The following is a 72089-nucleotide window of genomic DNA, read 5'->3' as shown; positions in this document are numbered from 1 at the left end:
TTATGTAGGGATGGAGAGAAATACATCTCAGTTCAATCTTGAGTAGCTGTGACTGTTTGGGCTCCATGGATTGGAGGCATTTTCACTCTTTCCCCATCATCAATATTGTAATGTGTTCTACATGGGGCTGCTCTTGAGGACAAGAGTTTAAAATGCAGCCAGGGGAGCATTAACAGGAATTTTTTTATGTCCATGCATCATTGCAGCTATACAGGCTTTATTGGTTTCCAGTTTTCTTCTAGTTGCAATTCAAGATGCTGGTCATCACCTATAAAGCCCATGATGGCATTGATCGTGGTTTTTTGAAGAACCACCTGTCAACTCTGGATTGAACCTGGCTAAAGCCATCCTGTGCTGCTTCATAGTTGCCACAAAATATGGGGGGAGGATGAAGGGGAAATAGACTGTCTCATACACAAAATAAAAAGCATATCCCAACAGATGACAATGGGAGGAAGAGTGGAAGTGATCGAGGAGGCCTGCCACCTGCTTTGATTGGACAATATGACCTGTGACACCTGGGGAGGGAAACCTTTGCTCTTTTAACTATATGCTAACTGTGGAAAACTTTTAGAGTTGGTTTTCACTGCCTGTGCTGATATGATGTACCCAATAAACATGTTCTCCGAGGAACGTTCCTGCCTTGGAGTTCTTATTTACTTTAATGACTTACTCTGAACGCTGACACTACTTGTCTCTTAATTGTTTCTGCTCACTCAGCATTTCCGTGCATGGATACATGCGCCCCAAGTTTGTCAAATGTTTGTTTGTTTGTTTGTTTGTTTATTTATTCATTCATTCATTCATTCATTCATTCATTCATTCATTCATTCATTCATTTATTTATTTGTATGCCGCCCCTTTCCGTAGACTCGGGGCGGCTCACAACACAATAAAACAATTCATGACAAATCTAATAATTTACAATTTACAATTTAAAATAGTTAAGAAACCCCATTTTTAAGCAGACATACCTACAAACATACCATACATAAATTATATAGGCCCGGGGGAGATATCTCAATTCTCCCATGCCTGACGACAAAGGTGGGTTTTGAGGAGTTTACAAAAGGCAAGGAGGGTAGGGGCAGTTCTAATCTCTGGGGGGAGTTGGTTCCAGAGAGTCGGGGCCGCCACAGAGAAGGCTCTTCCCCTGGGGCCCGCCAACCGACATTGTTTAGTTGACGGGACCCAGAGAAGGCCGACTCTGTAGGACCTAATCGGTCGCTGGGATTCGTGCAGCAGAAGGCAAATGTTGTCGTCTTGTGGAAACAAAGAAGCATGCCTTAGCTGTATTGTAGACCTAGTCTCTGGTAAAGTCAGCACTCCCCCAAGATGTATATGACACCCACTCACTTAGTGTTCCAGAAACCCTTAAGGCCTAAGGCTTGGGGTTAACCCATTGTGGTGTCCCTGTTGTATTTTTGATTGCTGTGGTTGTTTCTGTATGAGCTGTTACAGTATGTTCTGCTTTGAAGTTTTTTAATTGTATATTTAATATGTTGTAAGCTATGATGATGTGATCTGTATGATCTGAGAGAGCATGCGTCTGAATGCTAATTGGTATGGAATAAAATTTTAGAACAGCATGTATAAATGTTCCGTATCAGATATCATTTCTTCTAGCTACACTTTGAAGCATCCTTCTGTCCTCCATGAATTTCAATTTGCGTGACACTACCTTTGGGTCCCAGTTATGTAAGCTTCTACTTCGAAGTGCTCCTGCAAAGGTTTTGTTTTGAAAAGGTTTTCTTAAAATCATGCAGTATTTCTAAGGACATCTTATCTGCTCTGTTCCAATCCCATTGTGACTAATACAATGGAATCTCTGCAGCCCAAAGATCTGCTATTGCAGGGTTCTGTTTTGTATTTCTTTTTACTAGCCCATTCATGCCTCTGAAAGGAAGTTACAACTGCAGTGTTTAAACTGAAAGAGATTGTAAGTAGTAGCATGTTGGAAGGTGTTGAATGAAGCACTTTCAGAACTTCTTTGAGTCTCAGAACAAAAAGAGGGCAGAATGAATATTGATTTAGAATAGGCCTGTCTGCATATGGAGACAGCAGACAAAGATTTGCTAGATGGCTGGGAAGTATATATATATAATTGGTGCCTATCATAAAATCATCATAACTAAGATTCTGGACCATTTGCTCAGCGATGGGCTCTAACATTTTTTACTGCCGGTTCTGTGGGTATTGCTTATTTTGTGGGTGTGGTTTGGTGATAATGTGAGTGAATAGGGATTGCCAATTTGATGTCACTCATGCCCACACCCTCAGTCACATGCCCCTCACCTAGCCAGGTTTACAGAACCGATGAAAATTTATGTTTTGCCAGCTGCGAAACTGGCAAAGAAGCCTTGCTTTCCCTGGCCCCATAGCTGCTTCTACCTGAATGTGAAATGGACCATGCCCTCCCTACACACACACACACACACACACACACACACACACACACACACACCATGCTTACCCTGGCAGTAGCGGTTGAGCAAGGGAACGAGAGGGACTGGAGAATGAAGTAGGCATGGCAGCAGCCAAAGCCGCCACTTATATCTCCTATATCGTATATCCTATATCTCCTATTCCTTTCTTCTATTCCTATATCTCTTCTTCTATTCTTTCATTGATATGTTCTATTACTATACCTTCTCTTCTCTTCTTTCTTAGATATATTTTACTATGAGTATCTCCTCTATAACCTTCATCATGTATTTTACTATTTGTATATAGATATATACCGTATTTTTCGCTCTATAAGACGCACCTGCTGATAAGACGCACCTAGATTTTAGAGGAGGAAAATAGAAAAAAAATATTTTGAGCCAAAAAGTAGGCTAAAATATTTATTACAATAACACTGCCCTAGGGGAATTGGGAAAATATACAAACAAGCCCCCCTCTCTCTTTCTTTCTTTCTATCTCTCCCTCTTTGTCTCTACCTTTCTTTCTCTTTCTCTCTCTCCCTTTCTCTGTCCCTCTTTCTTTCTCTCTGTTCTTCTCTTTCTTTCTCTCTGTCCCTCTTTCTTTCTCTCTGTCCCTCTCTTTCTTTCTCTCTGTCCCTCTCTTTCTTTCTCTCTGTCCCTCTTTCTTTCTCTCTCTTATCTCTCCTCTCACTCACTCTCTTTGTATCTCTCTCTTTCTCTCCTTCTCTATCTCTCCCTCTTTCTCTCTCCCCCTTTCTCTCTCTCCTCTCCCTTTCTCTGTCCCTCTCTTTCTTTCTCTCTGTTCTTCTCTTTCTTTCTCTCTGTCCCTCTTTCTTTCTCTCTGTCCCTCTCTTTCTTTCTCTCTGTCCCTCTCTTTCTTTCTTTCTCTCTGTCCCTCTTTCTTTCTCTCTGTCCCTCTCTTTCTTTCTCTCTGTCCCTCTCTTTCTCTCTGTCCCTCTCTTTCTTTCTCTCTGTTCTTCTCTTTCTTTCTCTCTGTCCCTCTTTCTTTCTCTCTGTCCCTCTTTCTTTCTCTCTGTCCCTCTCTTTCTTTCTCTCTGTCCCTCTTTCTTTCTCTGTCCCTCTTTCTTTCTCTCTGTCCCTCTCTTTCTTTCTCTCTGTCCCTCTATTTCTTTCTCTCTGCCCCTCTTTCTTTCTCTCTCTTATCTCTCCTTCTCTCACTCACTCTCTTTGTATCTCTCTCTTTCTCTCCTTCTCTATCTCTCCCTCTTTCTCTCTCCCCCTTTCTATCTCTTCTCTCCCTTTCTCTGTCCCTCTCTTTCTTTCTCTCTGTTCTTCTCTTTCTTTCTCTCTGTCCCTCTTTCTTTCTCTCTGTCCCTCTCTTTCTTTCTCTCTGTCCCTCTCTTTCTTTCTCTCTGTTCCTCTTTCTTTCTCTCTGTCCCTCTCTTTCTTTCTTTCTCTCTGTCCCTCTCTTTCTCTCTGTCCCTCTCTTTCTTTCTCTCTGTCCCTCTTTCTCTCTCTCTCTTATCTCTCCTTTTCTCACTCTCTTTGTATCTCTCTATTTCTCTCTCTCCTTCTCTATCTCTCCCTCTTTCTCTCTCCCCCTTTCTATCTCTCCTCTTCCTTTCTCTCTCTTTCTTTCTCTTTCTCTCTCCCTTATTTTTTCTGTTTTTCTGCTGTGGGCGGAGAGCGTGCGGCCCAGACCCTGAGCAGAAAGGGGCCTCCGTGGCTCCCGAGTGGCATCCGAAACCCGCTGGGCAATCTGCCAGGCGCTTTAGGGCCCCTCAAACCCCGACGACCTCGCCCCCGGGGCCCTCCGCCGCCCCCGGATCCTGGCCGGGACAGGGCAGCTTCCTCTGACAGGCGCCGCGCGGGGCCGAGGGGGCTTCAAAACTCAGGCGCCGCGCGGGGCCGAGGGGGCTCAGCAGGAGGCACAGCGGCGGGCAGAGAGAGGGAAGGGGGGCAGCGGCGTCCCTCCTGGCCTTGGCGGGCCGCCCGACCCTCCCCACCTCCTGCAAACGCGGGCGGGCGGCGGGGGCGGGCGGGCGGCGGGGGGAGAGTGAGGAGCCGGCTCCGGCGGGCGCGGGGCTTGGCTGGCTGGCGGGGGGAGCGCCGCTGGTGGTGCGGAGGGAGACCCTCCTCCGGGAGGGAGGGGCCTAGGCAGCAGCTAGCCAGCCGGAGGGCTTCCGAGTTCGCAGCCAAACTTTGCACAGGCGGCGGCTGGCTGCGAGCGACTGGCTGGGTTTTGGGTCTTCAAGACCTCCCCGCCTCCTGAAGCGATTCCCGTAGCCTTCCCAAAAGCTCGGAGCCGCCGACGCTCCTCCGGTGCCGCTCCGCCTCCTAAACCTGCACGGTGGAGGCGTCCCCCGGCCCAGCACTTCCGGAGGCCGAAAGGCGCGGCTCTCTTCGGGGTTGGGAAGAGGAGAGGCGGCGACAGAGGCGGCGGTCTCCAGATGAGTATATCGCCGCCCCCCTCTGCTCCAGCGCCCCCCCTCCCTGCCTGCATCTTCACTCCATAAGACGCGGCTGATTTTTCATCCTACTTTGGGAGGAAAAAAACTGCGTCTTATGGAGCGAAAAATACGGTACCCACTAAAACCCTCATTGTGTATTGGACTAAATAAATGAATGAATGAATAAATGAATGAATGAATGAATGAATGAATGAATAAATAAATAAATAAATAAATATTCCAACAGCCCACTTTGTACTGTTTGGGAGCCACTTTGTACCTTGTTTGCAACTCACCCTAAAGGGAGCTCAGATTGTGGTGGCATTCTGGCTTCCACTGCCTTGTGGGGTCTGAGGTTGATCCAGCTACACAGGCATGTTACAGCGTACCTAATCCTGCAGTAAACCTGGCCATGCGATGGCCGGAGAGTGAGTGAGGTTGGCTGGGTCCTCCCACCGCCCTCTCCAGAGGGGCTCACCTGTAGATTCTTCACCCACCAAGAGCCAAGCCAACCATTGCTGGGCTGCCCAACCCCAGGAATAGGCAAATTAAATGGTGGGCAAGGGAGGGGACTGGCAACAGGCCAGGCAATGACCAGCTTGGACTGAACCTGGCTTCCCGACTTGTCGTCTGGTGGGACCCAGGGGAAGAGCCTTCTCTGTGGCGGCCCCAACCCTCTGGAACCAGCTCCCCCCAGAGATTAGAACTGCCCCCACCCTCCTTGCCTTTCGTAAACTCCTTAAAACCCACCTCTGCAATCAGGCATGGGGGAATTGAGACATCTCCCCCGGGCCCATAGTTCCCTCTAAGCTGAGCAGTGAGCAATCGCTCACTTAAAAATCATCATCAACTCAGAGTTTTCCAAACCTGCCCAGAAGCCGAGAGGGAAAGAGTGAGAGGGAAGGAGAGAGACAGGAAGAGAGGAAGAGAGAGAAACAGATAGAAAAAAGAGAGGAAGGAAAAGAGAAAGAAAAAGAATGGGAGTAGGGAAGAGAGAAAGAAAAGGACCGTTGAACTTACCTGAACGGTCTTCTCGATGCACTGCAAGCTCAACTATTTAAGTGGCATTTTGATATTGATAGAGTTGCCCTATTATGAGCTCACTGTTATAGACACACAGTACAGTATTTTATTTTGAAATTCTCTGAGGCAAAACAGGGTGGGTTTTTTATTTGTTTGTTTGTTTGTTTGTTTGTTTGTTTGTTTGTTTGTTTATTTATTATTTATTTATTTATTTATTTATTTATTTATTTATTTATTTATTTATTTATTTATTTATTTATTTATTTATTTCTGTGCCGCCCAGTCCCGAAGGGACTGCCGCTCAGACACTATACTTTTCCGCCCCCCCCCCAAAAAAAAATTAGAGGGAACACTACGCCGGGCCTATACAGTTTATGCATGGTATGTTTGTGTGTATGTTTGCTTTTAATAAGGGTTTTTTAGTGTTTTAAATTATTAGATTTGTGGACATTGTTTGACATTGTTTTTATTGTTGTGAGCCACCCTGAGTCTGCGGAGAGGGGCGGCATACAAATCTAAATAATAATAATAATAATAATAATAATAATAATAATAATAATAATGAATAAGGCCGAGAGGAAGTGGTCATGTCAACAGCTCGGTTTCCCACTGTGTTCAAGCAGAGCTCTGGCAGGGTTTGAATATGCAATGCAGGAAGACCTTCAAGTGCATGTACTCCAGGTTTCCTTTGGAGACACTACCCTACAATTACTGGGGACATATTTCTTGGTCTGCTGGTGCCCCTTTGCCTCTTCCTGTGCCCAGGTGAGAGAAAAACACCCCAGGGCACCCAGGTCTATCTTCCCCAACTGGGAAGTTTCGCCCCAAGTGGCGGTGCTTTCAGAGGAGGGTGTTTTGCCTAGCATGGAAGTTGTTTCTGAAGCATGGAGAGACTTCACTTTTTCTCCTCCCGAGTGAGTGAAAAGCAGGCAGACCAGCGGGTTGGGGAGCTGCGGGCCTGGGATTCCTTGGAGCAACTCCAGGCCCTTGCATAGTGAAGAAAAACTTCTCAACAAAGAAATAAATAAAAATGTATGCAAAGCAACACGTCGAATAAAAGAATTGAAAAATTAATACTATGTCAAAGAAGCAAAATTTTCTGATCAAACACCTAAAAAGTGGGGAAACTTTCATTTCCCAAATGTTGTATGTGTATGTTTCTGTGTATGTTTTTTCTTTTTTATGTTATATTTGAAAAAAAAAACAAAAATATAATAACAAGAAAATTAAAAGGTGGTATTTATGTAATAAATATGTAACGATTATTAAAAGGAAGATTTTCCTTTGTGTATTAGGCATAAGCTGCATGCCAATTACACTACCCTTTAGGTGGTACAAATTCTAAATAATGATACCAAATATGTTATGTATAAAGCAAGATGCTTTATTTCTTTTTCCTTTTTCCTTTTCTCTTTTCTTATGTGTATGTATTGTATATATTGTTATTCTGTTGTTTTTCTTTTGTTATATGTTTTTAATGTATATATTCAATAAATTATTTTAAAAAAAGAAAAAGAAAAAAAACAAATAAATAAAATAAAAAATTTAAAAAAATTGAAAGATTTCTCACTTAAATGTCTCACAATCATGAGAATAAAACTTGCCCTTCTATTCATCGGTTCCTTAGGTTGGGCAGCCCAGCCAACTGGGCTCTGTTTGGCTTGGGTTGCTCCTGCACCAGGGCCAGAAAGGGCTTGGGGACTGGACCCTGCCAGCCTGCCAACCTTTTGCTCACTGGGGAGGATAAAAATACACACACACACACACATATATTCCAATTAGTCCAAATTGGGAGGAACCCACCTCTGCATTTACTGTTGAATTATCTCTCTGAAATACTGCTGGGATATATTATGAATTGGAACATTTATTAGATTGGATGGTCTTTTTGTTTTTAGTACAAGAGGTTATCAAGATTTTAAAGCACTGCTTCCTGGCAATTTGGCTTCAGCTCATGTGCAAGTGCCATTTTAAGGTCCAATCTCAAGTAATTTTTGACCTGTTGTTCTCGGTAAGTGAGGTTTTCAAAATCCCATCTGCCAGGCTCCTGGGAGTTTTGTATCAACAAGCCATTCTAAAACACTCAAATGAAATGTGTGTACTTCTTTCAAGCACCTCTGAGAATGAAGGAACATATTAAATGTTTTAATTTATTCACATACATTTGCTTTACATATGAGATTTGTTCTAACCTTGTTATATTAGGCTGAATTCTATCCCAATTCATAAGGTAAATAAAAGGAACCCTTTCCATTTTTAAAATGAACAAAGATGTTATTTCTCCACAATCTTTGAAATGTGCATGTTCACATACCTTTGGAGTACTCTCAATATTTTGAAGCATTTAGATCAGTAATAGCAATAGCATCTAGACATATATACAGCGATGGGCTACGAGTCGGAACACTAAATTGCGCTTGCCGCCATGGCTCATAAGTTCTTGCGGGGCCCGCGCGATTTTGCTGCTGCACCTGTGGAAGTAACAAAATCACGCACGGAGCCGCAGGTAAACATCGCCGAAATACGGACACAATTTTCCTATCTCCACAGGTGCAGCAGCGGCCTAAAACAGAGCCTCAACAAATGACGTTGAGCTGGCCACGCCCACCGTTGCTACACCCACTGCAGGCATGCCCCACCCCCAAATCAAACAGAACCCTGATGCAGCCCTCACTAAAATCATGTTTGACATCCCTGGCCTATAGGAAGACGCAATAGTGCAAATGCTGCATCTTTCATGTTTATATCATGATGCAAGTACAAAAACCATGCCATTCCCACAATTAAAGTTTGGCATTGCTGCAGCTGCTGCTGATTCAAGTAGAAAGATAAACATTTTGGAGAAAAAGCACCACCTCCGAAATGCACCATTCAATCTTTTACTTCTTGTTGGTGTGTATTGGAGTAGAACTACTGAATCACTATGGCAACTAACCAGAACAGGTTAGTACAGGAAAGACTTCAGTTTAACCTTCTAAAATTTTAGAAGCTTTACTGTACATCCAATTAAGAGGACTTAAAGATGTCCATCTGAGTAGAGGGGCTGCTTGGATTATATCCCCCACTCCACATCGACACCAAAAACGTTTTGCACCATATTAGAAATGACATGTAATCGCATAAAATACACTATATCTCATATTGGGAATGGACGTTTTGAAATAAATCACAGGAAGCAAGCAATTTCTCATACAAATCACTCCAAGTTCATGTTTCCAGTTAATTTACCTTTCACCACCAGATCATTCAAACCAATTTTTCTTCCATTAAATTAATTTCCACTCGGTTCTTACTGCAAAATCGATTCTCCTTAAATACCGCTTATGTCACTTATCAAATCATCATTCCCCTCTAATTAAGCTTCATGCAGCCTCCATCATGTGCAGGATTTTCTTCAAAAGAGAAATATGGTAGGGATTTTTCTTCCTTTCCCCTTGAAGAAGTTCTGATTACTGATTACCGGTACTTTTAATTAAGCTAATGTGTGATTCAATATATACTGTTCTGTTTTTCTTTCCAGGAGCATTGTACGAAGAAAGAAAGATCTAACGTTCCCAGCTAGCCTCCTCTTAAGTGAATCCTATTCTATTGGCCAACTCCAATATCCTTCTACATGCTACTAACTGAGCATCAATAGAATTCAGTCTGTTCTGAGCAACTGTTGAAGAATCAGCAATGAAAAAAGGACAACTGGACTACTCAAATATCTTCTGACTGAAAACAAACTGGCCACCAGGCCCATAATCTCTAGGCATGACTTTGGATCATATACTGTATATGCACTTTAATTGTTTTCTGCAGATTGCCTGGTTGACTGTTTGAAGCTGCATAAAATTGAGTCTTTCTGATAATTGTGGTTGGCAACAACCTCTGGGGCTTTAGAAGATTTTTGCCAGACATGATGATGAATATGGGTAAACTGGAAAGGGTGCAAAGAAAGTCAGCTAGGATGATCCAAATCCTACAAAAAAGAGCTGGGAGTTAAAGAGAATGTTTAGCTTTGAGAAGACGGGATGAAGAATTGGGTGAGTTGGGTTCAATAGCATCTTATCTGATGTCCAAGACCAAGATATTTTTGTTTCTGTTACTTTTGCATGCAAGACTGAAATAGTAATGGATTCAGCTTATGGGAATGGTAGAAAATGGTTGGAAAAGTAAGGACAATTTGGCAATGGCTTTTCTTCACTTGATGGGTTTAAGGAGGGCTGATAGACACATGAAGAATACTTTAATTCTGATTCTTGCGAAAAGCAGGACTTGGGCAGGGCTCTAAATATACTGCTCAAAAAAAATAAAGGGAACACTTAAATAACACATCTTAGATCTGAATGAATGAAATATTCTCATTGAATACTTTGTTCTGTACAAAGTTGAATGTGCACAACAGCATGTGAAATTGATTGTCAATCAGTGTTGCTTCCTAAGTGGACAGTTTGATTTCACAAAGTTTGATTTACTTGGAGTTATACTGTGTTTGTTTGTTTGTTTGTTTGTTTGTTTTGTTTTATTTTATTTGTATGCCGCCCCTCTCCATAGACTCCATGTTGTTTAAGTATTCCCTTTATTTTTTTGAGCAGTGTATTATCTTCCAATTCTGATTCTATGGAAGCTTTGGCAAGCAAACCAGGTGTTCTATCAACCTAGTGCAGTTCCCCGAAAGCAGGGGTGTCAAACTCAAGGCTTGAGAGCCAGATTTAGCCTGCAGGTACTTAGATCTGGTGCACGGAGCTGCCCTGGAAACAGTGAAGAACTGGCCTGTGGTGCTTTTGCCAGCAAAAACAGGCTCATGAGCTCCGTTTTCAGCTGCTGGGGCCTCCTGCAACCCTTTCTGTTTCTTATTCCTATTCTTTTAATAATGTTAGCTCTTTTTTGTTGCTCCTTACCACTTAGGTGTGGCCTGTTCCTCTCCGAAGATTTCCTTATTTTCCAATTTGACTACAAGACCGCCTCCTGCTGCACAAATCCCAGCAGCCGATTAGTCCCACAGAGTTGGCCTTCTCCGCGTCCCGTCGACAAAACAATGCCGTCTGGCGGGACCCAGGGGAAGAACCTTCTCTGTGGCAGCCCCAGCCCTCTGGAATCAACTCCCCCCAGAGATTCAAACTGCCCCTATCCTTCTTGCCTTCTATAAAACGTTGAAGACTCACCTTTGCCACCAGATGTGGGGAGATTAATCTCCCCCCCTCCTTTTTCGCTGATCTTTATTATGTTTATGTTCAGTCGGATTGAGTGTGTATGATTATGTAGTAGATAAGATTTTTTTATATAACAATGTATTTTAAATTAGTTTTTTAATTTTTTAACATTAGATTTGTATTTATATTGTATTGCTGTTATGTTGTGAGCTGCCCCGAGTCTTCGGAGAGGGGTGGCATACAAATCTAATAAATTATTATCGTTATCATTATTATGTCAGTACAACAAAGCAAACGAGATCACTATGCTGGGTTTCGTATATCATCACCAGTCGGGCGCTTCCCAAGCACCTAGGACTGCGTGATGTAGCAGCGAATTATGTTTGCCGATCCCAGCAAAGCGGCCTTTTGCAATTGACAGATGGAGATTTTGTCAATTCCGATGGTTTTCAAATGTCTGCTGAGATCCTTTGCCACTGCGCCCAGCGTGCCAAGTACCACTGGGATCACTTTCACTGGCTTATGCCAGAGTCGTTGCAGCTCGATTTTTAGATCTCCGTATTTCAGTAATTTTACTAATTATTATTTTTTATTATGATGATGATGATGATGATGATGATGATTATTATTATTATTATTATTACTACTACTCCAATTTCTCCCTTCAGAGGATCAGTAAGCAAACTTTGTCAGACATTTACCATTTCACTCTCGCTTTCCTTCCTCTACTCGAAGTTCAAGCTGCCATGCCTCTGGGTCATCTTCATTTGTTGATCTCTTCTGAGTCTGGTTTCAGGGTTTTCTGCCTGCTGTAGGTTTTAGGCTGTAGCGGGAAGTCACACCTGCATCAAACTATCCCCTTTCTTCCTGCGATCTCCTCCAGAAAATCACACACCGTTTTTGACAGTCCAAGACTCAGAAAATTGGATGAAGATTGCAGCTAGCTCTCCACACTCTGCTCCTGCATGGCGCTACTCCAGAAGCGCTTCTGCCAGGAAAAATAGGCTCTTGAGCTCAGATTTCGGCTACCAGGGCCTCCTGCAACCCTTTGCCAGTGAAAAGGGAGTGTGTAGCCCTTACTGGCAGAGGGTTGCAGGAGGCCCTGGCAGCCAAAAACAGCTCAGGAGCCCATTTTTACTGACAGAGTTCAGGCCACCACAGGAGTGATGTCGAGCTGGCCATGCCTATCACCCACCCACCCCCCAAGTCAAACACAACCTTGATGCGGCCCTCAATGAAATTGAGTTTGACACCTCTGTCCTAAAGAGCTTCTGAATGGTGTTCCCTAATGCAGAATTTCTCAAGTTCGGCAAATTTCAGATGTGGGGATTTCAATTCCCAGAACACCCCAGAGTGGAAGTTCACACACATCTGAAACTTGCCGAGATTGAGATACAGCACCGCAATATTTTGTTTCAATGGAGAATGATGCTCATATGTTATTTGAAGCTTCACTGAATCTATAAAATGATTTCAATCAGATGCCTCTTTTATGCTTTTACTGTGGGATTGTTCTGATGAATTTTCCAGCTATTTTATTGACAACATTCCTGTAGTTCAGAGGCACCCAGCATGACACTGAAACTATTTCTGTCTATTTGGATCTCATTGTTCATAAACACAATGTATTCCTTGTAGTATTTCTATTGCTAGCAGGAAATGAAGACGGTGAAGGTTAATTGCATCCGTATTATAATGAAACATGGGCCCTAAGTAAGTTAAATCTTGACAAGGCTAATAATAGTGAGCACAACCATTAATAAAATTAAGCCTTTCCTGACCATGTAATTTGTGGTGCCTGGAACAACATATTGCAAAGGAATGCTTTCCATCAAAACCTATCATATTTTTGGACTATAATATGGATGGTATATAAGACACACCAAGATTTCAAAGAGGTAAGTAAGGGAAAAAAAGGGGGGTTTGTCCTCCTTAGCCCCCAAGAGCACTCTGCAAGCCTCTCAAATCCTCCACACACTCCATTCTTTGCAAAAATGGACCCGTTTTCACCTGGTTTTTTTGCAAAAAAACAGAGCGCACAGAGTGCTCCTGAGGGCTGGGAGAAAGAAAAGACCCCTGCATTTTTGCAAAAAAGGACTCTTGTTCACTTCTTGGGGGTTTTTTTTGTTTTGCAAAATTGGGGTGTGCTGAGGGCTTGGGAAGCCTACAGAGTGCTCTGGGGGGCTGGGGGAAGGCAAAAACACCCCTGTTTTGTAAAAAAAATCACCCATTTTCACCTGCTTTTTTGCAAAATCCTTCCTCCAGCCCCCAGGAGCACTTTGTAGACTTCCCAAACCCTCTGCGTAGCCCAGTTGTGCAAAAAAAGGGTGATTTTTCACAAAAATGGGATGCGGGGGTGGCACTTTGGGAGGCCAAAAAATGTTGTATTTGGTGTATAAGACGCACTGACATTTTCACCCTCTTTTAGGGAGGGGGGAAATGTGTCTTTTACTCTGAAAAATATGGTATGTTTCTTACTTTTCTAAAGCTAAAAATTGACATATACCGCTCAGTGCATTTGCTTGAATATGTGTTTTTCAAACATTTTCAAAGATGTTGAAAGAAAATGCAGGGCATCCTGCATAAGCCACGCCCACAGTTTGGTAGTAAAATTTTGGTAGCCTTTTGCTGTATGTAGCATTTTGCATTCATCCACCTAAGGATGTTTCAGAGTTTAAATATAGCACCTGACTATAGCATCTTAAAGTAGCTGCGTCTTTTTTTAGAACTGCCTGATCCTGGGGAAAGATGGGGCTGCTATAAAATGTTGCAAATATGTGATATGTTTATTGTATAGTCAGAAACACTTTTTGGAGTTTGAATCCTAAGGACTGGCCAGTCCTATTAAATAGCGCGGACATCTAAATTGGGAGGTTCATTTTTTAAAAATCATATTATTATAATAATATAATTATAATTATATTATATTATAATCATAATATTATTTTACTGAAAGAGTAGTAGATCCTTGGAACAAACTTCCAGCAGATGTGGTTGGTAAATCCACAGTAACTGAATTTAAACATACGTGGCTTAAACATATATCCATCCTAAGATAAAATACAGAAAATAGTATAAGGGCAGACTAGATGGACCATGAGGTCTTTTTCTGCCGTCAGACTTCTATGTTTCTATGTTTCTATACAGTCTTAGACCAGTTAGATAGTACATTGTGCAGCTGAATTTGCTGATCATACTGCTGATCATCACTTCTTTGATTTTGACTCTATTACTGTTTGACAGCCTGTTTATTATTTTACAGATAGATGCATTACCAATTCAGGAATGGCTCTTTGTGACTTACCAAAACATATATAAGTGCTAAAAAATATACAGTCAGCACAATAAAGAATGAAAACCCTTAATAAAAGAAACATAAAAAACCTCTCTTGGAATGCAATAAACTGATGACAAGTCTAATCTCCAAGCACAGTTTGGTCTCTAATGTGAGCTTTGCAGTGAAAAGGCAAGTTTATGTACTCATTTGAATGTTATTTTTTAAAAAGTGTCTTGAATATTTGAGAGAATGGAGAAGATTATACCAGAATAGGAGGTCCTGCTATGGGGACTAAAGCATGTAAGAGTTACTGAATGAACCCTGCCGTTATGATTTATGTGACTAACTGGGCTTTTACTGTGCTATTTAAACTCAGTGTCATGAAGTTTATACTCCAAGTGCTTGAGGGAAGAAAACCTTTTATTCTTATAGTTATTCCTATAAAGTTTCCTTTCCCTTTTTGCTTGCAAACTCTTAGTGCTTTTGGCACTGTATGACTATTGTATTTGCCCTCTGTTATAGGCTAGAATTGTTGCCTAACCCTAAATTAGCCTTCTAATGTTTTCATTGTCCAAATTTAGCCAGATTCGGGTTATTAATAAATACTGTACTGCTAAATAATAATGAAATAATTGATCTATCTATCTATCTATCTATCTATCTATCTATCTATCTATCTATCTATCTATCTATCTATCTATCTATCTATCTATCATGTCCAGTCAGCGAAGCAGTGGAAGTGATGTGCCGGTGCCTGGAAGCTGTTGGGGCCTGGATGGGTGTCAACAAACTCAAGCTCAACCCAGACAAGACGGAGTGGCTGTGGGTCTTGCCTCCCAAGGACAATTCCATCTGTCCGTCCATCACCCTGGGGGGAGAATCATTGACCCCCTCAGAGAGGGTTCGCAACTTGGGTGTCCTCCTCGATCCACAGCTCACATTAGAGAAACAGGGGGGCATTTGCCCAGGTTCGCCTGGTGCATCAGTTGCGACCCTATCTGGACCGGGAGTCACTGCTCACAGTCACTCATGCCCTCATCACTTCGAGGCTTGACTACTGTAACGCTCTCTACATGGGGCTACCTTTGAAAAGTGTTCGGAAACTTCAGATCGTGCAGAATGCAGCTGCAAGAGCAATCATGGGCTTCCCTAAATATGCCCATGTCACGCCAACACTCCGCAGTCTGCATTGGTTGCCGATCAGTTTCCGGTCACAATTCAAAGTGTTGGTTATGACCTATAAAGCCCTTCATGGCACCGGACCAGATTACCTCAGGGACCGCCTTCTGCCGCACGAATCCCAGCGGCCAGTTAGGTCCCACAGAGTGGGTCTTCTCCGGATCCCGTCAACTAAACAATGCCGCTTGGCGGGACCCAGGGGAAGAGCCTTCTCTGTGGCGGCCCCGGCCCTCTGGAACCAACTCCCCCCAGAGATTAGAATTGCCCCCACCCTCCTTGCCTTTCGTAAGCTACTTAAAACCCACCTCTGCTGCTAGGCATGGGGGAATTAAGACTTTTTTCTCCCCCTAGGCCGTTACAACTGTATACATGGTATGTTTGTATGTATGTTTGGTTTTTTATATATTAAGGGGTTTTAATTTGCTTTTAGTATTGGATTTTATTGTATATTTTCATGATTGTTGTTAGCCGCCCCAAGTTTTCGGAGAGGGGCGGCATATAAATCCAATAAAACTTGAAACTTGAAACTTGAAACTATCTATCTATCTATCTATCCATCTAGTCTGTCTGTCTGTCTGTCTGTCTGTCTGTCTGTCTGTCTGTCTGTCTGTCTGTCTGTCTGTCTGTCTGTCTAATCTATCTATCTATCTATCTATCTATCTATCTATCTATCTATCTATCTATCTATCTATCTATCTATCTATCTATCTATCTATCTATCTTTATGGGCTTTAAATTTAGCTTTTTATTTAATATTGCATTGTACTCTGTGAAGTAGACCCAGAGACAGGGTTTTGAGCAATCGGTACTTTTATTCAGCTCAGAGAACAAGTGACAGCTCAGCAAGGTAAAGTGACAATTCAGCGAGTACCGACTGACTCTGCCTGGAGAAACCGCTTCTTTTATACTTTTGCGGTTCCCGCCAAAGCTAGAGCCGGCCGCGTCTGAGCCAATCAGGAGCGACTTCCTGCTTGGGCTCAGACAGCGCTGGAAAGAGGAACAAACTATTTACAGAGTTACAAGGTAGCCATTTCAGGATACAACACCCCTCCCCTCATAGTTGGACTCATCCATCAAGAAAGCCATGTGACGAAGTCGTCCAATCGGTGAGGCCTCCGAGGCTCTCGTGCTGACCTGCGCAGTTCAATTTCTCCTTCGCCACTGACTGTGGAGGATGGCTCGCCGCTGTTCTCCCGGTGCGGCGGACTTGGCCTGGCAGGCCCAACGAAGGCTTCGGAGGACGAGGATGGCTCGGCGTCGCTGGATGGTTCCCCCTGGCCCGATAAGTCTCTTTGCGTGTTTCTTAGTTCGGGCAATGTACTAAAGTCTGTTGAAGGGGGAGAGTCCATGTCAGCGGGTTGTGGCAATTGATTTTCAGCTCGTTTCCGAATGTGGTCTATGTGTCGTTTCCACAAACGACCATCCTCTAGTTTAACAACATAAGTCTTGGGTGCGTTTTGTTTAACAATAATTCCCTTCATCCAGTTTACATTTCCATCAAAACATTTTACATATACATTTTGTCCCAAATACATTTCTCTTTCTGGTTTCATACACATTTGGTTATTATTAACACAGAACCTTGGATTTAACCTGTCTAATGGTGACCTCAACTTCCTTCCCATCAATAACTCTGCAGGGCTTACATGTGTGTGCGAGTTAGGGGTAATGTGCTGGGTTAGTAAGAATTGGTCCAAGTTTTGTTGCACATCCCCAGGGCCTGACCTGTGCAATGCCTCCTTTGCCACCCGTACGTAACGTTCTGCCAACCCGTTAGCCCAGGGCGAGTAAGGCGAGATGAGGGCATGCCTGACCCCTAGGCCATCTAGGAATAATTCGAATTGCCTGGCTGTTAGCTGTGGCCCATTGTCAGACACTAAGAGATCGGGGCAACCATGGGATGCAAACAGTCTGCTCAATACCTTGATAGTGGCACTTGTGGTTATGTTGTTCATTGCTATTATTTCCAACCATTTGGAGAAGGCATCAACCACTATTAAAAAATACTGAGACCCAACTGGGCCAGCAAAATCAATGTGGATCCTAGACCAAGGACCAGCAGGCTGTTCCCACTCAGCCGGAGTTGTTTTGGGGGGACTGGGCCTTGACTCTTGGCACGGGTCACACTTTGAAACCCAACTTTCAATATCAGCATCTAGCCCTGGCCACCATAAATGCCCCCTTGCTAGGCTCTTCATCCTGACAATCCCAGGATGGCCCACGTGTAACATTTTGAGTACCTTTTCCCTTAGGCGTTTGGGGATGATCACTCTATCCCCCCACAGCAAACAACCTTTTACATATGATAATTCAAGCCTTTTGTTTTTAAAATCACACAATTCAGGTTTAACAATATCATTTTGCCATCCCTTTAGAACACAGTTCACCACTTGTTTAAGGATTTGATCTTGCTGCGTGTGTGCAGCTACCTCTTTTGCTGTGGTTAGTGGGTTTTCCTCGAGTTCTATCATTAGCACATCTGTGGAAGGAACAGGGTCTTCCACTAAGTCTGCTATGGGGCATCTGCTGAGGCCGTCTGCATGATTGATTTCCTTCCCCCCCTTGTGGGTGAGCTCATACTGATACCCTGAGAGGAAAAGAGCCCATCTGATTAGTCTTGGAGACATAAAAGGTGGAGTGGGCTTGTTGGGGGCTAGCAGGCCTAGTAGGGGTTTGTGGTCAGTGACTAGCTCAAAGCTCCTTCCAAAAATGTAATTGTGAAACTTCTTCACCCCTGCCACTAATGCTAGAGCCTCCTTGTCTAACTGGCTATAATTCCTCTCTGTGCTGGTCATGGTTCTTGAAAAAAATGCTATTGGGGCCTCTGTCTTATTAGGTAGAACGTGAGCTAAGACTCCTCCTATGCCGTACGGCGAAGCGTCGCAGGTGAGCCTAATGGGTAGTGAAGCACTATATTGGACTACTACACTTTTCGAAGTTAATAAATTTTTTATTTGAGAAAAAGCTTCACGTTCAGTTTTCCCCCATGTCCAGCGGGCTTCCTTCTGGAGTAAACGATGGAGAGGCTCTGCTACTGTTGCCTTCTGCTTTAAAAAAACGGAATAAAAATTAAGGAGGCCCAAAAATGCCTGCAACTCATTCTTATCTCGTGGCTCTGGGGCTTCTCTAATTGCTCTCAGCTTCTCTGTTGTGGGGTGGATACCTTCTTTATCTATTTTATACCCAAGGAATTCAATACTGTTAGTTCCCCAGACACATTTATCAGGCTTGATTCGTAACCCTTTGTCCTGTAGCCTCTTAAGTACTTCCCTTATTCTTTTGTTCACTTGTTCCTGGTTTTCCCCTGCAATTAAGATGTCATCAAAATATGGAATTGCCCCGTTTACCCCTGACAATAGGCGTTCCATGATGCTCTGGAATATTCCTGGGGCTATGCTTACCCCAAACTGTAACCTCGTGCATTTGAAAGCCCCCCTGTGCGTTACAATCGTTTGAGCGTTTGCTGTTTGTTCATCGACCGGAAGTTGCTGGTAAGCCTGCGCCAGGTCGATCTTTGCGAACCTTTTTCCCTCCCCCAGGGAGTGTAAGAGTTGTTGTACAACCGGGATGGGGTAGGGGTGGTGTTGGAGTGCCTTATTCAGGGTTGATTTGTAATCAGCGCAAACTCTTAAGGAGCCATCTGGCTTCAGGGGTGTCACTATGGGAGTTTCCCATGGCCCCTGTTCCACAGGGACCAAAATACCTTGACTAATGAGTTTGTCCAGCTGTATGTCTAGCTTGGGGAGAAGCGGAAGGGGGACCCTGCGAGGTTTCAGTCTAACCGGTGGGACCTTGGGGTCAATAGAGAAAGATATAGGAGGTCCCTTATACAATCCCAAGGTGGGGCTGAACACTTCAGGGAACTCTTTCACAAAGTTAGGCATATTATCACAGTTTACATTACACACACCCGAAATTTCGATCCCCAACGGTTCCATCCACGCTAGACCCAGCAGGGAGTGTTTGGCCCCCGTCACAATAAGCATGGGAAGGGTACATTTAACATTCTTAAATGCAATAGGTACATTTGCTGTTCCCAGGACCGAAATTACCCCCCCTTGGAAGTCTCTGATCACCAAAGAGGTTTGAGTTAGGTCAGCCTTAGACACATTAGGCATATATAGCTTAAATTTTTCCCAGGGCATGATGGTATATCTCGAGCCCGTATCCAGCTCCATTGAGCAAGGCTGGTTATTTAGTAACAATGAGATAACAATTTTAGCCCCCTTTTTGGTTGCCGTGTTATTCACGGAAAATTGAGAGTTACCTCTAGTGTAGTTGCGGTTAGCGGTTGAGTAGTTCCTTTGACCCGAGTTGCGGAACGGTCTCCTTTCTCGCGATTGGGGGTGGTGGTTTTGAGGTCGCTGGTATTGTTGTGTGGCAAAAGTTTCTTCTGGTGCCGTTGCCCTGCATGCGATGGCGATGTGGCCTCTCCGGTTGCAACGGCGGCAAGTAGCGTCTCGGAAGGGGCATCGATGGCGCTGGTGATTTCCCCGGCAGCCCGCGCAGGGGGCTGGGTGAGTAGCTCTAGGGTGTCTCGGCTGGTCTTGCAGGAGGAGGCAGTTGTCCCCGTTGCTAGTTGGCTGGCTGAGGTCGTCTGTTCCCACGGCGCTAGGAGACTCGGCGTCGATTTTGGCAATGATTTCTCGCCTTCCGTGCTCTTTTAATTCTCTTGCCGCTGCGTCGGCTGCTTCCGCGGTCTGCGCTAATTTAATTACGGTTTGTAGAGTCGGCTCTTCTTCGGTGAGGAGTTTATTTCTCACTGTGTTGCTCTTCATGCCGAAAACCAAGGCGTCGGTGAGGCGAGCTTCCGGGTCTTTAAACTTGCATTGAGCAAGTACCGTTCGAAGCCGCGTTGTAAATTGGCTGATCGACTCGGTTTCTCTCTGAGCCATCATGTGGAATTGATGCCGGTAAACCATGGCTGGTCTGGTTGGTTTGAAATGGCTCGCTAGTTTCTGTTGAAGTACGTCCCACGCTGTGGTTCTTGCTTGTTCTGGTTCGGTGAGAGTTTGGGCAAGTCTACGGATCTCTGCGCCGCAGTAGTTGAGAAAAATAGCCCGTCTGCGATCGGCTCCGGCGTCCTGCATTCCCGCCGCCTCGAGGAAGATCTCGAAGGTGGCCATGTACTCGTCCCATGTCATTTTCTCGGGATCGAAGAGTTCCGGAGCCTGGCCGATCTGGATTTTGTCCATGTTGCACGCGAAGTTTCTTCCGTTCGTTCGTCGCCAGTGAAGTAGACCCAGAGACAGGGTTTTGAGCAATCGGTACTTTTATTCAGCTCAGAGAACAAGTGACAGCTCAGCAAGGTAAAGTGACAATTCAGCGAGTACCGACTGACTCTGCCTGGAGAAACCGCTTCTTTTATACTTTTGCGGTTCCCGCCAAAGCTAGAGCCGGCCGCGTCTGAGCCAATCAGGAGCGACTTCCTGCTTGGGCTCAGACAGCGCTGGAAAGAGGAACAAACTATTTACAGAGTTACAAGGTAGCCATTTCAGGATACAACACTCTGTATATTGTATTATTGTTGTTGTGAGCCGCCCCGAGTCTTTGGAGAGGGGCGGCATACAAATCTAATAAATCTAACAAATCTAATAAATCTAATCTAATCTAATCTAATCCTATCTAATCCTATCTATCTATCTATCTATCTATCTATCTATCTATCTATCTATCTATCTATCTATCTATCTATCTATCTATCTATCTGCTTTATTAGAATAAATGTCCCTGTCAAAGAATGTTCAGATCACATTAATGCTTGGCAATATAAATACCAGCTGGAACACTTGAGAATTATCATTTAAATGCACTGCTAAAATTCCCCAATTACTAAACCACATAGACATATGTGGATAGTGAATGTGATAGCAATGTAATGTAATACGAAATATTCAGTTGGCATATGTGATTGTTTCAGAAAAGTAGTATAGTAATGCAAGTGCAAATATTTTTGATCCAAGTGAATGTGGGCCATTTATTATATAAATCATTTGAACTAAAAGCTTTGCTATAATCCTGCAAGTTGCCTGTAAGTAGATCTTTTACCGGCTCCCAACACTGCAGACAAAATCCAGGAACCAAACGCCTTATCTTCTGTCTCCCTATCAGTATCAGAGGCTTCTCAATTTTCATCCCTGCCCATCAGTTGTCAGTAAGCTTAACATGTTTGGGCACTGGAGCAGGTAGCCTTGGTTGAGCAGTGATAAATATGTCTGTTCCTCAAGATAGTACATGGCATTATCTTTGAAAGGAGAGACTTATTCCAAGTCTCTGTTGATAATTCAGAATCAGAGTTGTCTTCTGTTCCACTCCATTTGTCACTATCTATAACAGAATCCCTTGATCCAGAAAGACTGTCTTGCCTTTCCAGCTGCAGAGTGACAGCCTAGAGGAAATGGGCACATTGCACTAGACTCAGTGGAGAAAAAGAGATTTAACCATTTCACGTTCACATAAACATTGACTGCACTGCTGGGGTAAAAGACCTGATAATCAACTCTACAAATGAACGCAAATCAAATAACGGAAGCGAGTGTACTTTATTTGTCCTCTTCTTCACATGAGTCCAGGATAGCCTACATCAAAAGAAGGAGAGTTTTGCTTTGCTGAAGGCACTCTCATAAATTTGGTGGCATCTCTATGTGACAGAATAGTATTCACAGACACATCTAGCTGTTGCCTGCTATTCCTTGTGACCTGCAGATGATAAAGTAGACTTCCAAATGCATCTGCTTTGTATGCAATTCAGGGTTATTTTAAACAGCCCAGAAGAGACTTTCCAGACTCGATTTTTCACCCTTCACTGCTTCAATGCATTGTGACAGGCAGATGCATGTTTATTTTATCTATGCTCTGCCTTTCCCCATAAAAAGTCAGTCAGGAGCACACAATTTTATTTATTTATTTATTTATTTATTTATTTATTCATTCATTCATTCATTCATTCATTCATTTATTAGATTTGTATGCCGCCCCTCTCCGTAGACTCAGGGCGGCTCACAACAATAACAAAGACAATGTAAGAACAAATCTAATAATTTTAAAAACAGTAAAAACCCCATTATTAAAAGCAAACATACACACAAGCATACCAATCCTCACCCATACTATGAAATGTTGACTGGCTCAGCTGAGGACTTGAATCTTCACTGAAAATAATGTTGACTCTGTCTTCTTCCTTATCCCACCACAGCTCCCAAATGTATAGCTTCACCTTTGCCTGTAATTCAAGACCAGCCAGTGTTTTGTGGCAGCCAATATAAAACAGAAAGCCAAGCAAATACAACTTTGAAAGACTTTATCGATGGGTTCTCATAGCGGGGATACAAGTAAGTCATTGGCCGGACAGCCCTTAAGACTTTGTTGGAAAAAATATTGCGTGGTTGCTAAGAGTCAGTACCAACTTCTGATGGCACATCATCAGAATTTAAGACTTAGAAAGTTCAAGGAGTCTAACTTGCCGTGTAACATACCTTATTCTACCAGACTTGAAATTTTGGGCATAGATAGCCTAGAACTTCATCACCTTCGATCTGACTTAAATGTAGTTCACAAAATCATTTCCCACAATGTCCTACCTTTCAATGATTTCTTCAGCTTCAACCGCAACAATACATGAGTACACAATCAATTCAAACTTAATGTAAACTTAATGTAAACTGCTCCAAATTTGACTGCAGAAAATACACCTTTAGCAACAATCCATGCCTGGAATGCACTACCTTCCCCAAACTCCAAAAACTTTAACCTAGACTATCTACAGTCAACCTCACCCCATTCCTAAGAGGTCTACTATCCTTATCCTACTGTTCTATTGTCTAATTTACTTACATCTACTTTGCTAAGGTTTGTTTATACCAATACTGACTACCTTGTACATGCTTGACAAAATAAATAAATAAAATAAAATAAAATAATCTTGAGCTGTGGGGTTAAACAAAAGAAAGGCCAGCCAAGAGAGTTTCCTGTAATAATCCAGGATTTTAGGGCGCGCGAATTCCACAAACTGGTTCAAATGCAGCAAGAGTAATAGGAATTGAGACCTAGAGTTGTTTTCAACAGAGGGTCTTAAATAGACCCATTTGCTGCCATGGTTTGATTAGAAGTACTCTTGATGTTCAAGAAGTGTTGATTGCTTCGTGACTCCCAGTCTTGGGCTAGAATCTGGCTACTCCTCATAGAAATCAAAACTCACCAGCTCAGATTCATCTGCCGGCACTGACTCTCTGCTGGTTAGGCAGATTGGTAATCTGTCCATTAGAGCAGAATCAGGTTTCAGAGGAGGAGAGATGCCAATACAGTGGTACCTCGAGATACGAGTTTAATTCGTTCCGGACCTGGGCTCTTAAGTCGAGCAGCTCTTATCTCGAACGACTTTTCCCCATAGGAATTAATGTAAATAATTTTAATTGGTTCCAGCCCTCAAAAAACTCACAAAGTTAGTCTAAATTATGCAGAAAGACATGTTTTTAATGAAGAAATGTACATGTACATATAAATGAATAATGAAGTTTCTTTCACTTAACTTGTAAACTTTCTTAAACTTTTAAATTTACATATGTTCAACTTCTCTGCCACCCAATCCTGTAGGACAGAGGTCCCCAACCCTTTTTGCACCAGGGACCGGCTTTAAGCGATCAAGAGAGGAATGGGTGAATGAATGGACGGAGGGTGGGAAGGAAGGAAGGAAAGAAAGAGGGAAGGGACAGGAACAGAGGAAGGAAGCAAGGAAACTTATGAAAGGGGAGAGTAAGAGAGGAATGAGTGAAGGGAGGGAGGGAGGGAAGAAGGTGGGAAGGAGAAAGAAAAGAAGAAATAGAGGAAGGGAAGGTAAAAGAGAGAAAGAAAAAGAGCAAGAAAGAAAGAAAGAAAGAAAGAAAGAAAGAAAGAAAGAAAGAAAGAAAGGGGGAAGGGACAGGAACAGAGGAAGGAAGCAAGGAAACTTATGAAAGGGGAGAGTAAGAGAGGAATGAGTGAAGGGAGGGAGGGAGGGAAGAAGGTGGGAAGGAGAAAGAAAAGAAGAAATAGAGGAAGGGAAGGTAAAAGAGAGAAAGAAAAAGAGCAAGAAAGAAAGCTGCAAGCCCCCCCCCGAGCCCCCCAGGCGGCTGCAACCTTTTAAAACATGCGTGCCGCTTCGCAGCTGTCTCCTGAAGCCGAACGCGGAAGTTAGCGTTTGGCTTCAGGAGACAGCTCCTTGGCGCTTGTATCTCGAATTTGGGCTTGTAAGTAGAACAAAAATATCTCTCCCCTCCCAGCTCTTATCTCGAGTTGCTCTTAAGTAGAGCAGCTCTTATGTCGGGGTTCCACTGTAGTTGGGTCCATGAAGGAACAATGATGCATCTCCTATATTACTGAATCCTGCTGGGTCTTTTTTCTGCCAGCAAAGTTCTCTCTCCAGCAGATGTGAATGCTAGGTGATACGAAGGAGTACTGTATAGAACTGACTTTGGGGATAGGGAAGAAATGAAGGAGTCACTAGGAGGCAGGAGATGGGTGGAGACTTTCAGAAAAGATCACAGAGTCCTGAGACTCTGGAAAGCTGTCCCCGCCTTAATTGTGTTAATATAAGGCAGCAGACAGGACAAAATTTGTCAGGCTTTCAAGATTCTGTTATTCTACCACACTATAAGAAAAAGCATTCTTGCAGTTTGTGAAACGCCTATTTCTGGACCTAGGCTGATAACAACACAGAAAGGTTTGTACTATTATGTTTCTTCATTGCTTATTTGACCCCTATGACAATCATTAAGTGTTGTACCACATGATTCTTGACAAATGTATCGTTTTCTTTTATGTACGCTGAGAGCATATGCACCAAGACAAATCCCTAGTGTGTCCAATCACACTTGGCCAATAAAATTCTATTCTATTCTGTTATTAGGAAATCACCTTTCTACATAAACAGTGGTTTAGCCAATCGTTGAGGTTGCAAAAATAAATGTAATGAAGCATTTTGCAAAATGAGCAAAGTCATCATCAGCAACAACTGGACTCAAGCCAAATTGGATAATTTTAATTGGAAAAACAAGGAAATTAATGACCATCCACCATGCACTACATCTGAAGTGGCCCTTACAGACTGTACATACCAGAAGCAAAGGAAGTAAACAACTATTGCAGATAAAACAAAATGGAAGAAGAAAAACATAGAATGATTACCTCAGGAAAAATAAACATGCTGCTTTTGGAAAATTACAAAGACTCCTAAATATGACAAAAACCAAATTATAATACAAGAATGACGTAATTCAAAGTAGGATAATACCAATAAAAGCAAACAGCCCCATTATCAGTGTACACAGGATATTGAAGCACATCCACATCTAACACCATTATTTTTGAAATCTGAAATGCTTAAAAAAGAAATTAGAGAAACAATCATAGCTGCTCAGTAGCAAATCCTGAAACCCAATGCTACCAAAGCCAAATCTGAATACATTTATTTATTTATTGGATTTGTATGCTGCCCCTCTCCGTAGACTCGGGGCGGCTAACAACAGTAATAAAAACAGCATAAACAATCCAATATTAAAACAGTTAAAAACACTTATTATAAAACCAAACATACATACAGACGTACCATGCATAAAATTGTGAAGGCCTAGGGGGAAAGAGTATTTCAGTTTCCCCATGCCTGGCGGCAGAGGTGGGTTTTAAGAAGCTTACAAAAGGCAAGGAGGGTGGGGGCAATTCTAATCTCTGGGAGGAGTTGGTTCCAGAGGGCCAGGGCCACCACAGAGAAGGCTCTCCCCCTGTTTAGTTGACGGGACCCGGAGAAGACCCACTCTGTGGGACCTAATTGATCGCTGGGATTCGTGCAGCAGAAGGCGGTCCCTGAGATAATCTGATCTGGTGCCATGCAGGGCTTTATAGGTCATAACCAACACTTTGAATTGTGACCGGAAACTGATCAGCAACCAATGCAGACTGTGGAGTTTTGGTGTAACATGGGCACATTTGGGGAAGCCCATGATTGCTCTCGCAGCTGCATTCTTCACGACCTGAAGTTTCCAAACACTTTTCAAAGGTAGCCCCATGTAGAGAGCATTACAGTAGTCGAGCCTCAAGGTGATGAGGGCATGAGTGACTGTGAGCAGTGACTCCCGGTCCAGATAGGGCCGCAACTGGTGCACCAACATTGCCAAATGCCAAGCATGTAGAACTAAGAATGAAGCTGTAGGCATCTTACTAGTCTTTAATACAATTACAGGGTTGCAAAAAAAATGTCCATTGACATTTAAGTAGAACATTTGGCATAAATGATTGCCAAAACCAGTGATAAGATGTGTCTGAAAAAGTTTTGCAAAATCAAATCAAAATGTGCGATTTCTAAATTCAAGTAGGTAGGCGCTTAGAATATAATGCAACAGAAATGAATGTTATAGAAAAGAAAAAAGTGAGGGTCATTGATATTCAGCCCCAAAACAACTAGAGCAGGAGTGTCAAACTTGTGTCATCATGGCGCCATCATGTGATGTATTGTGACTATTTCCCCTTCGCTAAAGCAAGTGGCATGGCCAGTGCATGATCTATCCAGCCTGTGAGCTGCAGTTTGACAGCCCTGAGCTAGAGGAAATAACAAAATATTATAATCTATAAATGGAAATTGGGATATTTTAAAGGGAAAAGTCATATCTCATAGTGATTGCACATCAATGAAAGATAACAGACTTGCTTCTTCCTGTTCTGTCGAGCTCTCTGGTAGAATCCTCCCAAAAATGCACAGATACAATTTCACACACACACACATGTTTGAAAATTCAAAACAATGTTCTTTATACCGAAAATGCAAATAAATGAAGCACTCTTTTTGTATAGCAAAGAGCACTCATCTCCAAACAAACTGGAAATTTGTACAAGTCCCTTATCAGTTCTGTGATGCTTAGCTTGCAGCTGTGAGGCAATTCACAGTCCTTCTTCTTTTACAAAGTGAAACACACTTTGCTCTGGTTTAGTTTCAAAGCGGGGAAAAATCAGCACACAAAAGGTCAAAGTCAGTAAAGCAGTCACGAAACAAAACGATCAGATAATCCTCCACAATGGCCAAACCCACAGGCTGCTATTTATAGCAGCCTCACTAATTACCACAGCCCCACCCAACCACAGGTGGCCTCATTTTCTTTGATAATCTCTCAGTTGTTGCTGCCTATGCATCGCTCTCCTCATGCGTGGCTGTATCATTAACTCTTGTTCTGAATCTAAGGAGGAGCTAGATAATTGACTTCCTTCTGAGCTGTCTGCCACACTCTCCTCCTCCTTGTCACTCATGTCTTCTTGGTCAGAGGAGCCTTCATCATCAGATTCCACCGAGAGCAAAACAGGCCTGCAGCTTGTGGATGTCTCCCCCACATCCACAGTCCTTGGGGCAGGAGCTGGGCCAGAGCTAACCACAACACCTCCCAAATACTTTTTGCTGAAGAAGAATGCGCCTTAGAGCCAATGCCAAAGACAGGCGTCTATAATCCAGCCCACCATGAACCAGCCAATAGTCTGGCTGATGAGATTACACAAACTGAAAAGTTGACCACCCATTGTAATTTTTTCCCTCTCAAGCTGGAGAAGTGAAGCATAAACAAGAAGAGGCAGGTGAACAAGAGAACAAGATTTTGGAATCATTCCCCGAAGCAAGAAAAGATTATACATGACTGTTAATGGCATTCTTTTTCTCTTAGTGACTCTGATAAATGAGTGGCTTTGGCACCTAAGACTTGGTAGATAAAGGCTTCCTTAAAAGTGCTTACAATTTGGATAGGGGAAGAGGAAGGAAGGTGTTCTGCCTGGCTCTAGGGTATGAGTCTCCCGAAAATTCAAGGGTACAAATTTCAGACACACACACTTGAAAGTTCAAAAACAATGTTCTTTATCACAAAAATTCAAAAGAAACAAAGCACCCTTTTTGTATTGCGAAGAGCACTCGTCCCAAAACAACCTGGTAGTCTGTACAATCTCCTTAACCAGTCCTTAAGTACTTAGCTAGCAGTTGTGAAGGAACGTCACAGCCCTCCTTCTTCCACGAAGTGAGATCCCCACACTTTGCTCTGTTTTGGTTTCAAAGTCGTGAAAAATCAACAAACAAAGTCTGCAAACAGCAAGGCACGGTCCTGAAGAAACAACGATCAGATAATATTACACAACGGCCAAGCCAGCACGTTGCTATTTATATCAGCAGCTCTAATTACTGGAGCCGCACCCAAACACAGGTGGCCTCTCTTATCTCCTGTAATATTTCTTCAATTGGTCTCTTCAATGCATAATTCTGTGCCTGCGTGGGTCTAACACTTCCTCATCCGAATTGACTGAAGATAATGGAGATTGGCTTCCTGGGCTGTGTGCCAAGCCCCCCTCTTCCAAGTCTCCCACACCTTCTTTTTCGTCCGAGGAAACTGCACTACCTGACTCTGTCAGCAATAAAACAGGCCTATGACATGTTGATGTTTCCCCTGCATCCACCTCCACATTCCTTGGGGCAGGAGCTGAGCCAGAGCCAACCACAACAGAAGAAAGGAAAGAAGGAAGGAAGTGGTACAGTGAAGTGGTAGGTTTGGCAGAATGTGCTGGAGTGCTGGAGTGCAAGACAACCAGATATGAAGCAGAGGAGGCAATGTCTGGGAGTGCTACGAGCCAGATGATCCACGTTTTGATCAATTAAGTTTATTTTCAACTGTGAACAAAAGAAAAAAATGATCATAAAATAATTTGAAACAAATAGCAAAAAGCTAAACAAGATTTTGATCTAAGAAATGTATAAATGGATTAAGGATCAAGATATATTTGGAATATTAGCGTGTACTGTAAGATTTTGGAATAACTAAAAAAATAAACAAATTCTCATGGGAAACATCCTTATTTTGGCTAACCTGGCTATTACATAAGAGATAAAAGATATTGCATTAAAGATAGGTAATGATTTTTGAAATTGGATTTTTAAGTAGAAAAAAATACAGGCTTATTCTTGATGTCAGTTAATACTGGGGCTTATCAAATGACACAAAACATGACATTGGAAATACTAAAGGAAATATTTGGAATTGGACTAATTGGAAATACTTTGAAGAATGGATCCAGAGATCAGTAAGTACAATATCAACAGTAATAATGACAGGCCAAGAGGGCAATTTGAAAAAGGATGTTTTACTGAGTATACAAAAGAAATTGGATGACGTTTAAAAATTAAAAGGGAAATACAAATTATAATTCAAGAGAATGACCTGGAATGTTTTCTTATTGGTCTTATAAAAAAGGCTTCTTAAAGCATTGAAAAAAATTGTGTGATTAAATAATGAACTAGAGAAATCCCAGCGACCGATAAGGTCCCACAGAGTTGGCCTTCTCCGGGTCCCGTCAACTAAACAATGTCGCTTGGCGGGCCCCAGGGGAAGAGCCTTCTCTGTGGTGGCCCCAGCCCTCTGGAATCAACTCCCCTCAGAGATTAGAACTGCCCCCATCCTCCTTATCGTTCGTAAACTACTCCAGACCCATCTATACCTCCAGGCATGGGGGAGTTGAGACACCTTTCCCCCAGGCTCTTTATATTTTATGTTTGGTATGTATGTGTTGTTTGGTTTTTAAATATGATAGGGTTTTATATGCTTCTTTTTTAATATTAGATTTGTTTCCCTATAATATTGTTTTTTATTATTGTTGTGAGCCGCCCCGAGTCTTCGGAGAGGGGCGGCATACAAATCTAATAAATAATAATAATAATAATAATAATAATTATTATTATTATTATTAGCTACAACATTTGATTAATTTGAAGAGTAAGACAATTTAAAGTTTTAGAAAAGGAATGTAAAGTTAGTTTATTTGATGAAGGTTAAAATAGGACATTTTTTGCAAAATTCTGGCAACACTTTATGGAGTTTTTACTGACATCAGGTTTGAAAAGTTGATATTTTATGGATTTACTTATAGACAATAGATGGGATGTGGGAAGAATAGATATCTTTAATCATATAGGGAGGTAAAACGTTATTAAATATGTTTATACTTATTGTGATGAAAGTTAAAAGTCATTTTTTGTATATTTTCCCTTTTGTTTATTATATTCTTTTCATTTTCTTCCTTCTGCACTTTTCATTTTTCTTTTCATTCTGTCCTCTTTGACTTTTATTTATATTCATTTTTACTATTGTAATTAACTTTCTTAATAATTTTTTTTTTTTTTTAAAGATGAATATTATTGACAAACTTGTTTCAATACAGTACTTAGAAATCATATTGATAAAGTGCTTTGGGGCAGAATATAGAGCCATGCTAACAGCTATAACCAAAATGGTTATAAAAAAACTTGAGTCCATCATAAAAAAAGGCATGGGATAAAGATGCTAGCTAAAATCAGTATTACTCTACCTGAATAGCAAGGAAGCTTATCAATCAAAATGTCAAGAAGGCATAAGAACCCACAAAGAAACTAATAGGAAACATCCCTATTTTTTTTAAAAAAAATCAAACATCATTAAGGATTGTGAAGCCAGAGGGGAAAATAAACCTTAAGAAATTGGCAAATATTCTTGACAGAAAGTGAGGCTGTAAAAAGTCACCACAATTGTGAGAATAAGGATGTCAGAAGGCCAACTTGCAGTCGTAAAAGTCAAAGACCTGATCCCGAGTTCCCAGAGTGATTGAAAAGAAAGACACATGCAATTGGTAATATTTTGAGTAGCTAGATCAGTTCAAGAGAGCAACCTTGAAAGAATCACCAAAACCCCCCCTGAAAAACTCAATACACATCCCTAATGTGGCTATTACACTGCTTTCTGCTCTTTAGAGAAGGCACTAATTTTATTTGACATTCACAACTTCTCACAAATAAGCTGGGGTTCTTTAATTTGTCGAAGCCAAGCAGCTATCCAATTTGACCCCAAAGCTCATTTCCTCTATCTTACCAATTCTTTGTCTACATACACCATCTGCTTCAGCAACAAAACAGGAGTCGATTCTCTATTTCTTAAAATAATCAAAACTATACAACAGGAACACTTCCTTCACACAAAGTTACTAAGAAGTAACTTTAGTCTGAAAGCTGTATTTGCTCTTCAAAATATCTTAATGCCCTTTCTTACACCTATATCAAATGCTATTTACACAGGCACCCCTTCAAATCTATAGTTGTCACTGAATGGACATCCAAAGCAAGCGAGGATGTCAGACATTTGCAACTTGTAAAGCAACTTGTGATTCTTGCAAAGTTAGGAGTTTTCCCCATAATGAGTCTCCCTTTCTTATAATTTCCAAAATTCGCTGAGAAGAAATGTTGAAAATGCTGGTTCTGTTACCTATTGCCCATTCCCTAAAAGAAATAGGAAAAGTTAAAGAATAGAATAGTATTTTTTATTGCCGAAGTGTGATTGGACACATAAGGAATTTGTCTTTGGTGCATATGCTCTCCGTGTACATAAAAGAAAAGATACATTTGTCAAGAATCATAAGGTGCAACACTTAATGATGGTCCGGGTACAAATAAGTAATCAAATCATATTAGGAACCATTCGATATAAATCATAAGAATACAAGCAACAAAGTTACATACATAAGTGGGAGGAGATGGGTGATAGGAATGATCAGAAAAAACTAGTGGCAATAGTAGTGCAGACTTAGTAAATAGTTTGACAGTATTGAAGGAATTATTTGTTTAGCAGAGTGATGGTGTTTTGGAAAAAAACTGTTCTTGTGTCTAGCTGTTCTGATGTGCAATGTGCAGAAATTACAGGTTTCTCAAAAAATTGCCAACTATCTTCCTCCCATTCATACTCTTCATATAGTTCTATGGAAACTGCTGCTATAGTCGATTCCTCTAATGGAATTATTAATTATGAACCAGAAATTTAGATGTGATTAATAGTTTTGATCAACGTTTCATTTGGTTTCTAATACAAATGCTCGGACAATTGTAGGCTGGGAAAATAGCAGGAGAGAAACCTGTAAACATTCACGTACAAAGCATTTAAATCTTTTATTTTAACTTCAGTTTGGGCCACCCAAATCCAACATGACATTTGCAGAGGGTCAAATTATTTTGAGAAATGAAAAGAGGATTGAATTTATTATAACTGCATTGTTTTCCTATTATATTGATTTCTGTGTTAGAAAACCATTTGTTTTCTATATTATCCTGATAAGGCAGACCAAAGATTATAACTATCCAGTCAGAAGTGGAGACGAATAATCAACCCTCTGATCTTATCCTTCCTGACTCAGTCGGTGTTATCCTGGATAATCTAAAGAGGGATTTGTGGAACCTGAAAGAACAAGAAATTTGTCATTTCATTTCTAATTTGTTGCACTCAGGAATGGATAGGAGACATAATAGATAAACATCCAACATCAGATAGCAGCAGGAAGTGCTATTCTACCAACTTAAGTTCTATAGACTAAGCAGCAAGGGAAGTATCCTTCTTAAGAAGATATTATGAACACAGTTTTGGGTTTCTTAGCACTGAACTAAAATTCAAAGAGCCCTAATAACATAAACAACCCATCAGATTCCATAGATTCACACAGAAAGATTTTATCTGCTAAAGTTTGACAAATGCTGAAATTAGAAATTGTTTCCATGGAATATACCTGGCTGGAATAAAAAGAAGAAAGATTGGGAATTAAAACATTTTATTGATGTATGGATATTCTTTTAAGAAGCATGGAACCTAGCAGAAATTAATGTAAATGGCTACAAAGTATGTTCTGTGCATTTCTACAGAGTTTTTAATATAAGGACATTTAAGGCAGGACTAGAACGCTGTATTAATTTGGCTCTAAATATAAAATCAATGAAATTGCTCCATTGTTTCCAAGTATTTAAATCTCAACCTATTTGAAATGGTTTGCCTTTATCCTCCAAATTTTTGAAAAATTGTATTGATTTTTATTATGCAACTTTCCATAGGTAAAGATAAAGGTTCCCCCACTTATGTGTGCTAGTCGTTTCTGGCTCTAGGGGGTGGGGCTCATTCTCCAATGCACTGCTGCGGAGAGTCCAACATGGGTAATACTTCAGTCTTATTGGTAGGGACTGAGTTAAAATTAGCATATTAATTAGATCCCGCCCTGTGCCTGCCCCCAATAGGTCAGTCTTAAAAACTCAGTCGCAGTGAAGGGACTAGAGTTTCTTTGTTCTACAATTTGAATTGAGGTTTATCTAATAAATAATTTTTCCTTCTTTCTTTTTAACAGGAATGAAGATGATCACAATGAAGACCAGGCCTCTGTCCTCCGAGGGCATGGCTTGCAACGGATACCTCCTCAAGGCCCCTGCTATCCAAGAGCATTGCCCAGAGACTTGAAGGGGCAATAGAATTATGAATATTTGGCACACCGACCCCCCCTCCCTCCACCGTCGCCCAGCTTGCCTGCCTGAGCTGCAGCTGTCCGGGCTGGGTGCACAGGGATTGGTATTTCAGGAGGCTCATTCCATTTCTAAGTGGAAGAGCCAAAATGCCAAAAGCACAGGGAACACCAAAGTGGTCCCTATTTTTCTACTTGCATTTTTACGTGCTTTCGAACTGCTAGGTTAGCAGAAGTAATGGAAACTCACTGTGTTGCGTGACCTATTGATCAACAAGCTCAGCATCTTAGCCACTAAGCCACTTTTTGCAACTTTCCATACAGGTACAGTTAAAAAAAAACCCCACAGGGAATACACCAATAGAATACCAATTCATCAGGACACTGTGGTGCATTTTATTTGAGACTTTCCAAGAAATGAAAACACAGAAAAAAGATGCGAGGGAGACCCAGCGTGGTACAGAAGGGAAGGATGTATTTAACCTAAACCATTTGACATCCTACATTTACACTAGAGAAAATCCCACTTCCACAGAAGCTCCCACATTGGCTTTTGGTCTTTTAAGGAGGCTGTTTTAGGTGAGCCATAGAAGGATCAACAAAAAAACCCACACCAAACCTTATTTTAGAAGCATAGAAATATAGAAGATTGACGTCAGAAAAAGACCTCATGGTCCATCTAGTCTGCCCTTATACTATTTCCTGTATCTTATCTTAGGATGGATATATGTTTATCCCAGGCATGTTTAAATTCAATTACTGTGGATTCAGCAACCACGTCTGCTGGAAGTTTGTTCCAAGGATCTACTACTCTTTCAGTAAAATAATATTTTCTCACGTTGCTTCTGATCTTTCCCCCAGCTAATCTCAGATTGTGCTCCTTTGCTCTTGTGTTCACTTTCCTATTAAAAACACTTCCCTCCTGAACCTTATTTAACCCTTTAACTTTCTTTGTCCTACAATGAACCCACAAAGTTTCCAGCAGCAGAGAGAACAGCCCTTCTGTTGTGTTTTTACAAATGGGCACAAAAAGAACATTTTAAAGAATTTCACTGGATAATATTGCCTCCCACCCCCCAAAAAAATCCCATTTGATTTCCATTGATTCGACTAAAGAACTGACAGGGTTTTTAAAAGAAACAAATATATCTTCCCACATAAAGAACCAAGCAACCAGCCATTGAAAGATAAACTCATTTGCAGTGATGCTTAACGCAGTGTATGATATTGACTTCAAAAGGGCAGAATGAAGCTTTACAGTCAATAGGACAAAAAGTTAAGCAAGCTAGCTGCTGCTGACATTATCTTGAGTGCCGCTGATTAACTGCTGATCATTTCCCAATAGCAGGTAAACATGTCTGACTGATGCAATGCTCTTGTCGGCCTAGGTAACTCGCCAAGGTATTTAAGAAGCCCAATTTCTAGAAAGTGAACAAACAAGAACAAAAAAGGTTTTCTGGCTGGGGAAATGCAAAGGAAGCCGCAATTTTTCTTTTTCTTTCTCTCTCTCTCTCTCGTATTAACAATACCTGTATATGCAGTCCGATCCTGAGGGAAGTTTGACAGCAAACAACAAAGAAAAACACTGAAAAGCAAAACAGCACAGTAGTCAAACTTTCTATGATAAATACAATCCACTAGGCTGAGAGAAATGCAAGGAGGGTTGGGATCTGTCTGTCTGTTTGTCTGTCTCTCTCTCTCATACACACACACAATTTTAGAGATTTCTTACTATTTCTACATCCACTATGTTCTGTCGGGCTCTCTGGTAGAATCCTCCCAAAAATTCACAGGTACAAATTTCACACACACACACATCTGAAAATTCAAAACAATGTTCTTTATAATGAAAATTCACTTAAACTAAGCCCTCTTTTGGTATAGCAAAGAGCACTCGTCTCCAAACAAACTGGTAATTTGTAAAGTCCCTTATCAGTTCTGTGATACTTAGCTTGCAGCTGTGAGGCAATTCACAGTCCTTCTTTTTTCATAAAGTGAAACACACTTTGCTCTGGTTTAGTTTCAAAGCGGGGAAAAATCAGCACACAAAAAGTCAAAGTCACTAAAGCAGTCCCAAAACACAAGGATCAGATAATCCTCCACAATGGCCAAACCCCCAGGCTGCTATTTATAGCAGCCTCACTAATTACCACAGCCCCACCCAACCACAGGTGGCCTCATTTTCTTTGATAATAATCTCTCAGTTGTTGTTGCCTATGCATCGCTCTCCTCATGCGTGGCTGTATCATTAACTCTTGTTCTGAATCCAAGGAGGAGCTAGATAATTGATCTCCTTCTGAGCTGTCTGCCACACTCTCCCCCTCCCTGTCACTCATGTCTTCTTGGTCAGAGGAGCCTTCATCAGCAGATTCCACCGGGGGGGCAAACATCCACAGTCCTTGGGGCAGGAGCAGGGCCAGAGCTAACCACAACACACTGTATTTTTTTTTCTGTTTCCCTTTTTCTCTGAAATTCAATCTTGAATTGCTCCTATGTTGGTTATCAGGACTTAGCTAATACCGTTTGAAATTTCTCTCCAGCTGTAGGGTGCAATGCAGAGGGGGGGTTCCACTTAGCTTCACCACTGGTTTGCATTAGCGATGTTTTCCCTATTCCTTGTGCGATTTCACTTTGGGCATGCTCACAAGGTGGATTCATCCAGAAGCACAGCTGAGAAGCTGATCAGCTGTGCTTCGGGCAAAGAAATAAAGGTTAGTGCCAGGGGCGGATGGGAGGACTTTTTTCAAAGCACAGAATGAGGAGAAGCCATTCAAACACAGGAAAATCAGCCAAAAATTCAGAAAAAAAAGATGCTGGTGAGCAGTGTTCCCTCTAATTTTTTTTGGGGGGGGGGGCGGAAAAGTATAGTGTCTGAGCGGCAGTCCCTTCGGGACCGGGTGGCACAGAAATAATAAATAAACAAACAAACAAACAAATAAAAAACCCACCCTGTTTTGCCTCAGAGAATTTCAAAATAATATACTGTACTGTGTGTCTATAACAGTGAGCTCATAATAAGGCAACTCTATCAATATCAAAATGCCACTTAAATAGTTGAGCTAGTTTCAAACTAGATTTTGATTTTCTTTTCTCTCTTCCTTACTCCCATTCTTTTTCTTTCTCTTTTCCTTCCTCTCTTTTTTCTATCTGTTTCTCTTCCTTCCTCTCTTCCTCTCTCTCTCTTTCCCTCTCGGCTTCTGGGCAGGTTTGGAAAACTCTGAGTTGATGATGATTTTTAAGTGAGCGATTGCTCACTGCTCAGCTTAGAGGGAACTATGGTGGTGAGTACAGACCAGCATAGACAGAACCAGATCCATTACGCCAAAATTATATCACCAGCGGGTCACTAACATTTCAGGTGATCTGGTCTGAACTGAGAGGAACCCACCTCTGGTGCAATGTACTTTCACCCTCAGCCTGAGTTCTAGTCCTTTTTCAGTGCCCAACCCCACCTCCAATTTTTCTTATTGCTGTCTGGGGTTCTCTAGGTATTTGGAAAGTTTCTCTTGCCTCTAGCTTGAGCTGCTGTGGAGTCTTTTGGAGTCTCCCCGTTTCAGCCTGAAGGAGAAGTTTGTTACAAGATTTAAAGGATGCTTTAAATGTTTGCTAGGCTTCAGGGCTTTGCCCCTCTGCTAAATTTGCGCCACTTGCACAAATAAGCCACTTCTACTTTTTCTCCCCAGAGTCCAGAAGGGCAGCCGCGGGACAGGAGCCTCGTGAGCCCTTTTCCAAGTTCAACCTCAGGGCTCCAGGGCAGCCTCCTCAAGGGCGACAGCCTCCCTCGTTCTCCTCCTCTTCCTCCTCCTCCATCACCGCCACCATGCCGCGCTGCTCACCCAGAGCGAGGGGAGGAGGATCTGAAGAGAGCGCCAATGGGAAGGAAGCGCCCCGACATCATCTCGGGCGACAAGGGGTGGAAAGGGGGGGGTCCTTTCAAGGGCTCCGAGAGCCTGTCCCCTGCTTCTCCCCCAGGAGGGACTGTTATTTCCCTCAAAAGCCCCGTGGAAGCGAAGGCGACAACCGGTTTCGAGGCTCCCTCACTTATCTCGCATCCCCCCAACACCATCACCACAGTCCCTTCTCTTCCCCTCTTCGAGACGCAGGCAAAGGATGGGTGGGGACTTTCCTACCTCTGGCTGGGCAGCTTCCCTTGCAGGGCCATTTCTGAGGAGCCCGCCGGGTTCATAACGGTGGCAACCCGTGGCCGCCAAGGCAGGGCCCTTGCCCACCTCGACTGCCGCGGATAGGCTGCGCCGTGACCCCTCGACGCCGCCTCTTTCCTCCTTGCGGCTAACTCGGCTCCGCCGGCAAGTTTCACTGGCTCTCGAGGAGGCGAAAGCGAAGGCAGGAGCAGGTTGCTCGCTGCAGCAAGCCCCTCCCTCCCTCTAATGAGCCGAAGCTTAGCAGTCTGGCTTCGTCCCTCTGTCAGCCAAACTCCCCGGCGGGCTGGGCCTCAGCAGGCCGCCTTCCTCACAGCTCCCCTCCCCGGTCCCAGAAGAAGGCAGCGAAAGCGCACCCTTCTTCCCGCTTAAAAAAGGAAGGCAGCTAGATGAGAGGGAGGCGGCAATACCCCCGTGTTTCCCCGAAAGTAAGACATATGTCTTACTTTTGGGGTACGGCTTTGTCGCGCTGGAAATTGCCAGCCCCCAACGACATTGAGAAACATCCAGTAGTTAGAGAGTTAATTCTGTCTAGTAAGATAGCTCCTCCTGTGTGATGTAACCTGTTTGCTCACATCCCCTCTTTCTGAAAAAAGAAGAAGGGCGGTCTCTATCCAGAGTCCATTGTACTTTCAAACTTTCCGGTCCATTTTTTCTTAGCTATAAGATGTGCCATCTTTGTCTCTCAAGACAATTATTATTTTATGCTTTTAAATAAAGTAACTTGTTCTTTCGAACATGCTGTGTCTGTACTTCAATACCCATCGCCTTTGGAAGCTCCCGGCTCACTCCTCACGGGCTGAGCGCCTTGTTTAAGGTAAGGGGTCTCTCCATCCCGACAGGCTTATATTAGCCAACCCCCCTGAAACCCCCGATACGTCTTACAATTGGGGGTGTCTTACTATTGGGGAAACACGGTATCATATCCTATCGTCAAGGTTCCAGGTAGCATCCAGACTTAAATCAGAGTCCAAGTCAAAGTATTCCTCGAAGTTCCAATTTATTGCCAGAGCCATACTTGCACCTACACTGGGAAACCCAAATCTGAGTTTCCCACCTAGTTGAAAGCTCACATCCCTTGTCCCTCACCGACAAATTGGGGATGTTGCCCACTTAGGTTGTGCTAGCATGGCAACTCCTCCTTCCGCTTCTGCCCAGGTGGTGGACACAGGATGGCCTTGAACCTCTTGAAAGAATGCTTTGTGGCTGCATCTGCTCCCTCACGAAAATCGCCCTTTTCAAGTTCCCATAAACATCAGGACTTCTACAGATAGTGTGCCAAGCCATTGATTTATCACCAATTTCTGCACCGGCTTGACACCAATATCTTGTTTGTTTGTTTGTTTGACTTATATGCCGCCCTTCTCCGATGACTCAGGGTGGCATATCCTACATCCTATATCTTATCCTATATCCTCTCCTCTCCACATCATCATGGAGAAATTGGTTGGAGAATACCTTTTTTGGTCCTTGGTGATGGTGTGTGTGTGGGTTATCTTTGAATTTATTTATTTATTTATTTTATTTATTTTGTTCAATACACAATGAGGGTTTTAGTGGGTATATATATATATATATATATATATATATATATATATATATATATATATATATATATACACACACATAGATAGATAGATAGATAGATAGATAGATAGATCTATCTATCCTAGTCTCCCTTAATTTTCAAAATTCAGCAAAAAAAACCCATGTGACACATACAGATAGAATTGTCGGCTATCAATAAAATTAACTGCCTTGGAAATGGCCCTGGGTTGGGCCGAGAGGCAAAAATAGGAGCTGTGATGTTCCTTCAATACACCAGGGTTATTCGACACAAAAATATGTAACTCTTCCCTGGTGCAGAGCTGAAGGGATTGGATACTATAGCCTAGAGGTTAATTCTCTGCCTTACAAGGCAAAGGTTGCAGGTTCAAGTCCCAGTGAGGGTATGGCTAGCTGATGAGGCCAAAATAAGGCCGAAATAGATCTATCCTAGTCTCCCTTAATTTTCAAAATTCAGCAAAAAAAAATGTGACATACACACACACACACAGTAAAATACATGATGAAGGTTATAGAGGAGATACTCATAGTAAAATATATCTATGAAAGAATAGAAAAGAAGATATGGTAATAGAACATATCAATGAAAGAATAGAAGAAGAGATATAGGAATAGAAGAAAGGAATAGGAGATATAGGAGAGCAATAGGACAGGGGACGGAAGGCACTCTAGATTGAGGAGTGGCATACAAAACAACCACTTCCGAGATATTCCAAAGGAAGGTGGGTCAGATTCAGTGGTTTGGAATAACATAACCAGGAATAGTGAGAAACCTTATTAAAACACAATTGCAAAGAATCCACAGAAGAATGAAATTGGGAAGAAACTGAAAGAGGCCACTGGCGGGCACAGGCAAAAATTTCAGAAATGCCAAAGAATAAAAAGGAGATGTACAGGGAATGAGAGGAGCACAACCACAAATGTGCGGTAGTCTCCAGAAATTACCGAAACTGTGAGGCTAACCCTGGAAAAAAGCTGAGGCTTACAAGAGGTACAGTGAAAATAAAAGTACTTGTGATATGTTGGAAGAAAAAGGAAGTCCAAAGAGGATTTGATGCATTGAAAGTGAGTGGTGGGAAGGAACATTAACACTGATTTTGAATCTTGTCTCTCAAAAGGGAAATGGAGCCATAGCTGCTCAGCATTATGCTATTGTGGGTGGCTGCAACTTAAATTAGGCAGGGAGAAAGTTTGAGAGAACTTGGCTATTTTAACTGAATTCATATCTCCAACGATTATAGCCTAAAGTACTGAAGGAACTAAGCAAAAATGTCAGGCTCCAATAATAATAATAATAATAATAATAATAATAATAATAATAATAATAATAATAATAACAACAACAACAACAACAACAACAACAATAATAATAATTACTATTATCCAGAGGAATAAGACACAGCAAAATTTAAATAGAGGAAGAGGGCCAAATCAGCTCTTCCTTAGAAATTATTGGTATAGCTCTTTAATAATGCATAATAATAATGCAGAATTATTTCTAAGCAGTGGTCTTTATTGTTACTCACCTATAGACAGAAATATTGCCCAACTAAGCTACTTGCATTATTAAAGAGCTATACCGATAATTTTTAAGGAGGAGCCAATTTGGTCCTCTTCCTTTATTTAAATTTTACTGTCTTATTCCTTTGGAATGCACCCCCTTCTGGGAATCCAGTCTACATTCCACCACAACAGGCGACTGCAGAATGGCTCTTTATAATCTTTGAGAGCTGCTGGAGGACTGGCAAAGTCCTAGAAAATTATTGGAGAGAAAATCTTGTCCCCATCTTCAAGAAGGGGAAGGAGGAGGATCAAGGAAATTGTAAACCTATCAACTTGACTTCCATATTGAATGAAGCCCTTGAACAGAATATCAGTCAATGAGTTTGTGACCCCTTAGGTAAGCACGCTGCAAAATAAGCCCCGGTATGGGTTTGTCATAAAGAAATTATGCCTGACTATTCATATCTCTTTGATATTAGTAAAGCAAGAGAATTCCACAGGCATCACTTCCATGGAACTCAGTAAAGCTTTTGATAAAATGCCTCACAATGTTCTCCTTAAGAAATGGTAAAGTATTGGCTATATTATTATTAGGTAGACTCATAATTGCATTTAAAGAAGACTCATTTATAGTTTTACAACAGCTTGAAGGGAACTATTGAGTTGAGGGCTCTAAGTGTTCAACTTTTTTTCATCAGTGACTTGGAGGAGAGCATTAAGGGGCTGCTTATCAAGTTTGCAGATGACACAATGCAGATCATATTCAGAAAGATACAGAAAGACTTAAGCAATGGATTGAAATGAATATGCTGTGCCTTAGCAATAGTTTATGTAAAAAGGATCTGGATGTTCTTGCAGAACACAAGTTAAACATGAGCCATTAGTATGATGAAGCTGTTGGAGAAATAAATTCATTTAGAAGACCAGGGTCAAGATCACGAGAAGTAATTGTTCCATTTTATTTTCCCCTGCTGCATCCAGTTCTGGGCACCACAATTCAAAAATAATGATAAATTGGAGCATATTTACTGAGAGTAAATATGATAGCCTTATTCAAATATCCAAAATACCCCTCTGCCATATATTGGCTAACTCTACAAGAAAGTCAGTTTGGATCAGGTGTCAGGAACCAAATTCTTGATTGTACTAGCTCTCAGCACATTTATAAGTTGCCACATTAGCTCGAGTTTACTTTTCTTAGAGATCTTCAACATAAGCTGGATGGGCATCTGTCAGAGACTCAAGTGAGTTCTGAAGTATTAACCGTGACTGTTTCACGCGTAATGAAAAAAAGTACGGTACTCACAAATTATTAAAATGATCTTATTTAATTAAAGTTAGTTGAATTACAGTACATAAAACACAGTGTTAATTCTTTTTGTAATATTAGGTGTCATTTAGAACAATTACAATTTTAGCACAAGTGCCTCAAAGAGTCCCATTGTAGGAGTAGTATATGATATTAGATTTCTATGAGTATATCCCTTAACAATCAGAAAAGGTCAGAGAGGTTTCTGACTTACAGCCTGAAGCTGGCGCAAGTGTTCAATTTTGCCAGGTAGTATCTGGAAAAGACAGAAGAAATGCCACATGCAGGTGGGCAGGGGAGAAAATTTGTATGTATGAAGTTGCATTCACACACTGCACTCCCATAGGAACATTTCCCGCATGGTGATGTCACGTGCAAAGAACCCAGTGATGGGCTACCAAACTTTTTACTACCACACTCTGGGCGTCGCTTATGCATTTTGTTTCAACATCTTTCAGTGCAAATTGGGTGTTCTGGGGTGGAGCTCCATTTTCGCTATCCCACTGCGTTCCCCCCATCCTTGAAAGAACCCATGTATAAGCAATAGCCACACATTAAAAGCCTGCAAAATACTTCTAGACTAGCAATCAAGGGAACAATATTTAATGCTTTAAGTGAGTGCATGAATATATAATTGATGCAAAACAGTGTTTAAAGTAAAGTTCATTTTCTCATGCTGGATTTAGAATAAACAGAGCTCCGTCTTTATCAGATTACCTGACAGGGTATCATCAAATACAGCATTAAAATATGTGTGCCTCCATAAAGCTATTTTTGAGCTTTATTAAAATGTGTAGTAGTTTCAATCTCCTTTGGGATTGATGCAAAACTCTTAACTCAGAATTGCTCTAATAAAAATCCCTAAATCTATATAAAGTACATTTGGAATAAGAATTTATGGGGTAAGGAAGTTCAAAAATTGGCTAAAGTAAATCCAATATAAAACGTTGGATCATTGTTTTTTATTAAAACTGGAAAGATGGTGACAAGGCATCATTTCATATAAACAGAAAAGTGCTCAGTGGTGTTATTGATAGCATGATTTTTTTTTCTACAGAACATGATTGTGTTACATTGTTTATACAAGAAGGACTTCAGCTTTGCACAAATAAAACTCAGGAGAATGGAACATTACTTGAATCCTGAACATTGTACAGAGATCTAGCAAAACCACAGGAGATAAAACTCAGAGACAGCAACCCTTTTAAAAAGAAAAACAAAGCCAAATGTATGATCTGGATTAAGGAGAACACTGCAACACAAATGGCATTGGGGGTTTTTGATTTCTAAACAGTAAGACTTTGAGCTAAACACGATTTCCAAATCGTGAATGTCTAACCAACAGTGTTTCACTGTTACTCAGAACTAAGTCTTTCTGTTGTTAATGGGACTTTGTCTTTAGCACATGTGTGGCAAAAACACATCTAGAGGAATGTTTGCTGACTGCAACATGCTTTACAATGTGTAATGCAGGAGTCCAAAATCTAAAGTTAAACTATTTCTAAAGTTTCAAATAATACTTATTACCTTACGTTATTCAGACCAAATTAATTTAAACCAAAGTATCTGCTTCCCTATGAACAAAGCATTTACTCAGTTTTCAATAAAAGCAGTGTCTTTTTTAATGAACAAGATGTGCTTTTTATAATGGTAGTTCACTGTACTATGGAAGGAGCCATGAGACAACTTATTATTGCGTAAGTGGGACCTTGTTCCAATTTGGGTCAGCCAATTGCAGGTAGATCAGTATTTCTGGGAGGGAGAGAGGAAAAAGCCCAGGACATTGACAGCAGGTAATGAGTTAGAGAAAGGAAAGTGATGGGAAAATTAGCAGTGGTCTAGCACAGGGGTCCCCAAGCTCCAGTTCATGGACCAACACTGGGCTGCAGCATGCCAGAAATCGGGCTGTGCAAACAAGAAAAGCCCCATTGGTGGATGCAGGCAGCATACGAAATCATGCCCCTTTTGTCCACAGAAAAACCTCCACGGAACCAGTCCCCGGTGCCCAAAAGACTGGGAGCCACTGGGCTAAGATATAAGACAATGCAGAAAACAAAGAGAAGGAGGGATGGAGAGAGGTGGGGCTCACTAATTTTGCCCGACTCACCTCATAAGAACCCTACAGATTGTATTTGATTGAAACCTGGAAGAATCAAAATGTTCTGAGTTTTGGTTCTCCCAAACCACAATCTACAAGGTTCTGGCAAAACTCCCAAAATACTATGAGTTGAAAGCAAAACTCTTTGTGCATGTGTGTGGGATGCATACCTCTACTTATTACACATTGAACTGCATCAGTGGTGGGTTGCTACCGGTATGCCCCAGAGTTCCAGTCCGGTAGCAGCCACCAGATTGCGCAATTTGCATGCGAGCACTCTGATGCTATCTTCGCCGGTCTGATGGGTGACATCATCTTTTTTCCTGAGTTTTTGGGCCTTTTTGGCTTCCTGTGCATGCGCAGAAGAAGAATCTCACAAGGAGACGCTCATGCGTACGAGATTTTTTTTGGCTAAAAATAGCCAAAATTGCATGTGCACAGGATTTTGGTACGTTTTTGTTTCCTGTGCATGTACGGAAGCAAAATCACCTGAGCGACCGAATCAGCAGGATGTGCTTGTAGTGCACCGGTATGCGGGTAAGTGGATTAAATGAATTATTAAATGAAAAAATGCATATCTAGTAGTTGAAACTTGAATATTCTAATACTAAAGGAAAATCATTATGCTCTTGAAATGTCATGCTGCTCTTTGCGGATTTTCTAATTTTGAACCCTGCCAAAGTCTTAACTTCCACTAGGATGTATATGAGGTGCTGGCAGAAAAAATGTACTCACCAAGCACAAAAACACATCTCGATTTTTTTTTTTAAAGGGGAAATTGTGTTCTGGCCATTGCATTTAAACCAAGGGGTCAGACAAGCTCATGTTGTTGGCACAGTTACTTTGAATACAGATCTCTCTACTGTAACCAATTGCATTTCCCCCCAATCAGTGCTGGGTTCCTACCGGTGCTCTAAGGGACTCCATTCCAGTAGCGGCCACCAGATTGTGCAATTTGCGCACGACCACTCCGGTGCCATCTTCGCTGGTCCATCGGATGGCACCATCTTTTTTTCTGAATTTTGGGGCCTTTTTTGCTTCCTGCGCATGCCCAGAAGCAAAATCTTGCAAGTTGACTGTTGCATGTCTGAGATTTTGGCAATTTTTTGCTTCCGCGCATGCATGGAAGCAAACAAAACCACCAAAATTGCATGCGAGTGTCCCTTCGTGAGATTTCAGTGTGCTATTGCTTCCTACACATGTGCAGAAGCAAAATTGCACGAGGGGCACGTACGCAGGTGCCCCTGAATTGGGAGGATGCGCATGTAGCGCACCAGCATGCAGGTAAGTGCAACCCGCAGCTGCCCCCGATTAACTCTCACCTCTATTTAAACTGCTCTGCGTTAACAGCAAAGTGATTGTTGGAAATAAACAAAGCTACTTATATATAAAATGTAAACACATTGAATTCTCAATATCAAACGCAAAAGAAATCAAAGCAGCATTTAATGAGAATAAAGGCTTTGCACTTTCCATCCCTACACCCAGAATAGATATATCATTTAGATATAACACAGAGAAGCTTAGGTGCAATCACCATCAAGGAAACTAGTTTCTGCATGCAGCACCATTAGAATCACAAGCTAGTCTGATCTTAATTGAGGACGGAAGTATGCAGGAGAAACTTGCCTTCAGAAATAAAGGGGAAACAGTCTAAGATTCTATCTTGTTTTTCCCAAAATAAGACCTCCCCTAATAACAAGCCCAATCAAGCTTTTGAGTGCATGGCAACAAAGCCAAATGATTATTTCGGGGTTCAAAAAAAATATAACACAGGAACATATTTTCGGGGAAACACGGTACAGCTTAAAAATCAATGTCTAAATCCTGAGCCAGCAAAGACTGAAAAATGAAATTACCTCATTTTTGGGGTGAATGGATAGGAGTGTGGGTGTATGTAACAGAAAGGGAGGGAGATGTAATGTTTGATTACAAAATAACGTCTAATATTCCTTTATTTAAGAAACCTTGTATTGTGCTGCCATTTTGGATGCTTGTTGTTGCTAGATTGCTGCATGCCAGCATTGAAAGGAAGCCAAGTGATAGAGTATGAAGCATTCATAGAGTTCCTTGGTTTTAACAACCCTCTCAAAAAAACAAAGTCTGCAAGCTGCTTTGTGGTATACATGCTTGGCAAGCTCCTCAGCCATATGTATATAATCTGAAAGGATCACTATAAAAGCAGAATTTGTACCAATTCCCCACCTCCGTGCCATATGCTTGAAAAACATCTACTAAGCCAGATCCAAAGATGGGAATACAACTTTAATTATACTTTTGACATTAACAAGACAAAATTCAATCTGTACTTTTTTTTTAAAAAAAATTGCACATTCAAAAAGGCAGCATTGCTTATATTTAGCCAAAATCTTAAGAAACAGGGATCCAACACTGTTATACTGTAATGCATGTATCCGGCAAGCTTGCAGACAGAAGACTACCCAATCACAGTTGGCATACAGCAGTCAGTGTTGGTAGGATGGGAGCAACAAATACACAAAAGCTCTATTTGCAATTATCTTTTTGTTTCTGTGCATCAACATATACAAATATTCTCAGCAAAGGCCCACAATATCTTTGTTGGTGCATGCTGCTGCTCACTTAATTCCAGTAATTGACAACGCACTGGAAAGTTGGAGTCAGGTTTTCTAAAAGCTGCATTCAAATTCTTTTAATGGTGGCAAAAGCAGAATTTTGGGGGGAAATAGCGCTTAACAGTACATTCCTATTACCTGGGAGCTTATTTACTTTTTCTACTAGATTATGGCTTTCAGGACTGATGAGCTGTGTTTGCACTGCAGAATTAATCCAGCCTAATGCTACCTTTTTCTGAACTTATTACTTATTTTCTGAACAGATTACCAACCAGGCAATAAGTCGCACTAAGTGATAATTGATAGGCAACTATCACTTCCTGCAGTCAGGGTCTTTATGTCCATTTTTATATAATATAGTTGCAATCTGAGCGTTAGGGTCAGAGAGAGTAAAAATAGCAAATAATAATCAGGAAGAAGTACATAGAATGTGCCCTGACAGTGAAGCCAGCACAGAGACATATTTAATCCTCTTTTCCGTGGCCACTCTACACTGCTGACTTGGAACATCTGGTTTAAGACAAAACCGCCATGGGATAGACGAGTAGGACTACCAATGTATTATTTATCTCTCAACCACCACCTATATTACTATTACTCTTTCACTTTTGACTTTACAACTTTCTTTTGCCATGGCTGCTAAGCAGATCACTGCAGTTGTTAAATGAATCATTTGGCCATTAAGCAAAGACAGCTTTTCCCATTGATTTTGCTTGTTGGAAGCTGGCTGAGAAGGTCACAAATGGGAGTTCTCAAATGGGATGCTAAGGAGAGCATACTGTAAATGCAACAATTGCTAAGCACTCAAATTTTGATTGCATGATCACGGGAATGCTGCAGCAGTTGTTAAATATGAGGAGAAGTTGCAAGTAACTTCATCTGGTTAATTTGTAGCTTCAAATGATTTGGTGAACAAATTGTTGTAAATTGAGGACTGTAGTTTATGCATGTCATGCATGAGCTTGTGGGAGAAAATCGCTAACACATAGACACAAGCCCTTTCCTGCTCTTAATCCAAACTAGTATCATAAATAAGCCCAATCACATAGATTACCATTTTATCACATCTCTGCTCTTTTCTCCTACAAGGAGAATTGGGGAAGGATAATTAAACTGTATATACTAAGAGTGTTATGTTTGTCTCTGATATCCACTTTCTGGTTATTTTAGATGTTTTTTTAATATTAGATTTGTTTACATTATAACACTGTTATTATTATTGTCGTGAGCCGCCCCGAGTCTTCGGAGAGGGGCGGCATACAAATCTAATTAATAATAATAATAATAATAATAATAATAATAATAATAATAATAATTATTATTATTATTATTATTATTATTATTATTATTATTGATAGAGAGCTATGTTTACTCACTAGGAGGCCCCGTGACTTCGAAAAAGAATCTTCCTAGCTTTGGCAACATCTTCTGAGTCTTTCTTATTAATAGACTTCAACTTTTAGACTCCTTCTCTGAGAATATTTCCTGGGTCAGAGGTGAAGACAGAGAGAAGCAAGAGAACAGCGAGATTCCTTGTTGCAAATATCAACATGCTTACCAGGTTTTCGCTCAGTAGATTCCCACAGTGAAATAATGGGTAGGAATTTTCAGGAAGGTTGGGAGAATAATAAGATGAAAGCTACTTTCTGTAAAGGGCTTTTTAAATCTGTTCTGAAATTATAGGAAGGTCATATTTAAAATAGTGCTTCTCTGCCCCTAGAAAAGCTGGATACACAATTTTTTTTGGTCTTTGCAATGTTTAAATTTTCCTGTGTTTTATATGAAAGACTTTATCCACAGGAATGAAACCCCTCAAGTCGACCGATTCCCTCCTGCCAGTGGTTGCTCCAGATACTGAAGTAAACATGGACGAAATGCTTACCTTCTTTCTCAGAGGTATGCAACTCCATGCAAAGAACAACAACAAAAAGGGGAAGGGAATGAAGTGAGATAATAAGTAATGGAAAGCAGAAAGCATGCAAGCAGAATATAATTTTATCCCACTTTACATTCGTAAGAATGTTGCTGATGTATCATTAGGATAAGTGAGTATTCCTTGCCCAGCCTTTCATTTGGAATATCATACCTGAGCCAGGTTTTACTATTTATTTTAAAACATTTGAATACTGTACTCACTTAACAATTCCGAATCCTATTTTTCCAACACTTAAATTCAGTATACTATATTAGAGGAGATATAATGAGAAATGGCAATAACAAAACTGTACGAGTATGTCGGGAGGCTGGTATGCAAATGGTAGCAATTTGCTACTTTGCTGTATTTTCTCATAATAACCTAGGGAAATTAATTACAGGTCCTTATAGTCAAGGCTTGAAAAGGAGCTGAATTAATATAGTTTGCCCGGTGTGATTCAAGGCTGTGCTTGACTTTAGCTCAAGTCTCTGAGGTCCACTTTCTGTGTTAAATAAGAATATAGCTAAATTCCAATTTTTAAGCAGTGGTAGGCACTCTATAAACATTAGCATAGTTATCTGCCGAAGAGAGACTAACTTTGGCTCCTTGGAAGTCTATCTCGCACCCATGTTTTGAAAAACAAAACCTTAAAATAAATTAAAAGAGTTTAAATAAAATACACAATAAAAATCAATGTTAGATTTTTATGCATAGAAAACAGATTTAAAGAAAGGTTTTTTTTAAAAGATTTAAGCAATATGCAGTTTGTAAGCTTAATACACAGCTGGGAGAAGTACAAACCGTAAACAAATTAAAGAAGCCATAACCCCACCGAGGCTAAGCTGATGTAGCCAGCACTGGATCCAGTATCAAAGACCTCTTGTTCCTTAACAATTTTCTACAAGCAAAAAACCATTTTGCCATATGCAGTAGAAGATTTCACTCTTTATTTCTTACAGATGAGCTCGCCAGGTTTTTATCCTTACATATATTGTCTTGCATATCCGATGATATATTTGTTGAATCATTTTTAGTCTCACACGATTCTTTTTCTGTATCTTCCAAATGTTTACAGTCTTGGCTAACATTTTCCTTGTTTTTGCCTTTATGTTTTTTAAAATGAGAAATAGTCTCCTTCTGGTTCAAAGGCTCAACAATGTCCATTTTAGAGTTGTGACATTCAGCACTACTATTTTTTACCATACTGTTCTGCTTAACAACTTCAGGGGAGCCGGTTTTCTTACTCTGATCATTATCTGTAACGTTTTTAATATGCTCCGTCTTTTTCTCGTCATTTGTTTTATTCCTCGAGTTACAACTGTCAGATACGTTCTTGAGATCTTTTGTCTTTTTATGTTTACAAGTAGAGCTGTTGCGAAGGGACACAGGTGAAGACAGCTTTTTACTTGGTTTGCTTCCTTCCGGCTTCTGTTTCCTTGGTGGGCCCCATATGAAATGGTCAGAAGGCGTGTAGTGCTGTTGGGCAAATCGTAGAAGTTTTCTCCTCTCTCTTCGATCTCTAATGGTGTACACAAAATATTCCAAAGCGCTCTGCTTAATGTTGGGAATGGTTTCTTCCACCAGAGCCTCGTGTAGAATCAATTTTACAAGAGGAGGCTTGAAACTCTCATAACCAAGTTCACCAAGGCTCTTCAGAATCCGAGTGATTCTCAGATAATTATGTTGGGATCTGCAAAGAAAGATAAATTGGATTCAAAATGACAGGAAGAAAAAATAATTATCTCAGAGGAAAAATTGTAGCTGAAAAAATCATCACTATTTGTACTCTTGGTGAAAGAAGGATTGGATGTCAAGCATCAAATGAAAGGTCTTATAGATAAGTTGCAATCTTCTGTTATATGTTACGGAATATAAATCTGATAAAAGTAGCATCCCTCTCCTCTGACTGATGGTCAGAGGCCAATCCACAATAAAAAGAGAACTTAGAAATTTGATAAACTGGATCTGAAACATTGGCACTAAAAAGTAGGTATCAGTTGAATTTTTGCAAACTATAGATGTTGTTAAAAAGTTGGCAATATTTTTAGTGGTTACCATATTTGGTCTTGCGGAGGGAAATCAAAAAGCTATTAGTCAAATGACTAAGATTTCTAACAATCAGGTTTTGCCAAATGCTATGAGTGACTGAACAGACAATTTAAAGAATATAACACAGTGACTCAACCTCTGTGCCTGAACATACACAAATATGGCTATCGTACGGAAGACTAATATATCTGCCTAGTGTCATCCTAATAGGGAAAGCACCAATTTAGGCCAATGTAAAAAAACAAAAACCCTCCAATGAGAAACATGGAAGATGTCATAAAAATATCTAAGGATTGTCCAAGAGAGATCAGTAATTGCGTGATAATGCAAATGAGTAAATTTAGCTCTGTCATTTTGAAGACCTAAATGCCAAATCCTCCATAATCAAACCTTGATGGTACAAAGAATAATACAGCCACAATATAGCAAATCGGAGTCGGGTTGCCTGCATACAGATGCTCTCTAGAACAATATTTTCAATGAGAAACTGATATGACATTTTCTTAGGCAGGCTCCAACTGATACACAGGAACAGTTTTTAGAAGTCTAGACTGAATAGCTCCTGAGAGGGGGGGGGGTAAACCCATACCTGGCCACCATATCTCAGGAAACCCACAATCTTGGCTTTATATAATTTAATGGCTACAGGAATGCAATTATTGATTTGATGGGTTCGTATATTTTAGAAAACCACTAGGGGCCATGGGGGTGGGAGAGTTTCTTATCCAGCATTCATGTAATTGATTATTCCAACAGTGAAAATTTAGAAATGAATACCCGTTTTCCCCAAAATAAGACATTCCCCGATAATAAGCCCAATTGGGCTTTTGAGTGCATGGAAATAAGGCCAAGTGCTTATTTCAGGGTCCAAAAAAATGTAAGTCAGGGTCCTATATTTGGGGAAACATGGTAATAACATATCAAGTCCTTAATTTGATCAAATGCGCTATTATTAATTAAGACCAAAACTTATTTTTGAATAGTTGATTTCAAGAGATATCCTAAAGGTGAAAGTCACCAGTGTTGCTAAGCATCTACATAGCCAGTAAGTACCATAATTGAGATGGCCACATGATAGTTTCTTGTAAGTAAGAATGGGAATTGATCATTGGGCAAGAGTTGGAGGACAAAAATCTAGCTCAGCAAAGGCCAGGACTATGGTATGAATATAGATTTTAAACAACAAAGTGTATAAGTAGTAGCAGTTGAACCAGATGTTTCTGGAGAACATTCTGGTTCTGGAACAGAGAGAATTCAGATCAGGTGAGATCCAGGTTCTGGAACATTTAGCTGAGAAATAGTTTAGTCCTTCTAACTTTTATACTACTGCTGAGTCAAGGTCAACGCTTGACTTTACTCTTCCTAAAAGAATTTGAAGAAAATTAGCACCATTGATTCATGCATTCCATCTGAAAGGTATCACCTCCTGAACCTGCCTTCCAATATTTGTTTAACCTAGGTGCAGCCAATGATGCATAGACAAGCAAAGGTTATGAAAATGACATCACTGTTCAAGCCGAATATCATCACCAACAAATGACTCCATTATGGAAATTGTCCCATGGTTCCCAGAAGTGTCTTTCTATTCTCATACAGATATATAAAATGTATCAGTGCTATATTAATTGTATTCTATGTCTTGATAAAATTAATATTACATCTTTTTTTCTACTTTATCTTTTTTAATGTGGGAGAGAATGTTACTAAATGAAAAGAAGGATATTGGATTCAGAAAAAACAAGGTGTGGAAACGAGATAAATTATGTATACTTCTCTTGCCTTTAATATCATTGAGCAACCTCGTCCACGTATTTCTCGACTGATGACTCTTTAAAGTTTGAACAGTTCTGTTACTCCCATGGTCATGTGACCAAATTTTGGTCATTAAGCAACATGTCCACATTTAGAAACATAGAAGACTGACAGCAGAAAAAGACCTCATGGTCCATCTAGTCTGCCCTTATACTATTTCCTGTATTTTATCTTAGGATGGATATATGTTTATCCCAGGCATGTTTAAATTCAGTTGCTGTGGATTTACCAACCACGTCTGCTGGAAGTTGGTTCCAAGGATCTACTACTCTATTTATGTTCATTTGTAGCATTCCAGTCACATTTCTATATTTGTGCCAAAAATTCAGCACTTTAGTTTTTAGCAAAACTGTGTTGGTGGTGAATTAGCGGTCTGCTTAATGACTACCACAAAAAAAGATTGTAAAATTGAGTTGGTCTCATGACCACCCTATTTTACAACCATCACAACCTATGACCAAGAGGGAAGCAAAATATGGTAACTGCTTAGAAAAACAAATCTGGAGACAATTGTCTGGTTTTCAGTTCTCAAGCATTTTCAGGAGACATAACTTACTCATTCAAGTGCTGGAATCTTTCTTGCCAGTTAGCAGCTCGTGCTACATTCCCAGTTTTATCAATTAATTTTATTCCGAAAAACTCCAGCATCATTTTGTAAGCTAACAGGAATCTTCGAATCGCTTCTTTTGTTTTTTTGAACTCCTGCAACAGATTTTTTACAAAAACGCACAAACACCAAGAGCATTAAATATACGAAATTATTCTAGTTTAAATGATTAAGTATTAGCATTACATTATGAGTTAGATGGTTTACCTCAATTTCACAGGTTGTTAACTCTTTTGCATAGAAATTCAGTCCTTGCTCTCTGAGTGGAAACAACCTACATTCAAAACAGATGTACAAGTTTTACTGAAACTGAAATGGACTTATCCAGTTTACTGAAAATAATTTTTTTTTTAAAAAGATACCAACCATTGTATGTAAGTGTGATTGTGTTCCAACTTTTCATAATCGCCTTTCCATTTATTCAGGACTTCTTCAATATAAACCCCTATAAATATACCAAAGAACATAACTTTCTAAATAACGTTCAGGAATGGAGTGTAAATATAAATATAAGTAAAAGTAAAAATCTAAAAAAAGCATTTTTAGCTTAGTACTTATTGCTAAAATGAATACATAAATGTTTTTTCAATGGTTGAAGGATAAGGATAACTGTTAACTGTTGCCAAAGATGAAGTTAACTGTTGCCAAAGATCAAACAAGTCATTTGCCTTTCTTTGCCGGTTGAAGATCTCTAAGGTCTCTTTCACCTTCTATGATTATAAGATTCTAAGTACGGCATAGAAATCTAATTAATTAATTAATAAAACAGACTGTCAGTGATGCAAAGCTAACTTCAGAATCATGGTGTCAGAAAGACATTTAGAAGGACATGAGATTTCCTGAGACTTCTAGAGCAGAGTCTCCAACTTCGGCAACTTTAAGACTTGTGGACTTCAACTCCCAGAATTCCTCAGCCAGAAAAGGTGGCTGAGGAATTCTGGGAGTTAAAGTCTGCAAGCCTTAAAGCTGCCAAGGTCGGAGACCCCGTTATAGAGAACCTAAGCTGAAACACACTGGAAGGATTTTTGATCTCTTTCCTCCATTAAGTAGGACAGCAAATTCTCACTGCAGCAATGTACACTGATGTTCTAAGTCAAACTCAGGGTAATGCCCCAAGGACCTATTTTGAGGGAGAAAATGGTGATGAGAACCCTGGCAAACAAGGTAAAGGAATAATAAACTCAACTTCGTGTGTCTTACTTCTATGTCAATATGCATAAGATAGAACTATAAAGTTAAATGCGAAGTGGAACTTCTTTGAGCCATCTGATTTATATAGATCTGCAACCAAATTATGTATAAATGATACATTGATCGTGGTACCGATTACTTACCATCAGGTTTAAAGGGAATTTTGTTCTTATAAAAGCGGAGGTTGCACAAATCATTCTGGTATCTCAGTTCTTTAAAGTTCTGCTGAGCAGAAAGGAAGACAAATGCAAAAATACTCCATAAGAAAATAGTCTGGAATTGAAATCATTACAGGTGTAGACTAGAAACAAGGTAAATGGATAAAACATAACAAGGTAAAATGGATTAAACATTTTAGGAAATTTATCGATATTGCAGATAAACCAATAAAATATAGCAAAAGTAAATGTAGAATATGTAGAATAGCTCAGGGTTGAATGAGGGGTTCCTTGGTGCTCACTGAGCTTGGTTGTTTTTTTCTTGTAGATGTTTAATTACCCAACTAGGTAACATCATCAGTGCTACAAGGGAGAGGGGTTTGCTCTCTGTTTATATGCTCATAGCATGTCCTGTCTGTTGGTGGGTATGCTCTTGATACAAATTATTGATTATGGTATTTACTGCTTGATTGTTAGTCTAGTATTAATTTTGGAATATGGTATGCGTTATTAGGCTACCATCCTATAGTCCCTTATTTAGAAGGAATTGTTATTTAGTTGAGCAAGACTGATTTTGAATAGTAACTTACAGTGTACAATTGTCCTGTTCAGTTTTAAGTACAATCTCTTAAACCAGCGTTAGGCAAAGTTGGCTCTTCTATAACTTGTGGACTCAACTCCCAGAATTCCTGACCCAATGATGCTAGCTCAGGAATTCGAGGAGATGAAGTCCACATGTCATAGAAGAGCCAACTTTCCCTACCCCTGTCTTAAACAATCTTAGAAACACAAGAGTATATCTATGTGGTTGCTAGGAATTGAAAACAACTTGATGATACATCAATCAATCAATCAATCAATCATAAATATGTTCAGAAAATAAAGAAAACCACTTAAGTTAAAAGAAAGCTTGCTTTCGAATAAGTGTATATTTCAAATAGCTGATACATAAAATAAATGGTAAAATGATTATGAGCTCTTTACAGTTTCTCTTTTTTTTTTAGTTTGTCATTGTTTGGATTTCTATATGATATGTAACAGAGACAAATTAATAATTGCACTTTAAGGGTTGTGTTATATAGTTCATTTCATTTCTTAATTTTTAATCTTGGGCTTTTCTGCAACAACCCTTTTCTTTTAATCGACATGGAAGCTATAGTAAACTTTTAAAATACAAAACCTAAGAAACTGTAATTGTTCCCCAGTTGAATTCTCTATACAGGTATCATTAAGAAAAATAATAATTAATAAACATTTGAAATAAAATATAGCTGTATTTAATCAAAATGGCAATTATGGGAGCTGGTAGAATTCACCAATATCTCCTATTATTCGTTTTCTAAGGCCACTATAATTTTTTTCTAAAAAATTAAGGGTCTCCCACGGAATTTAACTTTAATACTGCTTTATTTTAATACAGAATACAAAATGTTCTTACTGGATATTGATGACGATATTTATATAAGTCTCTTGCAGCATAAAAACTTCTCTTTGGTTTAGCTGTCACATCAACTGATTCATCCCCCTGAAAAAGAAAATCTCAGTGAGAAGCAGTAGAATGAGCATAACCATTTAATTTAAGTACTCCTCCCAAATAATCTTCAATTTACAGAATTTCCTTTGCTAAGCAAAATGGCTAAGCGAGTCAAACCTGATTTTATGACCCTTTTCTTTTTGCCATGATTGTTAAGAAAATGCTGCTGTTCTTAAGTGGTCACGGCTTGTTGATTTTGCTTGTTGGAAGCTACAGCTGGGAAAGTCACAAAGGTGACCCTGGAATAACCACAACCATCATAAATACGTGCACCACTGGCCACAAGTCTGAGTTTTGATAACCTGACAGTGGGGAATACAGTGGTGGCAAGCCCAAGCACGAGAATCGGTCGTAAGTACCATTGTAACTTCAAACAGTCACTAAATGAATGATTGTAAATCAAGGACTACCTATATATGAAGCATTTGGCAACATGAATTTATATTATTTGTGCATTCCACTCTTCCTTTTTCCCATGTCAGCCCAGTTCTTTTTCTCTTGTTTTTGAGATCCTATCTAACCACAATTCTTACACCTTTCTCCCCAGATCTCCTGAAGCTTGGAGGATCTTCCAAAACAACTCTACTTAATGTCTACCAGTTCCAGGTATGACTGTCCCACAAAATGTTAATGAACACCACAAGTAGGCAACATGGAAGTTTTACAGCCATATGTATCGCTAAGCCTTTTCAAGGAATCTTATTTGTCTTTGTTCTGTCTGGGTCCCCCCAGACGCCAACACCAACTAAAAAGAGTAGCCAGACACACTGGTACAAAGCAAAGGCAGTTTATATATTTGAAAGCAAACACAGGTAACAAAAACTGTTCTTACAGACAGGAACGTTATGAAGCTTCACAGAGGTTTCACGACGGCCAGGCAATAAAACAGGATTCTTGCTGGCAAAAACAACACTGGATGTAATAAAACCCATGCCTCCCCCAAGTCTTCAGCCTTCGAAGCCACAAGCCAGGATCAGAGACACCAAGAATCGAAGCAAGGTCACAGGACTCCCAATTGATAACTCTCCACAATACAGTAAGGGCGGGCCTGCCTTTTCAACCCTGCTGAGGAGAACCACACCCAAACCCAGCTGTTACCAATTCAGGGATGGAAATACCTTGTTAATTGGCCCCTTCTTTGGGCTGCCCGTCTCTGCCTAATATCTATGATAGCCTGGGCGTCTTCATCTAATGAATCCAGGCTACTCGCTGGGGAGAGCCCCCCCCCGGGGGGTCTCAGGCTGCTCTCCCTCCTCCTCCTCTTCCTCTTCTGCCTGGTCCTCCCCCTCCTGTTCATCGTCCTCCCCTTCTGAGCATGGATCCGGCAGAGTTCCAGCCGTTCCCTGAGGAGCCTCAGGCTGAATCACAACAGTCTTCAAGACTAAGATTTAATGTTTCCCACTATGGCTTTGATAATAAGCCATGGCACTATTCAGTCTGATCACCTCTCTCAAAAAAACTATCTTAGGTTAAGTTTATACATTGTGCTAAGTCACATACAATGCTTATAATCCAGACTGTAATATAATAAGGTAAACACTATAATAGAGTTGTTGGTTGAGATTGATGGTTATAGAAACTGAATAAATAATTGTCCGAGAACAACCATCTCAATCAAGAGGGTGTCTTAAGTAGGCAATTAGTCTGGACTCATTATGTAAGCAAAACAGGCTAAGATCTATCTATCTATCTATCTATCTATCTATCTATCTATCTATCTATCTATCTATCTATCTATCTATCTATCTATCTATCTATCTATCTATCTTTCTTTCTTTCTTTCTATCTATCTATCTATCTATCTATCTATCTATCTATCTATCTATCTATCTATCTATCCATCCATCCATCCATCCATCCATCCATCTCCCTCCCTCCCTCCCTCTCTCTCACACACATACACACCAGTAGTGGGTTGTAAATCCCATCGCTACTGGTTCGCCCATGAGCACAAGACCACTTGCACATCCTGCAAGGGTGGGCGGAGCCTCCCACTGCTGCTACAGGTTCGCCAAACTGGGAACAACTCACCACTGACCCACACCCACACCCTCAGCTAAATGCATTTGAAACTTATCTAATCTTTCCCAGATGAAAGCTACCAGTGTGGGGAGATTCCTCTGAAATAGGCATAAAACAATAAGGTAGCTTAGTTACACAATGAGACATGAGATCTGTTTGTTCATGCCTGACATGAATCCAGTTTTTATATAACCCCATTTTGTATATAAACAAAGGTATAGATATAAATGTTACAGGTTTTATTGTGATGTTCCCACTTTTTGAAACAATTGTTATTATGTAAATCAGAGGACCTGTATATATATAATTAAATATAGGAACTATCACATGCACATTGTCATATAATTTTCATATAACTGTGACTTTGCAGGCAGTCCTATAAACTTCTGTGATGATTAAGGTGGAATCACTGTGATATATAAATAAGCACCAATTTTTGAGTAATCACTGACCAATTATATTAAAAGAATGAAACCATTCTGTATTACAAATTAACATATTTCTTTATCAACAAAATTAAAAAAACATGTAGGAATTATGTAGCATTCTTATAGTCTTAGCTCCAGATTTGGAGTTTTGAAAATATTTGATAAAATTCTTCTTTTCTCAACTCTTTTTAGAATATTAAAGTACTTAGAATTCTTGAATATTTTTTTCTATAATCTGCTAGTTACTACCAGCAATAGCAATAGCACTTAGACTTATATACCACTTCACAGTCCACTCTAAGCGGTTTTACAAAGTCAGCATATTGCCCCCAACAATCTGAGTCCTCATTATACCAACCTGGGAAGGATAGAGGGCTGAGGCAACCTGGAACCTGGTGAGATTTGAACTGCCAAATTGCAGGCAGCCGGCAATCATCAAAAACAGCCTGAAGTACTGCATTTTAACCACTGCAACTCCTAATATTTTTTCTTCAAAGTTTTTAATGTTTTAATGGCAATACATTTTTTGACTTGTAAACCACCAAGAGTCATTGACTGAAGTGAGCAGCTATAAAAATAGAAGGACTGAACAAAAGACAGAACGAATGAACAAACGAATGAATGAAGTTACCATTTCTGTTCCTGAAGCAGCATAATAAAGCTAACTCAAGTCATTGTTCGTGGATACAAATGCTACAACTTACATCAACTTAAAGTTTTGATCTGTGTAAGTCCAAATGGTATCATTCAATACCCTTCGCATAACTAAGTTATTTTAGACATTCTAAGTACGTCAATAACATGAAAATAGAATTGGCTGTGAAATCCCAGAGCAATCTTTGGAATGTCACCGTGTGCCATATCAACAGTCACTAATCATAGTCTGAGCAATACTTTAAAAGTGTTAGAACTGTTCACAAGCAGAGAACTACTATGAAAACAACTTCTAAACCTTTATTTCTGCACACTAAAGAAGACAGACTTCCACCGGAGAAAACTTCACAAAATTCAACACAATACACTTTAAAATAGCAATGTAAAATTGAATACTTCAAGTCAAAGCTAGAAACATACACTCATTTCTGGAGGAAGGTAAAAACAGTTTGAGAGAGAAATCTATTGCATGAACCTTGAAACACAACTGCAATATATCTCAGTGAACCTGTTCCCCTACTCAAAGCTAACTTGAATAAACTGTCACATAAAACAACAGGTAGAAGTAGTTTTATTGTGAACAGATAGTTCACAAAGGAGTATTTCATTTCCTTATTATACTGGGGACATCATTTTAATATATACAGTATGTTATGTTTGACCTCGGGGTGGGTGGAAACTAAATAAGGAGAGAAGCAACTTAGAACTAAGGAGAAATTTCCTGACAGTTAGAACAATTGATCAGTGGAACAGCTTGCCTCCAGAAGTTGTGAATGCTCCAACACTGGACATTTTTAAGAAGATGTTGGATAACCATTTGTCTGAAGTAGTGTAGGGTCTCCTGTCCAAGCAAGGGGTTGGACTAGAAGACCTCCAAGGTCCCTTCCAACTTTGTTATTGTTCTTATTTATTTATTTATTTATTTATTTGTTTGTTTGTTTGTTTGATTTATATACCGCCCCTATCTGAGGATTCAGGGCGGCTTACAACATATAAAGAACAGTGTACATCAAATCCAATTAATTAAAGTTAATAATCTAAAAACCCAAAAAATACAATTAAAATGCTCCCATACCCATTCAATCAACAAGCTCACAATACATTCCTCAGCCAGGGGACAGTGTCTAATGATCCCAGGCGGCATAAATGAGTCTTCAGATTCTTACAAAAGGTGAGGAGGGTGGGGGCACTACGAATCTCTGGGGGGAACTGATTCCAGAAGGCCGGGCTCCCCACAGACATTGTCTACTTGATGGGACCTGTAGAAGGCCAACTCTGTGTAACCTAACTGGTTGCTGGGATTCAAGCAGCAGGAGGTGGTCCCGCAAATAATGTAGTCCCATGCCATGTAGGACTTTATAGGTCAAAACCAACACTTTGAATTGAGTCCAGAAACCAATTGCAGCCAGTGCGGAGTGTTGGAGAAACATGGGCATGTCTGGGCAGGCCCATGACCACTCGCATGGCTGCATTCTGCACAATTTGTAGTTTCAGAACACTCTTCAAAGGTAGCCCCATGTAGAGAGCATTGCAGTAGTCGAACCTTGAGGTGATAAGGACATAAGTGACTGAGAGTAGAAACTCCCTGTCCAGATAGGACCACAACTGGTGCACCAGGCAAACCTGGGCAAATGCCCCCCTCGCCAAAGCCAACAGATAATACTCCAAGGTCAGCTGTGGATTGAGGAGGATGCCCAAGTTGCGGGCCCTCTCTTAGGGGAGCTTGTGCCCCCCCCCAGGGTAATGGATGGACAGATGGAAGTGTCCTTGGGAGGCAGAATTCACAGCCACTCCGTCTTGTCAGGGTTGAGTTTGAGTCTGTTAGCACCCAATCCAGACCCTAACAGCCTCCAGACACCAGCACATTACTTCCACTGCTTCACTGAGTGGACACGGAGTGGAGCTGTATGGTTATCATCAGCATACTGATGGTAATCCACCCTGTGTCCTCAAATGATCTCACCCAGCGGTTTCATGTAGATATTAATGGTAGACCGACCCTTGAGGAATCTAGGAGTCGACCTCTGACCTACTAACAGCGACTGCGACCGACCAGAGAGGTAGAAGGAGAACCACTGTAAACCATCTTCTTCTTCTTCACATTCTCCTCCTCCTCCTCTCCCTTACTCCTCCTTCTTGTAGGACTGAGATACTGGACCAAAACATTAACTGTAGCAATTCCAAACCAATTCAAATGTTCAAAAGTTTTGCATTGTTCATTTCCTATTCTATAGACACACACACACACACAAAATCAACTCCACATATTTGGTGCTTGGGATCACCAAATATTTTCTTTACAGTATCTATAGAACAGAGGTGTCAAACTCAAGGCCTGGGGGCCAGATCTGCCCTATGGGGTACTTAGATCTGCCCTGCAGAGCTGCCCATGGCACTCCCCAGCTGTGTTTTCACTGGCAGAGGATTGCAGAAGACTGTGACATCTGAAAATGGAGCTTGGAAGCCTGTTTTTTCTGGCAAAGGACTCGGGCCATCACAGGCACCCCCCGACACAAGTGACGTTGAGCTGGTCATGCCCCCCCCCAGGTCAAACAAAACTCTGATGCAGCCCTCAATGAAATTGAGTTTGACACCTCAGCTATAGAATAATACTTTAAAAATAGGTATCTTTCTCGCATTTTTGAGAACTTGCTTAAATATTTGATGCCCCTGCAATCTCTTGTACTCAACTGATATGGGTAGGATTGGTTAGGAGACCACTAAAAAGTAGCGAGGTTGTAGGCTAGATTGCAAAAATTAAAAACCTATCCCAGAAAAAAACCAACTGTACCAACTGTTCTGGTACAAATCAACTTTTCCCAGTCAGATAACTCACCACAATGAGGTATCACAGATCATTTTATTACAGGCATTCTCACAATAACTCACAGTAATGATACAATTCTTCCAACTTATGTACAATTGCCAAGAAAATTACATCAATGTGGCTATGAACTCACCAGTGGAATTTGTTTTGAAATAACTTTTCCTATTAGCAAGAATGACATTGCCTATATTTTATCCAGCAAGAAAAAATGATCCCTAAACAAAATCATGTTTTTAAAAAAACTAAAAACCTGTTAATTGACAGGAGGAAGAGAGATGTACATTTACCATTGCACATAAATGGCAAGGAGGTGGAGAGGGTTGGTAGTTTTAAATTTCTGGGTATTTATATCTCAGAGGACCTCTCATGGACTATGAATGTTAACATACTTGTGAAGAAGGACAGAAGAGGCTGTACTTCCTGAGAATGCTCAGGGTAAATCTATAAATCTATCTCAGCATCTACTGCTGTCCTACTATTGCAGTACCATTGAGAGTGGCCTGACATATGACATTCTTGCATCGAATGGGAAAAGCTCTATAGAGAATCATTAAACCTGCCCAGAATATCATTGGGCTCCGGATACCAGCCCTGGATGATATCTTCGCACCTTGCTGTTCTAGGAAGTTGCACAACATTCTCAGAGACTCTTCTCATCCTGCTTACAATCTATTTGGATTGTTGTCTTCTGGCAGAAGATACAGAACAATTAAAACTCGGAGCACATGTTTTCTGAATAGTTTTATCCCAGAGCTATAACTGTACTTAATAATGAACTAAACAGTCACCATCAGTGAGCTGTTGGACAGTGTTACTTTGTCTGTTGTGTGGATGTTTGGGTGGTTCAGGGTGGAGAATTTATGGCAGGTGGGGCATATTTTGGGGGATTGTTATGTGTGTTGGGCCTGATCTTTAGGTGTTATGTGAATTTCGTTGTATGTGTATACTATGCATACACATAAAATGACAATACAGTATTTATCTAATTATCTAATATACCATAAAAATTCTAGTCACTGAATCCATATATTTACCTGTCCTTCATACCGAGCATGTGGGACTGATGATGACACAATCAAATTAGGTTTCCTAAACTACAGATAGTCCTCAACTTACAACTATTCATTTAGTGACCAGTTGAAGTCACTACAGCACTGAAAAACTGACTTATGACCATTCTTCACACTAACCACCATTGCAGCATATCTGTGGTTAGGTGACCAAAATTCGGACACTTGGCAACTGGTTCATACCTATGACAATTGTGGCATCCCAGGGTCATGTTCTTTCTTCTACAACCTTCTGACAAGCAAAGTCAATGGAGAAGCGAGATTCACTTAACAAATGTGTCACTAACTTAGCTGCAGTGATTCACTTAACAACTGTGGAAAGAAAGGTTGTAAAATGGGGCAAAACTCTTTTTAACAACTGTCACGCTTAGCCACAGAAATTTTGGGCTCAACCTGCAGTCATAAGTCAAGGACTCCCTGTATTAGCTATTCTGACGGCTACAGTGCATTAATTAAATAAGATGTGCACGCATATGTGTATGTCCACTGACTTAAACTAACACTAATCCAAGAAATACTTTGACTGAAACATCTGTAAATATTAATTAAACTTGACTTAAAATGAACAAAATAACTATGTTTAAGAAAGAATATGAAACTGCATATCCAGAATCAGGGTTGATGTTTTCTGATGTTAGTAACATTCACATAGACTTCAGCTGTGGTTCAGAGCTGCAGATTAGGAAATAATAAGCACCCTTACAGTGCAATCCTACATACAGTATATCTATTCAGAAATCAGTCGCATTGTTTTCAAGAAGGCTTACTCCCACGTAAGTGCACACAGGCTGGCATCCATTCTGTTTTAGTGGCTCTTCTTTTCATTAGTCATACGTCTATTCTTAACCACATTGTATTAGGTAAAGCACTTTAATCATTATCCATCATTTTTAAAGATTGGAGCCTCCCAGAAATCCAAAATAAAGCTGAGCGTGAGATTTGCATCTCTGCATCTCAACAATATTCATCTGCTCAGAAACTTTACCAACTACATAAGACACCAAGAGAAACTGATACAACATTGTTACTGTATTGTATATTGTATTGCATTACATTCTATTTCTGTAACAGTTTTATTAGTCTTCCTTTATAATTAAAGTAATGCTAATTATTTTTCTCATTATCTAGAGTTGGGCAACATTGAATTAAAATAACTAATGATCTATCTGTCAATCTCAAACACCTTGGAATGAAGGCTTTTATGCATTGTGTTTAGACACTTGGGGATACAGTACATCTTTTAAGGAATATATAGCTATTATTACATACCAATCTTTTGCTATAAACTGTATTTTATTATATCAAAATCTCTGGGCAGTGGTTATTTTTAGTGGTGAGGTTTCTGCTAGCATCCTGCTCCTTACAAACTAATATGTGGCAAATGAAATCAATGATTAACGTTTACAACAATATGATTCTAGGACCATTAACATTACGCAGATGGATTTAAAATGATTACTGAACTATAAGTGTGTGCCAGGAGAGAGGTAGCAAATTTATAATGCCAGACTAAGTTTTGCCTGAATAATTCCAAAGTCCTTGAGCTTAATGCAAATAGAGTTCCACAGATTGACAACTCAAGTCTTCAAATCTTGAAGACTTTGTGGACTCATCTATGAAGTTTTTTCAATAGTATCTGTATAGTTGATATATATGTATATCCTGCCATTCTACCCATGACCAAAAGGTCAAATATTTAAAGCATCTATAATTTTTTTTAAAAAAGGGATGCAGTAACTTAAATATACTGGTGTTATGAAGGAGAGCTAAGAGAAGTAATTGCAAAAAACCTCGTAATTCAGTGTAGAAGTTATATTTTCGAAGTTAAGTTTTCTTACCTAAAATTCAAATTTAGAAGCATAATTTGAAAACTGCATATTATAATTTTCAAGTTTAGTAAACTAAAACCAAAGTAGTTATATTGAGAAGATAGAGCTGCTGGAAAATAATTATTAAATAAAAATAGTGGAAAGTTTGCGGTATAGTCTTTACAGAATGTATCTTTCCACATTTTAAGAGAAAACGGTACTCTGAATTCTATCAACACACAAAATAATACAGATTTATTACTATATACAGTATTTTGCCCTTTCCTAAATTTCAGAAATGTGTGTGTATGTGTGTGTATTTAAAAGACATCATGTATGCATATGTCCATTACATTTAGCAGGACTGCCTTTAGGATATACAGTGGTACCTCGAGATACGAGTTTAATTCGTTCTGGACCTGGGCTCTTAAGTCGAGCAGCTCTTATCTCGAACGACTTTTCCCCATAGGAATTAATGTAAATAATTTTAATTGGTTCCAGCCCTCAAAAAACTCACAAAGTTAGTCTAAATTATGCAGAAAGACATGTTTTTAATGAAGAAATGTACATGTACATATAAATGAATAATGAAGTTTCTTTCACTTAACTTGTAAACTTTCTTAAACTTTTAAATTTACATATGTTCAACTTCTCTGCCACCCAATCCTGTAGGACAGAGGTCCCCAACCCTTTTTGCACCAGGGACCGGCTTTAAGCGATCAAGAGAGGAATGGGTGAATGAATGGACGGAGGGTGGGAAGGAAGGAAGGAAAGAGGGAAGGGACAGGAACAGAGGAAGGAAGCAAGGAAACTTATGAAAGGGGAGAGTAAGAGAGGAATGAGTGAAGGGAGGGAGGGAGGGAAGAAGGTGGGAAGGAGAAAGAAAAGAAGAAATAGAGGAAGGGAAGGTAAAAGAGAGAAAGAAAAAGAGCAAGAAAGAAAGAAAGAAAGGGGGAAGGGACAGGAACAGAGGAAGGAAGCAAGGAAACTTATGAAAGGGGAGAGTAAGAGAGGAATGAGTGAAGGGAGGGAGGGAGGGAAGAAGGTGGGAAGGAGAAAGAAAAGAAGAAATAGAGGAAGGGAAGGTAAAAGAGAGAAAGAAAAAGAGCAAGAAAGAAAGAAAGAAAGAAAGAAAGAAAGAAAGGGGGAAGGGACAGGAACAGAGGAAGGAAGCAAGGAAACTTATGAAAGGGGAGAGTAAGAGAGGAATGAGTGAAGGGAGGGAGGGAGGGAAGAAGGTGGGAAGGAGAAAGAAAAGAAGAAATAGAGGAAGGGAAGGTAAAAGAGAGAAAGAAAAAGAGCAAGAAAGAAAGCTGCAAGCACCCCCCGAGCCCCCCTGCAACCTTTTAAAACACGCGCGCCGCTTCGCAGCTGTCTCCTGAAGCCGAACGCGGAAGTTAGCATTTGGCTTCAGGAGACAGCTCCTTGGCGCTTGTATCTCGAATTTGGGCTTGTAAGTAGAACAAAAATATCTCTCCCCTCCCAGCTCTTATCTCGAGTTGCTCTTAAGTAGAGCAGCTCTTATATCGGGGTTCCACTGTACTGTATATAGGATTGTACTGCAAAGCACATTGGAATGTACAAACACACACACATTTTGAATGGTGTGTGTGTGTGTGTGTGTGTGAAAAATCTTAAATGTAAAGCTCTCTGAAATTTGGCAGTGTCCTAACTCCTATACTTTTAGAGCAGTCATTCTATGGCAGCAGACAGTCCTATAGTCAAACAGTCAAAATAGACACTTTACAATTATTTTTTCTTTTACAATGATATGAAGACTGTGAATTGGAAACAGTACTGAAAGCTGACCTCTCCTTAGAGTTTCCCAGAAGGGAATAACAATTAAAAAATATCCATTCTATGAATAGCCAATAACAATTAAAAAATATCCATTCTATGAATAGCCACCTGAGATAGAAAGAGGGAAGTGGAAAGAAGTACAGTAAATTGGATTCAGATGGAATAATGTAAAGCAAAACAGGAATGTGATTCAGTTTATTGTATTTGAACAACGATATATGTACATTAAGCTGTATTTGAAGCTGTATGTTGATTGTGGAGAAAAATAATATTTAAAAAAAACTTTGGGGAAAAATATATCCATTTTAAGTTTTTTCCCCCCCTAAAGAAAAGAAACCATCAGAGAAGCAGAAGGAAGAAACATCAATATATTTTATCTCTTGAAGTTCTATGGAGTTATTTTAGTTCTAGCCAGTGAAACTCACTTGGGATTGGTAAAAGCCTAGAAATAGTTGCTCTCAATGAGACCCTCCAGCAAATCTTGAAACTGCATTTTGCCTTCACCCACACACCATTCTCTAAAGTATGAGGTTGCAGAGGGAAAGCAACTTGGATTAGGCACCTTAATATTAACAACCACCACAGTCTGCCAAGGAGGAAACCCAACAAACCCCAACCCCAACTCCACACAGCTCCTCTTTTGCACAACCATGCCCCGGGCGTGACAGGAAAGGAAAACCAAAACCAGGCGGAATGTCCAAGCTGAGGCAAGAGGTGGCAAAACCAACCCCGCAGCTTCCCGATATTCCCCTCACTTCGCCTACCCGCCGGGGGCGTTTTCTAACACAGTAAGGCGCGCCTAAGCTTCCAACTCACCAAAGCGTGCAAATATCCCAAGGGGTGGCGGTGGGGCAAAAAAGCAGGGCCGAGTGTGAAAAGGAGCCCGAAACAGCTTTTGTAATCTTTTCCCACCCGCACGCCCATTCCAAAGGAAAGCGCCGCTCAACCTTGGCAAGAGGAGCGCAGAGCTGCCAAGGTGAGCGCCGACGGTCCCGTCCAAAAGGCGCCCGGGAAGAGCTCCAGCGCGTGCGCCCCCCCCCCCTCTCTCTCCTCAGCCCGTCAATCTCCCTTCGGCAGAAGTTTGCAAGGGGTCCCGGCGGGTTACCTGTTCGGGCCCGGGGGCTTCGGTCTCTCCCCGCTCCATGCCCTCGGCTTCGTCTTCTTCGGCCACCCCGTCTCCCCCTTCTTTTTCCTCCTCCTCTTTCTTCTCCTCCGCCACCTGCTCCTCCTTGTCCTCCTCCTCAGCAGCCCCTTCGCGCTTCTCGGTGGCTTCCGGCCGGCCGCCTGCCGCAGGGAGCGGTTCTTCTGGCGGCGGCTGCTGCTGCCGCTGCTGCTGGTCAGCCGCTGGGTCGTTGCCGTCGCCGCCACCGCCCGCCTGCTCCAACGGCGGCCCTTCTTCCCCGCCGCCGGGATCCTGCAGCTCCGGCTCCGGCTCCAGCTCGGAATCCGTCTCCCAGGTCGAGTCGCAGTCCTCCACCGTGGTGGGCTCCTTGAAGCTGACTCCGCTCAGCAGACTGCCCATCGGGGAAGCAGTGCGGGAGCCCGGCGACTCCCTTGGCTTTTTTCCCCCTTTCCCTTTCGGAAACGCAAAGCGGGCGCGCGTGGCGGTGGGAAAATCGGCCAGGTCGGAAAGAAACGCCGTTCCCGGAGGCCGGACGGTGGGCTGGTGGGCGGCTGCGCCGGGACCGCCACAAGCCGAGCGGCCGAAAGCGACGAGGAGGTCGAGGAGGAGGGGGAGGCGGTCAGACGCAGAAGGCAGAAGCGACAACAGCCAACGCGCTCTGTGCTGCTTCCTCCCTCCCTCCCTCAATCCCCAACCCGCAAACACGCGCGGGGGTGGGGGGGAAGAATGCGAGAGGAGGAGCCGAATGCTTCGGGATTTCCACAGGAAACACTGAAGGCCGGCCCTCCCTTGGCCGCTGCAGCAGCGGCGGCAGCAGCAGGTGCCGCCTGAATGAGGAAGGCGAGCGGAGCCCCAGGCGCGAGGCGAGTTGGGCGGCGACACGCGTGCCGTGGCCGCCTCAGGAACTTCCCTCTCCTCCCTCCCCCTCGGCTGCCGCCTTGAGGCTGGGCTTGTGTAGGCCTCTGATAAGCCTCGGAGAGCCCGAGAGAGGAAGAGAGGGAGGACGGGAAGGAGGCGGTGTTGCCAGCACCCACCAGCCCCTCTATGCAAACTGGCTTTAAAAAAAAAAACTCTCCCGCCTTGAAGCGCATTGACTTTTTAGGAACAGACCCAGTGGGGAACAGAGGCACCTAGTGGGACGCTTAATCCCTCAGGCGGGCCAGGTTTGTGTGTGTGTGTGTGTGTGTGTGTGTGTGTGTGTGTGTGTGTGTGTGTGTGTGTTGGTGAGAAGATGCTGGGAACTGAAATGCGGTTCAACTTTGGAGGCAAAAAAAAAAAAGGCAGCAGGAGCGCTTTTTTATTGACGGGGCTCTTCCCGCGCCTCCCTCTATACAACTCGGCGGGTGGGAAATCAACAGGTGCACCTTCGTGCTCGGAAAAGAAGAGTTTGTTGTTAACCTGCGGCTGTTAAAAATGCGGGAGGGGATAGCTTGAGCTCTGTGTGGCTTCCAAACGTTGCCTTTTAATTAATGGCCTGCTGTAACTACCCCGCTACTCCTTCAGTAGCAATAAAAATTCATTAGAGGCACTGGAGTGGGTTGTTGTGGGGTGGGATTTTTTTTGGAGTCTGATCCAATATGCAGATTTTTCATTCACAAGCGTGATCATAGAATACAGGAAAATGGCACTTTAGGAAGAATGGGGAAATGCTGTACCCTTTATGATTCTGACTTGCCAGCTGTTTTGAACCCAGGAAAGGTATTTAAGAAATTGGGCAAGATTGGTCTAGATCTGTGATGGCGAACCTTTTTTTCCTCGGGTGCCGAAAGAGCATGAGCATGTGCTATTGCAAATACATGGGTGCCCACACCCTCATTCAAAGCCTGGTGAGGGTTGAAACAGCTTTCCCCACCACCGGAGGTCCTCTGAAGGCTGGAAATGGCCTGTTTCCCGACTTCTGGTGGGCCCAATAGGCTCGTGTCTGGCCCTCTCCAGGCTCCAAAGGTTTCCCTATAGCCAGGAGAGTAAAAATGCCCTCCTCCACCCCTCTGGAGGCTCCCTGGAAGCCAAAAATGCCCTCCTAGAGCCTCTGTGTGAGCCAAAAAATCAGCTGGCCTGCACACATGCGCATTGGAGCTGAGCTAGGGCAATGGCTTGCGTGCCAGCAGATATGGCTCTGTGTGTCACCCGTGCCATAGGTTCACCATCACTGGACTAGATAGATGTTTGAATATAAACTCATCAAATCAAAGAGCTGCAAATGCTGTGACAATAGTGCCCACACATGTCTGCCCAACATGTGGCAGAACATTTCATGCCCGTATAGGCCTTACCAGCCACCTGTGGACACATTGCGTACAGCCCACAACCCATTAGATGTAACGGTCCTCTGTGAACATGATGGATGAACATCATCATTAAATCTCAAGGCTAGATTGGAAAAAAGACCCTCACCATTCTCTTTCATTGGTATGCCCATAAATGTCAAACTATTAAGTAGGTAACTGCTGAATATTAAAACACAGAAAGCAGATAACATTTACCTGGCATGCTGATAATGATGAAGAACTCCATATTAAGAAATCCTCACATCAGCTCTGAGTACCAGTTTCACTGCTGCTGATGTGGTCTAGAATAGATAGGTAATCTAGAGAGTATATAGGATGATCTTGATGGAAATTTATAGGAACTGTATTCTAGATAAATAGGGCTGAAATATTTTGTATGTCCAGAGCAAAGAGATCGCAGACAGAGGTTAGTCTCTGTTTTCTTGGTATAATTCAGTAAATATCTAACCTTGCTTTGACTTCTCTCTCTTCTGTTCTCCTGCCTAGAGGAAACCTTAGACTAAGGATGCAGTCTTATGCTCTCTGGAGAACATGCCAAGAAAAACATGTAGGTAGAGACGGTAATGGGCAGCCAAATTTTTTACTGCTACACTGGGTGTGGCTTATTTTGTGGGTGTGGCTTGATGGTCATGTGACTGGGTAGGAGTGGCTTGCCAGCCATGTGACCACGTGGGAGCGGCTTGAACTATCATCATCGTTCAAGTGAATTGTTAAGTCCTCGACTTACAACCTCACCAGTGTCTTTTTCTGGGGTGACAATTTGCTTTGTGTTTCCCGCACTCTCCTTCCTGGGTCGCCCCCTGCCGGTCAGCTGCTGAGAAAAGAGGGGGGAGGAAATGGACCCCTCTTGGTGCTGGTCTCCCTGCCACTTTCCAAGGAGGAGGAGGAGGATGGGAGAGGGGAATGGTCAGCTAAATCTGGGCACACAGCTTCATTTCCACTGGTGGAACTGTGTTCCACCCCGTCCTGCCTGCTGCCCACACCTAGTTAGAGAGATTATCAACTTTGCAAGTCTCTTCTGGAAGACTTGAGTCTGGAAGGGAGGGAGAGAAGGAAGGAAGGAAGGAAGGAAGGAAGGAAGGAAGGAAGGAAGATATTGTCTTCTACAGATAATATTTGCCTTGCTTGAGGCAATAAAACAATAATTTTAAAAAACACATTGTACTACAGTTATAATTCTTCCACTTAATTTATTCAGTTACTAGATATTGTAATAAAATGGAATCTGAGAAGGAATATATGGTTTGTAATGCTTAGGAACAACTTGAGAAGTTATTAAATGGCTTTTGTAAAGTCAGGCTGAATCTATGAATCTAATAAGATCCAAATGTAAAAAGTTACATTTGGATACCTACTGTTAGCTTTGCGAAATCTGAAAGAGAGAGATAAATATATCCATATGAAGAAATGGGGAAGTAATAATACATTGCTAAATATGTCCTTTTCTAATCCCCCCCCCCCACAAAATTGGATTCCTTCAAGTCAGTTTTTTTTACTCTGGATGACTGCATCCAGTCTCTGCAATTGTAGATAAACTTTACACATGAACATCACTAAAGGACAACATTAGAATCAAGATGGATATATAAAAGAAACAAGTGCAGAAATCCAATCCATTCAGCTGAGAATTCCAGGGACAGATAGTGGAATGGACCATGACTTACTAATGTAAAAATATTTGAGTTAAATTAAGAGGTATCTGGGGGCACATATGTAGTCAATTTGTAGAGCCCTCCTGGTATATTAAAACAAAATGTGGAATATCACTCAGAAAAAATGATAAAGTGGTTCAAAACAAAGAAGGATAGATGTTATTTCCAAATCTGGTTACCTTGAT

At 41.2% G+C, this 72089-nt stretch overlaps 1 protein-coding gene across 2 annotated transcripts; it reads right to left on the bottom strand.

The window, feature by feature from the left end:
- Positions 1 to 49571: 49571 nt before the first annotated feature.
- OGFRL1 (opioid growth factor receptor like 1) lies at positions 49572 to 68676 on the bottom strand. Of its 2 annotated transcripts, none has more exons than XM_070739002.1 (7): positions 67947 to 68676; positions 56137 to 56223; positions 54684 to 54765; positions 53716 to 53794; positions 53557 to 53623; positions 53299 to 53444; positions 49572 to 50571 (listed from the first exon to the last, which is right to left on the bottom strand). In XM_070739002.1, exons 1-7 carry the CDS (start codon positions 68361 to 68363, stop codon positions 49821 to 49823), a joined length of 1629 nt encoding a protein of 542 aa, XP_070595103.1. In that variant the 5' UTR covers positions 68364 to 68676; the 3' UTR covers positions 49572 to 49820. The 2 variants fall into 2 exon arrangements, with proteins under 2 accessions (XP_070595103.1, XP_070595094.1); XM_070738993.1 differs by having other exon boundaries at positions 54684 to 54762; positions 67947 to 68650.
- Positions 68677 to 72089: the final 3413 nt, after the last annotated feature.

This window comes from Erythrolamprus reginae, chromosome 1 (assembly GCF_031021105.1).
Source record: "Erythrolamprus reginae isolate rEryReg1 chromosome 1, rEryReg1.hap1, whole genome shotgun sequence".
Classification (NCBI taxonomy): Eukaryota; Metazoa; Chordata; class Lepidosauria; order Squamata; family Dipsadidae; genus Erythrolamprus; species Erythrolamprus reginae.
This window is presented reverse-complemented; position numbering and strand designations above follow the sequence as displayed.

What these genes read in the sequence shown, in the direction of transcription:
- OGFRL1 (XM_070739002.1), bottom strand. Translation starts at nt 68,363, where the DNA reads ATGGGCAGTCTGCTGAGCGGAGTCAGCTTCAAGGAGCCCACCACGGTG. An exon ending in AAGCCCCCGGGCCCGAACAG is followed by an intron (nt 56,224 to 67,946) that starts GTAACCCGCCGG and finishes TTTCTTTTTCAG; the next exon opens with GGGGATGAATCAGTTGATGT. An exon ending in AATTCCCTTTAAACCTGATG is followed by an intron (nt 53,795 to 54,683) that starts GTAAGTAATCGG and finishes GTATATTTATAG; the next exon opens with GGGTTTATATTGAAGAAGTC.